Source organism: Schistocerca serialis, chromosome 2 (assembly GCF_023864345.2).
Source record: "Schistocerca serialis cubense isolate TAMUIC-IGC-003099 chromosome 2, iqSchSeri2.2, whole genome shotgun sequence".
In the NCBI taxonomy this organism is placed as follows: Eukaryota; Metazoa; Arthropoda; class Insecta; order Orthoptera; family Acrididae; genus Schistocerca; species Schistocerca serialis.
The window spans coordinates 794,134,707-794,206,795 of record NC_064639.1 but is presented as its reverse complement, the minus strand read 5'-3'; the positions used below and the strand labels follow the sequence as shown (position 1 = coordinate 794,206,795).

At 42.7% G+C, this 72,089-nt stretch overlaps 3 non-coding genes across 3 annotated transcripts; all 3 read left to right on the top strand.

Annotated features, from left to right (window-relative positions):
* Positions 1 to 28,424: 28,424 nt before the first annotated feature.
* Positions 28,425 to 28,496, top strand: Trnaq-uug (transfer RNA glutamine (anticodon UUG)). The gene has a single exon. It is a non-coding gene; the product is annotated as a tRNA-Gln (tRNA).
* Positions 28,497 to 36,020: 7,524 nt separating this feature from the next.
* Positions 36,021 to 36,092, top strand: Trnaq-uug (transfer RNA glutamine (anticodon UUG)). The gene has a single exon. It is a non-coding gene; the product is annotated as a tRNA-Gln (tRNA).
* A 21,062-nt stretch (positions 36,093 to 57,154) lies between these two features.
* On the top strand, positions 57,155 to 57,226 carry Trnaq-uug (transfer RNA glutamine (anticodon UUG)). Its single transcript has one exon. It is a non-coding gene; the product is annotated as a tRNA-Gln (tRNA).
* The last annotated feature ends 14,863 nt before the right edge of the window (positions 57,227 to 72,089 follow it).

The following is a 72,089-nucleotide window of genomic DNA, read 5'->3' as shown; positions in this document are numbered from 1 at the left end:
GCATCCCTGAATATGTAATTTAATAGGAATATAAAAAAAGGGAGGAAGGTTTATCTGTTTAGCAAGAGTAATAGAAGGCAGATTTCAGACTACCTAACAGATCAAAACGAAAATTTCTGTTCCGACACTGACAATGTTGAGTGTTTATGGAAAAAAGTTCAAGGCAATCGCAAAATGCGTTTTAGACAGGTACGTGCCGAGTAAAACTGTGAGGGACGGGAAAAACCCACCGTGGTACAACAACAAAGTTAGGAAACTACTGCGAAAGCAAAGAGAGCTTCACTCCAAGTTTAAACGCAGCCAAAACCTCTCAGACAAACAGAAGCTAAACGATGTCAAAGTTAGCGTAAGGAGGGCTATGCGTGATGCGTTCAGTGAATTCGAAAGTAAAATTCTATGTACCGACTTGACAGAAAATCCTAGGAAGTTCTGGTCTTACGTTAGTTCAGTAAGTGGCTCGAAACAGCATATCCAGACATTCCGGGATGATGATGGCATTGAAACAGAGGATGACACGCGTAAAGCTGAAATACTAAACACCTTTTTCCAAAGCTGTTTCACAGAGGAGGACCGCACTGCAGTTCCTTCTCTAAATCCTCGCACAAACGAAAAAATGGCTGACATCGAAATAAGTGTCCAAGGAATAGAAAAGCAACTGGAATCACTCAATAGAGGAAAGTCCACTGGACCTGATGGGACACCAATTCGATTCTACACAGAGTACGCGAAAGAACTTGCCCCCCTTCTAACAGCCGTGTACCGCAAGTCTCTAGAGGAACGGAGGGTTCCAAATGATTGGAAAAGAGCACAGGTAGTCCCAGTCTTCAAGAAGGGTCGTCGAGCAGATGCGCAAAACTATAGACCTATATCTCTGACGTCGATCTGTTGTAGAATTTTAGAACATGTTTTTTGCTCGAGTATCATGTCGTTTTTGGAAACCCAGAATCTACTATGTAGGAATCAATATGGATTCCGGAAACAGCGATCGTGTGAGACCCAACTCGCTTTATTTGTTCATGAGACCCAGAAAATATTAGATACAGGCTCCCAGGTAGATGCAATTTTTCTTGACTTCCGGAAGGCGTTCGATACAGTTCCGCACTGTCGCCTGATAAACAAAGTAAGAGCCTACGGAATATCAGGCCAGCTGTGTGGCTGGATTGAAGAGTTTTTAGCAAACAGAACACAGCATGTTGTTATCAATGGAGAGACGTCTACAGACGTTAAAGTAACCTCTGGCGTGCCACAGGGGAGTGTTGTGGGACCATTGCTTTTCACAATATATATAAATGACCTAGTAGATAGTGTCGGAAGTTCCATGCGACTTTTCGCGGATGATGCTGTAGTATACAGAGAAGTTGCAGCATTAGAAAATTGTAGCGAAATGCAGGAAGATCTGCAGCGGATAGGCACTTGGTGCAGGGAGTGGCAACTGTCCCTTAACATAGACAAATGTAATGTATTGCGAATACATAGAAAGAAGGATCCTTTATTGTATGATTATATGATAGCGGAACAAACACTGGTAGCAGTTACTTCTGTAAAATATCTGGGAGTATGCGTGCGGAACAATTTGAAGTGGAATGAGCATATAAAATTAATTGTTGGTAAGGCGGGTACCAAGTTGAGATTCATTGGGAGAGTGCTTAGAAAATGCAGTCCATCAACAAAGGAGGTGGCTTACAAAACACTCGTTCGACCTATACTTGAGTATTGCTCATCAGTGTGGGATCCGTACCAGATCGGTTTGACGGAGGAGATAGAGAAGATCCAAAGAAGAGCGGCGCGTTTCGTCACAGGGTTATTTGGTAACCGTGATAGCGTTACGGAGATGTTTAGCAAACTCAAGTGGCAGACTCTGCAAGAGAGGCGCTCTGCATCGCGGTGTAGATTGCTCGCCAGGTTTCGAGAGGGTGCGTTTCTGGATGAGGTATCGAATATATTGCTTCCCCCTACTTATACCTCCCGAGGAGATCACGAAAGTAAAATTAGAGAGATTAGAGCACGCACGGAGGCTTTCAGACAGTCGTTCTTCCCGCGAACCATACGCGACTGGAACAGGAAAGGGAGGTAATGACAGTGGCACGTAAAGTGCCCTCCGCCACACACCGTTGGGTGGCTTGCGGAGTATAAATGTAGATGTAGATGTAGAACACCTAGTCCCCGAGCGGAGAAAACCTCCGACCCAGCCGGGAATCGAACCTAGGCCCTGAGGATTGACAGGCCATCGCGCTGACCACTCAGCTACCGGGGGCGAGCTGACCTAACTTGTTTGGTGGGAACTGGCCCATTTGCAGATGTCGGGAGTTTCCGTTCGGTTTATTCCACAACAGTGTTGTTCTGCTTGCTCTCGTGGAAGCTGTGTGGTAATTGCATTGACGTCAATCACGCAGCAGGTCCAGTGGCGCCGAGATGCGCCGGGGCTTAGCTGTCGGTTCCGCCGCATCAGCTGTGCGGGCGCGGCGTCCTTGTACCCGCGTACGCAGGCAGTGCCCGCTTCGCTGACCCACTGACTGGGAGCTGGCGTGCTCCCGGCTGCCTGTCCTTGGCAGACGAACGTCGTGCTTGCGCAACCCGCGCCGCCGGCTCGTAGCAGCTCAGCGCAGCTCTTCAGCAAACACTTCGCCATTCGCCGGTCAGCAGGGGATCAGCTGGCCAACTGTCGGCCGTCTCTGCGCCCGCCACACACATACAGGGTGGTCCATTGATCGTGACCGGGCCAAGTATCTCACGAAATAAAGCATCAAACGAAAAAACTAAAAAGAACGAAACTCGTCTAACTTGAAGGAGGAAACCAGACGGCGCTATGACTGGCCCGCTTGATGGCGCTGCCATAGGTCAAACGGATATCAACTGCGTTTCTTAAAATAGGAACCCCATTTTTATTACATACTCGTGTAGTACGTAAAGAAATATGAATGTTTTAGTTGGACCACTTTTCTCGCTTTGTGATAGATGGCACTGTAATAGTCACAAACGTATAAGTACGTGGTATCACGTAACATTCCGCCACTGCGGACGGTATTTGCTTAGTGATACGTTACCCGTGTTAAAATGGACCGTTTGCCAATTGCGGAAAAGGTCGATATCGTGTTGATGTATGGCTATTGTGATCAAAATGCCCAACGGGCGAGTGCTATGTATGCTGCTCGGTATCCTGGACGACATCATCCAAGTGTCCGGACCGTTCGCCGGATAGTTACGTTATTTAAGGAAACAGGAAGTGTTCAGCCACATGTAAAACGTCAACCACGACCTGCAACAAATGATGAAACCCAAGTTGGTGTTTTAGCTGCTGTCGCGGCTAATCTGCACATCAGTAGCAGACAAACTGCACAAGAATCGGGAATCTCAAAAACTTCGGTGTTGAGAATGCTACATCAACATCGATTGCACCCGTACCATATTTCTGTGCACCAGGAATTGCATGGCGACGACTTTGAACGTCGTGTACAGTTCTGCCACTGGGCACCAAAGAAATTACGGGACGATGACAGATTTTTATTTAGCGACGAAGCGTCAGTCACGAACAGCGGTAACGTAAACCAGCATAATATGCACTATTGGGCAACGGAAAATCCACGATGGCTGCGACAAGTGGAACGTCAGCGAACATGGCGGGTTAATGTATGGTGCGGCATTATGTGAGGAAGGATAATTGGCCCCCATTTTATCGATGGCAATCTAAATGGTGCAATGTATGCTGATTTCCTACGCACGCTGTAACAGCATGCGTTCTCAGAAATGATAAGTTCAAAAAGGTACATGTATCACATTGAAACAACCGAAATAAAATGTTCAAACGTACCTACGTTCTGTATTTTAATTTAAAAAACCGACCTGTTATCAACTGTTCGTCTAAAGCAGTGAGCCATGTGTTTGTGCCTATTACAGCGCCATCTATCACTAAGCGAAAGAAGTGGTCCAACTAAAACATTCATATTTCTTTACGTTCTACAAGAATATGTAATAAAAGATGGGGATTCCTATTTCAAAAAACGCTGTTGATGTACGTTTGACCTATGGCAGCGCCATCTAGCGGGCCAACCATAGCGCCATCTGGTTTCCCCCTTCAAGGTAGACAAGTATCGTTCTTTGTAGTTTTTTCGTTTGACGCTTATTTCGTGAGATATTTGGCCCGGTCACGATCAATGGACCGCCCTGTATACCTGCACTCCAGCAACTGCGAGACGCACTCCTTGCCAGTGATGGACAAAAAAGAAGATGAAATCAGCCACTTTTTATGCCCTGATTTGATTGTATCCGGACATATCTCTGAACTATCGTGGAGGTCGTACATACTCGTAATCATTGATTTCGTCCAAGTTTGTTGCATATAACGGCTTGGCCAGAAATTAAATTTGAGCTCCAGGCCAAATGTTTAGAAAAAAATTCGGATAAGTGCGAGTAGGACAACCGCACGTACGCTTCCGTACAAACTTGATTATGAATAGAGGGTGTTTCAGAATTGACGGTCAATAATTCACAAATGGAAAGTACATGTCAAAAGTAGCTAAATGCTCTAGTAAACATCCTCCCACAAATCAATCGTTGTCGAGATACAACACATCTACTGTTGCTATTCAGCAGTGTCTAGGAACAAATGGCATCTATAAACGTTAAAGTAGGTGTTCCATGCGTCTGAATGCAACATTGAAGTCGTCTCTGAAATGAGTTGCGAATCCTCTCAAGCAGTCTAGTGGAATACTGTAAACGCTGGAAGGCTGCTTCAATCCGAAAGCCTAATTCCTAGAGAGAGTTGACCTTGGTAACGCAGACTAGGCTTTTGACGTGACCCCACACACAGAAATCCATGGCACTGAAATCCGGAGACCTTGGGGGCCATGGCACAGGTTTTTTTCCTCTAGCTATCCACACGTCCGAGTCATTAACCGGCCCACACGTAAGTGAAAATATGCTGGGGCCCCGTCATGGACGAACCATATGTCTAGGCGTTGGTTCAGTGGGAAACCATCATGTACGACTGGAATTACAGTCCGTAGAAACCGCATATACTACTTTACGGTTAGTCTCTGTCGCAGGAAGTGGGGTCCAGTTATGCGGTCTCCGAGCGGTCCTGCCCAGACGTGGAACGAATAACGTTGTTGATGTCGTGATACGTGCTTTGCATTAACATTGATATCGTCCCAAATGTGACAGTTATGGTAGCTAAAATTACCGTCACGGGTAAATCCAGCCTCATCCGCAAACAGAATCTCGCTTACAAACAGGGAATTCAGGGTAAACTGTTGTTGCGCCCATCGGCAGCAGTTCTCTCCAGAAGGGAAGTCTGCATTGTTGACGGCTTGCAATCGCTGGAGATCATATGGCTAGGTTACGTGCCGATGCAAAATCCGCCACACACTGCTATGTCTCACAAGGGAACCTCCCCATCGCACCCCCCTCAGAGTTAGTTATAAGTTGACACAGTGGATAGGCCTTGAAAAACTGAACACAGATCAATCGAGAAAACGGGAAGAAGTTATGTGGAACTACGAAAAAATAAACAAAATATACAAACTGAGTAGTCCATGCATAGTATAGGCAACATCAAGAAAACTGCGAGCTGAGGAGTGCCGTGGTCCCGTGGTTAGCGTGAACAGCCGCAGAGCGAGAGGTCCTTGGTTCAACTCTTCCCTCGAGTGGAAATTTTAATTTTTTATTTTCAGTTTACGTGACAAACTCTTATGTTTTCATCACTTTTTTGGGAATGATTATCACATCCACAAGAAAACCTAAATCGGGCAGGGTAGAAGAATCTTTTTACCCATTCGCCAAGTGTACAAGTTAGGTGGGTCGACAGCATATTCCTGTCATGTGCCGCACATGCCGTCACCAGTGTCGTATATAATATATCAGACGTGTTTTCCTGTGAGGAATCGGTTGACCTATGACCTTGCGATCAAATGTTTTCGGTTCCCATTGGAGAGGTACGTCCTTTCGTCTACTAATCGCACGGTTTTGCGGTGCGGTCGCAAAACACAGACACTAAACTTATTACAGTGAACAGAGACGTCAATGAACGAACGGACAGATCATAACTATGCGGAAATAAAGAAAGTAAACTTTTCACCCGAGGAAAGACTTGAACCAAGGACCTCTCGTTCCGCAGCTGCTCACGCTAACCACGGGACCACGGCGCTCCTGAGCTCAGACTATCCATGATGTTGATCATCTTGCACATGGACTACTCAGTTTGTATATTTTGCTTTTTTTTCATAGTTTCACACAGCTTCTTCCTGTTTTCTTGATTGATCTGTGTTCAGTTTTTCAAGGCCTATCCACTATGCCAACTTATAACTAAATCTGAGGGGGGTGCGATGGGGAGGTTCCCTTGTCAGGACATGCTCTTGGGTAGCAATCCTCCTTGTTGAAGTACTCTGACGTTCGTGTACAATGCGTCACATCTTTTCTCCAACATCGGGTGTTACGGATCTGGGTCGATCTTCTCGTTCATGGTATACGAAACCATGGGGCCGCGTCGCTACTCACAAACATTTTTAATTTGCGCAGTGATTTACCATTCCGTCGGATCTTGGTAGAACATTTTATACACTGTGAATGAAAACGCACACGTCACTCGTGTACCATTTTACAATGTTTATTATTTATTCTACAAATCGTTTTCGGCTGTAATGCTATCAGCAGGTAGAAAATGATGGCGTAACAGCCTAAAACCGTTGAAATGAACATTACTGGAAACAATCTTTGATGAAATTTAGTTATCTGTTGATACTTCTGAAGAAAGAGTTCAACGTTTTATCATAATTTGAACACAGCAGCTTTACTCTGTGAATTATTGAAGATAAAGAGGCCATAAATTATTCACATTATACTAAGCAGAGAATACGCTACCAGTGGAAGACGGTACTATCACAAATAATGGGCCGGTCCATCTCAGATCCCGTACATCGCTTAAAGTGATTAATGGTTGAAGGGTCACAGCCGATTGCCTTTCCCTACTCGAGCTTGTCCGACCGTGAGTACTTGGTCGTCTACGGATGTTAAACCCTTCCCAATTCTGATAGTAAATATGAGGATCTGCAGAGGAGATTCTGCGGCGAAATCTTTTTAAGCCCTTTAAATATCGTTTTTGTGGCAATGCAAAGACAAAATACACTGAAACGCCTAGGAAACTGGTATATGCATGCGTTTTAAAATACAGAGACACGTAAACAGGCAGAATACGGCGCCGCGGTCGGCAACGCCTATGTATGACAAGTGTCTGGCGCAGTTGTTAGATCGGTTACTGCTGCTACAATGGCAGGCTATCAAGACGTGAGTGAGTTTGAACGTGGTGTTACAGTCGGCGCACGAGTGATGGGACACAGCATCATTGAGGTAGCGATGAAAAGGGGATTTTCCCATAAGACCATTTCAATAGTGTAGCTTTAATATCAGGAATCGGACAAAACATCAAATCTCCGACATCGCTGCGGCCGGAAAAAGGTCCTGCAAGAACGGGACCAACGACGACTGAAGAGAATCGTTTAACGTGAAAGAAGTGAAGCCCTTCCGCAAATTGCTGCAGATTTCAGTGCTGAGACATCAACAAGTGTCAGCGTGGGAACCATCCAATGAAACATAATCGATATGGGCTTTCGGAGTCGAAGACCAACGCGTGTACCCTTGATGACTGCACGACACAAGGCTTTCCGCCTCGCCTGGACTGTTGATGACTGGGAACATGTTGCCTGGTCGGAAGAGCCTCGTTTCAAATTATATGGAGCGAATGGACGTGTGCGGGTATGAAGACAAGCTCATGAATCCATGGATTCTGCATATCAGCAGGGGACTGTTCTAGCTGGTGGAGGCGCTGTAATGGTGTGGGGCCTGTGCAGTTGGAGTGATATAGGACACCTGATGTGTTTAGATACGACTCTGACGGGTGACACGTACGTAAGCATCCTGTCTAATCACCTGCATCCATTCATGTCCATTGCGCATTCAGATGCACTTGGGCAGTTCCAGCAGAACAATGCGAGACCCTACACGTCCAGAACTGCTACAGAGTGGCTCCAGAAGCACTCTTTTGAGCTTAAACACTTCCGCTGACCACCAAACTTCCCAGTCATGAACATTGTTGAGCATATCTCGGATGCCTTGCAATGTGCTGTTCAGAAGAGATCTCCACCATCTCGTATTCGTTGGGATTTATGGACAACCCTGCAGGATTCATGGTGTCAATTCCCTCCAGCATTACTTCAGACATAAGTGAAGTCCATGCCACGTCATGTTGCTTCACTTCTGCGTGCTCGCGGGGGACCTACAAGATATTAGGCAGGTGTACCAGTTTCTCTGGCTCTTCATTGTAAAACCAACATCTCACTCACGGAAATGTCACACTTCGTTCTTACGTGTATGGAAAGGGTACTGAAACACGTGGTCCAATAAAACTTACCCTGTATCACATAATTTGATTTGATTTTTAGAGTATTGATGTATAGACGACAACTAGCCCCCACAGTCAAGCAATTTTATGAACCAGTACTTCTTTTCTGTCTTCAGTGCTCAATAGACATTTTCTTCTGTGCGTTATGGACTAGCAGATCTAAGAGAAAAACGTTGCGGCTGGGAAGAGCTTTGCGCCGCTACGTTGTGACTGTTTATGGAATGAAACTTTCTCCAAGCGGCAGAGGTTATGCTGTAAAGAAAGTTGCTGACAGATTAACACTGTCTATGGGACCGGTACCCGAATCCGGACGTTAGCCTTTTGAGGGCAACGCTCTAGCAGCGGACATAGCCGAGAACACCAAATGACTCACCCTAGAGATCCAGTTTTCCTACTGTCTCTTCTTCTCTTCCAAAGTTAGCGTTGTTTTTGTGTTGTCGTCGACGAGTACAGTATGAAAGAGAAGAACAGAGTGGAATTACGCATCTAGGTTCTATCAGCATCGTTGTTTGAGAAGCGGAGATTAATTTCCCCACGCGTTACGCGTTTCAGCACTGGGGACAGAACGGAGAGAAATGATAGGTATCCAAACTGCTGCCGCGCAACCGAATTCTGCTGAGAAAAAGTTCCTCCACCACTACAGAAACAGTTTCGCCAGGTCAAGTCACGCCACCGCAGCACCGCAATTCGGCGACCTCGAACACAAAAGCGGGTCAGCCTGGACTGCAATGCAGTCATTCGACCGGAAGCGACATGGCCAGCATTCGGAATATCGTTAGCAGCCTAAAACACAGGAAAGACCTGAAATTGGACCAACGGAATGAAATTAGAAAGCCGTTTGTACTTCCGTACAACCTGTCTCTCTGTCTGTACCCCACAACTCACTTTATGGTGTGTGACGGTGGGTACTTCGCGAACCACTGTGACTCTTCCCCTTCCCTGACCCTGTCGCGAATTGTGCACGGGAAAAGCCACTACTGTCAAGCCTCCGCCAGAGATCGAATCTCTCTAATTTTAAATGCATGGTGTTTTCACGAGACATATGTAGGAGGAAGCAATACATTGATTGACACTGCTAGGAAAGTACGCTCACAGATATTTAACAGAAAAATGCACAACGCCTGTCATGTAAGGCCTTCCACTTGAGCTGAATGCTCATGTCTGGACGTTTTCTCTCTTTCTGAGCGAACTATATGTTTCGTGTATCAATCCTAACTGGTCCGGGTCCCAGACTGGCGAGTAACATTGAAATATTCGGCAGAACGAGGGTTTTGTAGAGTGCCCGTTTTGCGGGTAGGCTCCGCTCCATCAATCTTCCAATGAATCTAATTCTGGCGTCTATCTTAACAACGATTAATTTTCTATGGCCGTTCCTCTTTAAATGGGTCCGTATTACGAGACGTTTAATGGACTCTGACTGCTTGCAGTGATTGTTCGGCTACAACAAAACCACACAATAACGCCTTCATATCGGCATCTATAATTTCAACTTAGACTCGTATTTTACTTTCTTTATGAGCGATGGAGTGTCTGCACACCTGGATGGACGTACGTGCTACCGACCGAAAGCATTTAGTACGGACCCAAACAGCGACTGAATGTTCAAAAATCGTGTGAAGCCGAATTTACTCGTGTTAGGTCACAGAAAACGACTGTGGTACTATCTAATTTATAGGCCATTTCAGTCACTCAAAGAAACATGCATTATGATACTCTAAACGGGGCTTCAAGGCTATATACAAATGACGTGAATAAGGAAATACTGCCCTCACTTTCTTTTCAATCATTAGAAGCAGAATGCGGAGAAATATGATGCTGCCGGTTTTCAAATGAAGCGACTTTTCAGTTGACATCTGAGGACCGAATATACACCGTTGTCGTCGCCATTCTCCCGACAAGTCGATGAAGTTACCAACTCGTGTTCTTCGAACTGCAGTTGGCTAGGGTTGCAACTTCTCTAAGCATGACGGCGATGGGCTGCGGAGACCATAGGAAAGAGCAACTGGGATAGCGAAGTCACCTAGGAATCTCAAGTACCACCTACTAGCATCTGAAATCAGATAGATCCGAAGGCAACATTTTTCTTTATTAACGAAAGTATTTCACAGTCAGGGCTAATATCACTGTTTGTTGGTACCTTGCTTAGATTTTTTTATTAATGAACGTGTTCCGAGGTGAAAACATCATCATCATCATCATCATCATCGGGTGATTGCGGAAATATAAAAACGCGTTGGTTGACGTACATTGCGATTTTTCTGCGGTGTCATTGCCTTGTTGTGTGCTGAGAACGCCTGAAGTGAAAGACAACGACAATCATCACCTTTGGATGTTGCAATACTTCTTAATTACCTCGCTCGCAAAAAGGTAGAGAAATTCCAATTTATGTGAGAAAGATACGGTTTCTTCATATTCGCTTTCCCCAAAAATGTTTCAGCAGCTTTTGTAGTACCTCTAATCGGCCTTTGTTTATTATTAAAAAAGCTGTCAGTTACCCTGTGCTGGTAGTTTTCATACATTGATGAGCCAATAGATTATGACTAACGCCTACCGAGACATTGAGTGCCGCTTGGTGCTCATGTGGGCACGTGACGTGGTAAGGAAAGTATGAAGGTGTAAGTAAATTCCCTCTGAAGACTTTCAGGATAGGTTTCTTACACGAAAACAAGAAAAAAAAAAATGTTTAGTAAACATGGGCTCTGAAATGCATACCTTAAGAAGTATGAGCACTTGTTCATCTTCGATACTATGAAATAGATATCTTCTACTGCAAGCGCTTTGCTTTCCATATTTTGGGAGGAGGCAGTGTGGATCAAACGAATACAAAAATATCCAGCAAACATTGGCTTTAAAATACATACCTTAAGAGCTATTAGGACTTGTTCAATAGAAAACGTGTTCCTCTGTAGCGACGATGAATAAGTGGTCACAGCCATTACGGTTTGCTTTTTAGAGACAATGTTTGGTGGACATTTTTTTTTTTACTTGTTTTCGTCCAGTCTATCTCCTCCCGAACAACGGAAAGCAAAGTGGCTGCAGTAAAAGTGATGTGTTTCAGCTATTGAAGATGAACAAGTTGCTCACAGCTCTAAAGATATGCAATTTAAAGCTCCTGTTTACTAGGCTTTTTTCTTGTTTTGGCGTTAAGAACACTTCCTCAGAGTCTGTAAAGGCAATTTACTTAGACCCTATACAAGCGGAACCTCGACGAACGGTAATCTTTTCAGCGAAGATACGGGCCAAAAATGGGGAAAAATCTAATGACATGCGCAACTTTGACAAAGCGCAGATTGTTATGACCACAGCACTTGGGCATAACCAATTAGAAAACGGAGAAGCTGGTCGGCTGTTTGTGTGCTACTGTCACGAGCATCTGTGGAAAGTGTTTGATGGCGGTGAAACCACGAATATGCGACAAGGTGTTGGACGACCACGCCCCATTACAGAACGTGGCGGTCAGAGCCCTTTACTTACTGAAAAACAAGAAAGGGTAGACGGTGGTCTGTGGTAGAATGGAAGATAGAGCGGAGTGCTGCTGCAGGTATAAGAGTTTTGGACCACACCATTCAGCACACGTTGCTGAACATTGCGCTCCACAACAGACGACCCCAACGTGGTCCCATATTGACCAAACTACTCGTCAATTACGATTGCAGTGGGCGTGGGATCATCGAGACTGGACCTCAGATCAATGGCAAAACGTGTCGTTCGGTCGGGTGAATCGCATTCCGTATTATACTAGGTAGATGGTCGTTTCCGGATTTGGTGGCATTTGGACGAACAGCTGCTCGAAACATGGAAGGACGCAGGCCGATAGGGGATAGTATTATGCCATGAGGTGCAGTCACTTAGGCTTCTATGGGACCTGTAGTAGTAATCTAAGGCACCACAACAGCTGCGGACTTCGTGGACTCTGTTACGGACCACTTGCGTCACTCCATGCTTGATAACTTCCCCGACGGCGATGACATCCTCCGGCATGATAACTGGACGTTGATTTATTTGGACACGAAATTTGCCTGATCTGATCCGGTGGAGCACATCTGGGAAGCTGTCGGACGCCAGCTCTGCATCCAAAAACCCCTGACCTGTAATCCACTTGTATTGTGTGGCCTGCGCGTGGAGATGTGGTGTCACATAGCTCCAGAAGCCTATCGAGGACTTCTCGAACCCATGTCACGCAATATCGATGCTGTGTTACATCTGAAAGGTTCAAATGGTTCAAATGGCTCTGAGTACTATGGGACATAACTTCTGAGATCATCAGTTCCCTAGAACTTAGAACTACTTAAACCTAAGTAACCTAAGGACATCACACACATCCATGCCCGAGGCAGGATTCGAACCTGCGACCGTAACGGTCGCGCGGTTCCAGACTGTAGCGCCTAGAACCGTTCGGCCATCCCGGCCGGCACATCTGAAAGGAAGACTATCTCGTTACCAATCAGATGGTGATAATGATTTGGCTCATTAGCGTATATTTCGTTAGAATTGCGCTCTATCAGAACTGTTATTCGGTAGTTCTGGTACACTACATAAATGATGTACTAAGTGATAGGATTATCGGTTGTATTGGTAGCAATGCTAGGGAAAGGAACATAAATGTATGTGTGAGAGAGAAACTGGAGCCGACGACTTCTCTTTGGTTTTGTTTGTTAATGTTTTGCACATAATTAGAAAGGCACATCGTTGAACGTTATTCCATTGTGTATTTTACATAATATAAATTACATTATATAAGTAATAAAAAGAAGATGATCGAGGAAGTTCTACCTTTTTATGTGACCAAAGCAATTACTTTTCACTCTAATGTAGTTTACATGCACAAACATAAAAAATATGTAATTATTGTTGTTATTTTGTGCTCAATAGAACGTTTCATCATGAACAAACGCAAGAGTTTGTTGTTGTTATTGATAAGTTTGAAGTTCTTTATGAATAACAGAAACATGGTTTAATAAGCTCCATGAAGTATTGAAGCAACGTTTGATATGTTTTTGTTTTACGTTATTTTCAGGAAATTGCATTTTCTAGTACTATACGATAACTCTACATTGTTTTCCATTTTTACTACAACATCAATCTGTTTCACATTGCAAATCAACGATTTTCGAAAAAAACCTGAATTAAACATCGACAATTTCAATTCACCTAGAAATACTGTTTACTTTTAAGTAACAGACTGTAGAATAACTATGTTCCATAGGTTACCCGATCCTCAAAACATCGTCACTCAGTTCTCCTTTTTAGGGGAATTTGGTGAGACACTGATCGCATACACAAAGAAAGCGATAGTTATGAGGTAATACCCCATAGGTATCCAACACATCCGACATATACGTAATGTGCGTACAAACATAATAGAACAAAGCTACTAGGAAAACGACCGTAGTCTACCCTTACTTACGATAGCCAACGGTGGTCCCAGATGCTGCAATCTTGTTTTTTTAACCACAGCACACGCATTTTATTTACTTTATCACAAAATGCGCTAATCTGTCGGCAGCTCGCTTGTTATTGTTACTACAGATGTGGGTTCTGTGATAAAGAACACAACGGTAGTAGGCAATGAAAACTCTGTAACTCCATTTTTTTTAATTTTACACGAGAAACAGAAACAGTTTCTTAAAGTGATACAGGTGAAGTTGCTACATGTGTGTAACTATATAGTGGAAGCCTAATTATTGACAGATTAAAGAAATCCATGCACTTTCAAGTCTTTCTTTCATAATGGAGTTACTGATTGCTGGGATTACGAGGTTTTCACAGACAGATGGAATTAGGAAGTTTTCATTGCCTACCATCGATAAAATGGACGTGTTATGGTTAAAAACAAGAAGAAAATAACAGTTTTAACAAGTCTAAAAGTAATAGGGAAGATTGCTACACCATCAAAAACTTGACGAGCTGTATGACATATGGTAGATACAAAGTTACCAGCGCAAAATAACCGACAGCGTTATGAGAGAGAGAATGATAAACAAAGTCCACCGAAGTTAGCAAAGAAAGCAATGAAACATGTTTAGTAAAGCAAAAATTACGGAACAGCGTAACTTGCATAAGGGGAAATGTCTCTGAGAGAGTCCCAAGTCTGAGGGAGTGTTGCTCTATTCTTTCGCACCAGATGTGCTGCTTTACTCCAAGTCAAAAATAAAACAGGGAAACAAAAATCACTGTATACTCAAGAAATATATTTTTCTGTATTGCTGTATTTGCCTGTTGATGAAGTTTCTTACCTGTCAATACTTTGCATTAGTAATGATCCAAGCTAGATACTAACAAACTGTGACTGGTAAGGGTTGGTATAAAAAGTTAGTTATAACATCGGACACGGTAGAAAATTCTGCTTATCTGCCTCTAGTAGTTCGAAATGAGAGCGAAATTTCTTTTCTAGAGTAAACCATGGGTTGGCCAACATACAGTGGAAACCTGAACTCCATCGAGGAAATTATTCTTGTCCAGCGATTTTTTCTTGCTAATTAGATATAAGTGGTCATGTGCTGTGTGTCTCATTTCGAAACAAATTTGTTCCATTCACATCTGGCAATTGCTGTTGACGACAGTAATGTTCTTTACTCTTCGCTCTCAACCTTACATTCAGCGCTTCTCGGTTCTGTCTCGAGTTCGTTTTCCGGCACTGTTAACTGCACGTTACCAACGCCAGACATTAATATGGATAGGTTTAGCGATGAAGAGTTGTCCAGTATGCACCTACTATACGCTTTCACGAACTGAAATGGAAGAGCGGCACACGATGCTATACCGAATTCTTGCAGCAGCGACGGCAGTCACATACAGCACTTTTGCACCTGTGCACTGGCGCCTATTGTGTGTTTTGTATTGTACGTTCTGATGTCGTGAAGGCATTTTCAAGAATGTCTCAAATGACTCTAAGCACTGTGGGACTTAACATCTGAGGTCATCAGTCCCCTAGACTTAGAATTACTTAAACCTAACTAACCTAAGGACACACACACACATCCACGCCCGAGGCAGGATTCGAACCTGCGGCCATAGCAGCCACGTGGTTCCGGATTGAAGCGCCTAGAACCGTTCGGCCACAGCGGCCGGCGAAGGCATTTTCACAGAAACAAAGGTACTTAGGGCAACAAACCGAGTGGCCACCGGAGACCAGGAGTCGCTTGCACCAACATATTCAGAAAATATTCGTGAACAACCTTTGAAACATTGTCGGTAGAGTTCGGATCCACACTGGAGGCAGTACCTTCGTAGCCACAGCCTTGCTTGGCTTATATTCCTACCAGCGATCATCTGATGACCTGGTGGTCTCACATAGAGCCAGGCACTTAAGTGTGAATGGCAGAGCAGTCATGTAAGTGACATGTAAGCTCTAATTGACGGGTTTGAGTCACGTCTCATCGTACCTCATCTGACGTTGTTCTTCCAAGTACTCATGTCTACAGCTGTTTTGGAGGACTGCGTTACCATCGAGTGCCTTTGATGTTTTGCATGCCGGAAGTCAATTACCCCAGTGGTTTAGCTTCTATAGGATATGCCACATTCACAGAGGAGAAGAAAATATTCAGGATTTCGTAGGCTCAATTCAAACTTGGTATTACTCAGATCATGAACCACGAACCTTGCGGCGGTTGGGTGGTTTGTGTCTCAACGATACAGAAAGGCCGTGCAGTAAGTGCAGCGACAACTGAAGCGTACCTCTGGAGAGGCCAGACCAATCTATAGTTATAGGGCAGCGGTCTGTTCAGTAGTCGCAGGGGATACAGTCAGGATGATTGCCTTGATCAGTTCTTGTAACATTGATTGTCCAACAAGGCGTTGCTGTGCTGGCAGCGCGAACGTTTGAAAGCAAGGATAAACTACAGCCATTACGTTTACTGAGGACATACACTTTAATATATGGATTAACAATGATGGTATTCGATCGGTAAAATATAGCGGGGGTAAAAAAGTCCCCATTCGGGCTCAGAGTAGGGACCAGGAAGGTATACGTTAACAATGGTAAAAACACATCTGATGTTCTACGGGTTGGAGAATGGAATGTGAAAACTTTAATTGGGTTGATAGGTTAAGGGATATAAACAGAGAAATGGACAAGCTGAAAATAGACAAAGTGAAATTGAGTAAAGTGAGTTAATAGGAAGAGAGAACTCCCGATCACGTGAGTATAGGGTTATTAACACAATATCAAATACGGTTAAAATAGGAGGGGTCTAATAATAACCAATAAAATTAGAAATGCACGTGAGCTGCTATGATTAGCACAGTGAACGCATTACCACACCCAAGATAGACAAAAATCCAGCACCCACTACAGTAATACAAGTTTATATGCCTACATGTTCCACAAATAATTGGGAGCAGATACAATGGGATAAAATAAATTATTCGGATTGTTAAGGAAGATTAAAATATAATTATGACTGTGGACTGGAATTTGGTAGCAGGAGAAGAAAAAGAAGAAAAATAGCAGGAGAACATGGACTGGTGGAAAGGAAAGATGCCTAGTAGAACTTTGCGAACAGCATAATTTAGTTATTGCGAATACTTGCTTTAAGGATTACGAAAAAAAATTTGTTTGCATGGAAGAGAGCTGGAGACATTGGAAGGTTTCAGATAAATTGCATAATTTTCCGGGCGGGAAGGCGTGCCGTTCCCCGGCACGAATCCGCCCGGCGGATTAGTGTCGAGGTCCGGTGTGCCGGCCAGCCTGTGGATGGTTTTTAATGCGGTTTACCATCTGCGTCGGCGAATGCGGGCTGGTTTCCCCTATTCCGCCATAGTTACACTATGTTGGCGATTGCTGCGCAAACACTTTCTCCACGTACGCGTACACCATAATTACTCTACCACGCAAACATTGGAGTTACACTCGTCTGGTGTGAGACGTTCAGGGGCGAAGGGTCCACTGGGGGCCGAACCGTACAATAACCCTGGGTTCAGTGTGGGACGGCGGTGAGGTGAGTGGACTGCTGTAGCCTGTTGTGGGATTCTGAATCACTGAGGGCTACGGCGGGGACGAAACCTCTCCGTCGTTTCTAGGTCTCCCCTTCCACACAATACAATACAAGAAAATGATTTCGAAAATACATAAAATCTCCCTGGCGCAGATGTGGACTCTGGCTATAACATATTGATTATGAACTGCAGATTAAAAGAGAAGAAATTCCAGAAAGGTATGAAATTAAGGAGATGGGACTCAGATAAGTTGAAAGAGTTCCATGTTGTTGAGATGTTCAAGTGCAGCATTAGGAAAGTGAAGCAGAGGAAAGGAACACAGTAGGAAATGAATGGTTACTCTGAGATATGGTGTAATTAAGGGATCAGGGGAACAACTGGGCTAAGAGACAAGGTCCAATAGAAGTCCTTCGGTAACACGCAAGATACTAAATTTAATTGAGATAGATGTAAAAAATAGAAAATTGAACGAATGATGCAACCGAAAGTGAATACAGACGTTTGATGAGATTCAGAGAAAGTGCAAAATATCGAAACAGCAACTGATAGAGGACAAATGCAAAATTTTGGAAACATGCATGAGTATGGAGAAGATACATATTGGAATAACAAAATTAAAGAAAACTTTGAAGAAATGAGCAGCAGCTGCATGAATATCAAAATGTCAAGTGAAGGGAAGGCACCAGGTGGCTAAATTTATAGAGGGGCTACAGAAATGAAACGAACTTAAAGACAAGATTATGAAAAGGAAGAGGAAGTAGATTAAGGCCAAATGAGATACGATACTGTGAGAAGAGTGAAACAGAGAACAGAAGATCTTAATCAAAACAAGGCACCTGGAGTGGACGACATTCCCTCAGAATTACTGAGATCCTTAGGAAGACCTAACACGATAGAAATGAGTCACTTGATAAACAAGATATACGAGACAAGAAAAAGACCGGCAGATTTCAAAAAGAATGTAACAATTCCAATTCCAAAGAAAGCATATGTTGAGATGTTTGAAAATGACCGAACCATTACTTTAATAAGCCACAGTTGCAAAATACTTATAGAAATTTTGTGCAGAAGAATATAAAGGCTAGTAGAAGCCGGCCTTGGAGTATATTACTTTGGATATTGTAGAAATTTAGGTACACGCGAGACTATATTATTTTAGAAGATAAACTGAAGAAAGGCAAAAACTCCGTTTATAGAATTTGTAGATTTAGTGAAAGCTTTCCATGACGTTAAATGGGACGCATTCCTTGAAATTATGAATACAGGGAGCCAAGGTTATCCATTTGTGGTGAAACTAGAACTGTTACGAGAGCTGAAGGACATGAAGGAACGCTTTAGTTGAGAAAAGAGTGAGACAGGATTAAGAATTATTCATTGTGTTCAATGAGCAAGCAGTAAAAGAAAGCAAAAATTAGAGTTCAAGGAGGAGAAATATGAGCCTTAAAGGTGTGCCAGTGAAGTTTTAATTTTTTTATACCATTGCGTCGTCTTTCGGACATGTAATAAAATTAATTCACCCCGATAGGCAATGAATCCACCTCCTCCAGTCTGGATGCACAATTACGTTCGACCTCCTTTAGGAATCTCAAATTAGTGAGCATGAAGAACACGGACGGGGAATGCAGATACGTGGCACTAAGTGGGAATTTGGGTCGGCCGGGAGGCGTGCCAACATAGTCTACACAAATTGCGATAAACACTGTATCTGGGTGGTGCAGTGGTTAACGCAACGGCCTAGAAAGCAGGAGATACCGTGTTCTAATCCCGGCCTGGCAAACATATCCACTCGTCGGCGCTGATTTAGCCTCAAGTCCTGATGCAGTTGTTATAAATAGCCTTTTCCCTTTCCTTTCTCCCCCTTTCAACCTTCAGTTTACAAAACACGTAAAAATTCAGTCAGAGATGGCAAAGGAGTTAGAACATCAGCTGAACGAAATACCTCTTGTCTTGAAAAGAGATTATAAGATTAATAAAGAAAAAAGCAAAACAAGGTTGATGGATTTCAAGCAGGCGATGCCGAATTAAGCAGATTAGGAAATGAGACATTAAAAATAGTTGGTGAGTTTCACTATTTTTGCGGAAAAATAACCAATGAAGGCCGAAATATGGAGGATATAAAATACAGACTGGCAGCAGCAAGCGTTTCTGGAGAAGAGAAATATTATAACAGCGGATATAAATTTAAGCGTTAGGAAGTCCTCTTTGAAGGTATTTGTCTGGAAGAGTAGCCTTGTAGAGACGTGAAACGAGTTCGATAAACAGTTTAGACAAGAAGAGAATAGAAGATTTTGAAATAAAGGAAATGGTCCTACGGTATTAGTGGCTGTGAGTCCCCACCTGGGTAAATTCGACCGCCGAATTGCAGATCTTTTCAGTTGGCACCACACAGGGGGGAAGGGAGGGGGGGGGGCGAGAAAGGAGGACTACGCAGGGAGGCCAAGGCTTGAGTACAGTAAGCAGCTTCAAACGATAAGTTTGCGGTCGTTACGTAGATACGAAGACACTTGTTCAGGACGGAAGTAGAGCAAGGAGAGTTGCATGAACACACGCTGAAGAAGAGAAAACAATAACAACAACGAGTGGAAAGATTGTAACCAGTGTTTAAAAGTCTTTTAACTAAAAAAAAAAAATGCTTTCAGCGACATCCAAATTCCTTTACTTACGGTTTATGGACCCAGTTATGTTGTGATCGTAGAAGCGAAGCTCTTACCTGAAACAAAAATAGAATAGATTATGGCGTGTTAAAAATATTGCTCTTTACAGTTACAATAAATTCATGTACATACCTTCTAAAACAGCTGAAAATAAATTTTGAAACTCTCTTGGTCATTGTCTTTAGCTACCTTGATATCGGACTGCTTTAAGTATAAGTAGCTTACTTCCTACCCCTTTCTAGAAATTTTTATCGATAAGTTACGTTATTTTCAGAGATAAAAGGCGAAATGGAAGAAAATGCAGATCTGTACTTTAGCCAGACAATCAGCTTACTAAGTGGGCAAGACAACATTTTTGGCTCATGTTTTCTGAGAATCCAGCAGACCTTGAGCGGCGCAACAACAACGTTTAGAATACCTAAGAATTTACAAATAAGAAACAGATTCCGTGTAACATTTATTGCAAGACATATATTTCCTCCGTTACGTCTGTTTTATAAGTGACGGCCTTCTATAATCAGTGTCAAACTGAAAGAAATAACTTTGAGTATTAGGCCGCGTTAGCATGAAACACTAAAACTTATGTTAAACCGACGTTTCGACCGTCTTTTCTGCGGTTGTTCTCTTCGGGGTAGGGTAACGAAATTGTTTCGTCGCCATAAGGGAGAGTGCTGCAAAGACGATCGAAATTGTTTAATAGTATTGCGTCCTACTACCGAAAAGTATTTTACTAACGTGTATTTTATGCGTTTTACGGCACGTACGGGTACACTTCGATCGTTTTCTATACTGCTCAGCAGATGGCCTGTTTCTTTTCTTGTAGGCCCTACTGGAATAACCAGTCATGTCAGCCTCGCGAATGGAAGGGGGGTTCACCTGTCCAGTCTTGTCCATCGCGTGAATGGCAGGGGGTTCACACGTTAAAATATCGACGACCTTCAACGTTGCCAACCGAATGAAGTCTTGTGAGCTTTTCAGACAGCAAATATGCCCGTAAAAGCTGAAATTTTAACCTCCTTTCTGTTTATTTATTTCGCTTTCGAGTAGCTATGGATTAGGACCTACATCGGTAAGCGCCCTCATTTCTCCTTTCTTCTTCTCCTGACACACAGTGGCAGCTGTAAAATCGTTGCACGAGTTTTCCCCGTTACCTGTTCCCTAAATTTATACAAGAGGGAATCGCGCGAATCTTCTTTCATAGAATGATTCTCGTTAAAGTCCCTTGAACATCTCTGTCACACTGTCGTATCGGCTCTTCTGACCTGTTAGTTCTCAGCAGTGTACCTATGAATACGTCGGAGCTCTACTGTCATGGGCGCTTAATAAAACGTGCAATGCTGGAGCAATAGTTTAGAAAGGTTAAACAAGAGTCTTGCTTGTGGTTTCCATTACATACTCACCGTACTAAACGCATAAGACCTCTTTATGTGATACTTTCACCTCTCCGCTACTGACTTCTCTTGTTCATCCAACTTAATTTCGATTTTAATGGAACACTTAGATATTTAGAGGGTGTGAGAAGCTCTAGATAACAACACGTAGTTAGATATTTTTCTTTTCTTTCGAAGTTCAAAAATGGTTCAAATGGCTCTGAGCACTATGCGACTCAACTGCTGAGGTCATCAGTCGCCTAGAACTTAGAACTAATTAAACCTAACTAACCTAAGGACAGCACACAACACCCAGCCATCACGAGGCAGAGAAAATCCCTGACCCCGCCGGGAATCGAACCCGGGAACCCGGGCGTGGGAAGCGAGAACGCTACCGCACGACCACGAGATGCGGGCTTCTTTCGAAGTAACTTCAGTTCTACAACGCACAGTGGTGAGCACTACACTATCTGATGAAAAGTATCCGGAAACACTAACGTAATGCGTAGTTGACCATCAGTTACGATGAGAGGCGGACCCGCCATGACGGTCACGGGAGCCAAATGAGTTCGAACGTGGACTAGTCATTGGATGTCATCTGGGTAACCAGTCTATCGTGGACATTTTAACTCTACTCAAGCTGCCAAGACAGTGATGAGTGATGTCATTGTGAAGTGGAAACGCGAAGAAAGAGCTACAGCTAAACCACCACTGGGCAAACCGTCCAACATTGCGGAGGGCAGTTGTAAAAAAAACTGCATAAAACCAGCTGAGGGAATCATTCGTGAGTTCCAAAGTTGCTCTAGTGCGAAGGTTGCCCAGAAAGAAATACACCGCATTTTTTTCTCAGCCCAAAACAATGTTGCGAATGAGAAACGTTACGTATGTGTTATTTGAAGCCCCCTGTGTGAGCACGTCAAGTTTCTGTCACTTCGAACAGATAGCGTAGCTGCAGAACAGTATCAAAATGGGCCGGCCGAAGTGACCGTGCGGTTAAAGGCGCTGCAATCTGGAACCGCAAGACCGCTACGGTCGCAGGTTCGAATCCTGCCTCGGGCATGGATGTTTGTGATGTCCTTAGGTTAGTTAGGTTTAACTAGTTCTAGGTTCTAGGGGACTAATGACCTCAGCAGTTGAGTCCCATAGTGCTCAGAGCCATTTGAACCATTTGAAGTATCAAAATGGCGTCTGCAAGTGATATACGTTACAAGCAACGTATCGTCATTGAATTTCTCACTGCAGAGAAAGAAACTGTGAGGAATATTCACAAACGCTTGTGCAAAGTCTATGGAACATCTGCTGTCGTCAGAAGTACAGTTAGCACGACTCGGCAGTTGGCGCTGCATCTGTCAATCAGCAAAGGAAGTGTGGGTGCAATTATCCACACTCTTGGATATTCAGAAGTGTGTGCAAGATGGGTTCCGTGGTGTCTAACGGTGGATCACAAACCGCACAGAAAAAGCATTTGTCTTGATCTGTTGCAACGCTCTGAAGCTGAGGGGGAGGCCTTCTTCTCCCGGATTGTGACAGGTGATGAAACCTGGGTTCACCATTTTGAGCCCGAATCAAAACGACAATCGATGGAAAGGCACTATTCCAACTCACCACAGAAGAAGAAATTCAAAGCAACTGTTTCCGCCTGTAAGGTCACGATCACCGTGTTCTGGGACTGTGAAGGTGTGATTCTCATTGATGTGATGCGAAGAAGCAGAGGCATTAATTCAGAAGCACATGTCAACACAAAACTCAAGACGCGCTTCCGGCGACTTCGGCGCCACATCTGCCCAGGAGCTGTTTTGCTGCAACACGATAACGCTGGGCCCGACACAACTCTGAGGACTGCTGAACACATTGCAAAACTGGGTTGGTTAGCCGGCCAGGCGCTACAGTCTGGAACCGCGGGACCGCTACGGTCGCAGGTTCGAATCCTACCTCGGGCATGGATGTGTGTGATGTCCTTAGGTTAGTTCGGTTTACGTAGTTCTAAGTTCTAGGGGACTGATGACCTCAGAAGTTAAGTCCCATAGTGCTCAGAGCCATTTTTTTTTAGGTTGGTAGTGTTACTCCATCCACCCTACAGCCCTGACCTAGTCCCATTTGACTTCCACTTGTTTGCGCCATTAAGGTAGGCCATTCGTGGAAGGCTTCTTGAGGAGATGAGGAGGTGATTCACACAGTGAAGCACAGGTTCCACAACAAGGACAAGGACTGGTAGCGACAGGACATACGCGCCCTTGTTTCGCGCTGGAGGAAGGCCATAGAACGGGATGGAGATTACTTGGAAAAATAGTGTGTGTAGATAAAACACCATTCTTTCGCCTGTGTAATTCTTATTATGTTCAATAAAGAATTGTTCAAGAAAAAATGCGATGCATTACTTTCTGGTCAACCCTTCCAGTCCAGCTAGCACAATGATTTTGCGTAGGCAGTTAAAAAGAATGAGGGGCAATAGTTGAACAGCTCCTCCTAAACCACGTGGAAAAACGAGTGTCACGAATGAATTAGCAACACCACAATGCGAAGAAGCAGGAACATGTATTTAACAACCTTAAAATCTGTGCTACGTCCTTGGGAAGTCCTCTTCCCTAGCCTACAATTGTGCTGAATTCCGCAACCTCGCGGTTATTTCCCCTGCATTGTGATTAGTCCGTGATTTGCGCATGACATTATCTTATCTATTTATTCATTACGTGCTGATTGCGGTATTTATGGCTACCTTGTACTGACGCAATGTGCCAACGGCCTTGTCGCAGTGGTAACACAGGTTCCCGTCAGATCACCGAAGTTAAGCGCTGTCGGGCTGGGCTAGCACGTGGATGGGTGATCATCCGGTCTGCCGAGCGCTGTTGACAAGCGCTGTGCACTCAGCCCTTGTGAGGCAAACTGAGGATCTACTTGGCTGAGACGTATCGGCTCCGGTCTCGTAAACTGAGATACGGCCGGGAGAGCGGTGTGCTGACTACATGCCCCTCCATATTCGCATCCAGTGGCGCCTGTGGGCTGAGGATGACACGGCGGCCGGTCGGTACCGTTGGGTCTTCCAAGGCCTGTTCGGGAGGAGTTCATTTTAGTTTGTACTGACGCAATGATGATTTCGGTACGCTAGTGCCTGGGGTCGCGGTGCGCGGACTGTTACGCGTCCTTGTAAGACAACCGTGCAGTTGGAAACGATCCTTGAGGTGGGGAACTCCTATGAGTGGCTGCTGTAGGTGCGCTGTCGGGAAGTCCCTTAGACAAAGGTATGCAAGTCGCAGTGCACGCTTTATTAGCTGGATGTGAGAGTCTGTTACGTTCCTGCATACTACCGTGGTGTACCATACTACCAGTCGGGGCAGCGACTTGTACGAGATATACTTCAGGTTTTTCGGTAACGTCGACGTTCGTTCAGCAGCGTATCGAAAGATAAATCTTGCATTAATTAGCTGTTCTGTCGGCTCTTGGTAATTTTACATGTTATGAATGGGAAGACACAGGATGCTGATGTAATATTCTACAATATTTATTCTTTTACAAACCGATTTCCACCTGTTTGCCGTTGTGAAGTACAAAGATAAATATGTGTAGCCGTGAAAGTTTTGCAGAATGAAAGACTGTCATCTACGGAAGTCAACTGAGATACTCTTTAGTTGCAGCGTTTCAAACTCTATTTGATCCCACAAAAATGTCAAACCCACACACATTTATCTTTGTACCTGACGACGGCGTAAAAGCTGGTAACTGATTTCTAAAATAATAAATATTGCACAATATTAACCAGGTAGCGTGTTTTATCATTCATGATGAAAGATTATTACTTTTACAATTCCATTCGAAACTTCCCATGTCTATAGCTTGATGCTATGGAACTAACGAACACTTACAAGGGAAACTTCCTATGGCAGTCCTTCAGATTTTGTGGTAAAATTCCCCAGTGGATAGCCCGTAAAAAACTGGAACAGGAAGAAAGTGTACTGAACTGTGAAGAAAGAAGCAAAATATGCACAGAGAACGGTCCAAGCTGAAGATATGCCACATCGTGCGGCTCGCAAAGGCCATGGTTTCGTGGTTGTGCGGTAGCGGTGTTGGATTGCGAAGTAGGCGATCCTTATTCAAACCTCCATAGCGCTCCATTGTTTTTCACAAATTTTTGAACTGTCCGTCCGGTCATTGACGTGTCTGTTCTCCTTCTGTAGTCTCTGGAACTGCCATTCTATACATTGGTTATAGAATATGAATCATATGGCGAAAATATATTACCGTCGGAAGTAAACGTGATGAATGGTGAGAGCAAGCGAGAGTCCTTACAGACCTCTCACAGAAATGAAAACAACAAATAAACGAGTGTGAATTATGTTACAGCGAAAGAATTCAAGAGCCAATTCTTCCAAGACGGAACGCAAGAGGCATAAAATGTGGCACCTGTGGAGAACAAATAGGAGGTACGCACATCTGGAGGCCCCTTTGTTACACGTCGCTGTTGCAAATGCACGTTACACCACGATGCAGACACAAACTTGATTACAGCGAACAGACACGTCAACGATCGGACGGACAGTTCATAATCTTGTGTGGGGAAAAAAAAATGAAGTCGGGCAGGAGGAAGATTTGAACCCCGAAATCTTTCTTTGTAGGTCAACATCGTGACCACATGCCTACGACGCCACAGCTATTCAGAGCCGCTCGTTGTTGCATATGTTGATCTTGGACCGTTTACTGTTCCTATTTTGTTTCTTTTCTCAGAGTTCAGTACACCTTCTTCCTGTTTTCATGCTTGATCTGTGTTCAGCTTTTGACGGGCTGTCTAATAGGCCATCACACCACTAAATCTGAGAGGGGTGCGATGGGTAGTTTCCCTTGTTAGTATCGATACCAACACGATACATATCGAAACGAAATTACCGATGTTTACACATCTCGGAAGTGGCTGCCAACTGAAGCTTGAGGTGACACGTGCGGCTGCATACATGCTAATCAGGCGTCAAGTGGTTCCCAAGGTGAGAGCGTTACAGACCGTTGTTTGGAGGGCTCTACGCTGTAACGACGAGGCTCTACCAAGAACGCCGACAAAGCGCTACGAAAACAATCGTCTTAAAATTCAGATACTCATCAAAAGTAAATAAAAGTTAACATTGCTATAGAAAACTTTCAGTTCGACACGAAAGGAAAAAAGTTTAAACCAATATATCGCTGACGCTAACAAGTCACCTGAGGCGACGAAATGAGGTTCATATGTAGGCAGGAGCAATACAGGAATCAAAGTATAGTACGTAAAACTACACTTAGTCTTCAAAGTCTAGAACAAAACTATTGTTTAAGTTCCTAAACATGTAAGGCCAGGCTGTGAACGATTTCTTATAAAAGAGAAGTAACTAGACTGATTTATAGCCTTTTTGAAGGCCATCATCTTTATCGATTCGACATTCACTGCTATATAATCACTTCCTGTTGGCTTTTCCATGCATTAGTGTCATCAGCTGTATGCATCCATGTTTCTCTGGCCTGTCTTCGAAGGGCATCCACCCGCCTTCCATTACGTTGTCGTCTCAGTCGTTCAGTTCCTGGAACCCATCAGATTACTTCGTTGGTCGGTGTATGATCCACTCGCTTGGTTAAAAATACCGCCTCTTCTACTTCATTTTTTAAAAATATTCATTCTTACGTCCTCCACGCCAGTCTGTTCCCTAATCAGTTTAGTTTTTTTTTTCCTACTTGTAGGTCCCACCATGTACCTTCCATGGCTCGCTAAGAAACCTCCAGTTTTTAGGAGGTTTTCTGCTGATAACCTACTTCTCAGAAACATAAGTAAAAACTGCTAATGCACACAGGACGTAAACTTTTGATTTCTGACGCAGTGGAATCTCTAATCAAATAATTTGTACTGTTTCAGTTACTTTCTACTGATACTTAACAGCACATGTTTCGGCAGCTTGCTGCATCATCAGGTGCAGTGAAGTGTGATAAGGATCATTTGCTGGATGCGCCACTAAGTTGGTGTTCCCAAATGTGACCCTGCGCAGAAAGATTCATGATTTATTTTGGTGAATAAATTGAGTTAGCTGTACGTTTAAAACTGAGAGAAAACCTCATAAGAGTTAAAAGAAAGACCATTTCCTTCTAACTGATATTTGGTTGACTACAGCAGTTCACCAAGTATTTGAAGTCGCATCCATCTTTTGCATATTAATCACACATTAACATGGTGCACAAAATGTTCCAAGACGGTGTACATTATACTGCAAGACGCACGGCCATCCCAGAATTTAGGGGGAATCTATGAGCGATGAAGACTCTTTTTTTATGTCCTGGACATCTTGAGTTTGGGCTACTTTGGGCGATCAGCTGGCAACTCAGAGCCTTCCGACTCAGCAGTGTTATTTCCACTTCCAAGTAATGAGTTCTACACAGCAAGCTGTTTTGCTTTTTGAAAAAAATTGTGCACAAGGTAAGAACGATGAGTTCTCGAAGTGAGGTTATGTTTCCGTAGAGCGTTACATTAGAAGAGGAAAACAGTGTTACGCATAGTATCTTTTCCGATGGTACATTACGAGGTGAATAGTTTACGTCGTCATTCGTAATTGAAGCTCCTGGAAAAGATTAAATATCTCGCTGAGGTCGTAAGTGACTTGAGAATTGCGCCAGATAAGTACGACTCATCATTTCATGAACCATGACAGTCACCTGTCCTGTGTGTGAAATCTTATGGGACTAAACTGCTAAGGTCATCAGTCCCTAAGCTTACACACTACTGAACCTAAATTATCCTAACGAGAAACACACACACCCATGCCCGAGGGAGGACTGTTATCTCCATCGGGACCGGCCGAGTCAACTGTCAAAGACTGTAATAGTTGCAGCCTACAAGAAGAAGAAATAGCAGAACATGGTTCTAAAACTTGTGGTGTGATGAAAACAATAAAACTGTAAGTTGTTCAGGCTGACCACTTCTTAGAAAACAGAGACATTGACGCATCCGTCTTCAGAGCGTCACAGAACGCCACCGCATGCCCACCTTCTTGCGTGACTCAACGAAGTTTCTGTTGCAACATCTTAGAACACATAGAAGTGTTTCAGATGTGGCTTGCTCTTGTGGCAGGTCCCATGGTGTAATGGTTAGCACTCTGGACTTTGAATCCAGCGATCCGAGTTCAAATCTCGGTGGGACCTAACATTTTAAGTTTAGGATATTGCTATGGAAAACGTGTCAAATGCAGATTTTCCAAGAAAAGGAAAAAGTCACGCACCATTTGCAAGGAAATGAAAACTGTTGATATATGCAACAGAGGGTCAGTAGTGACAGCAATGAACAGCCGATTACTGGCGCGTGCTGTAGTGCGATAAGGCCAGTGTGCATAGCAGATGACCTTTCAACGAGAAGCTGATATACTCGTAAGGGAGCTCTAGCGGTGAAGCAGCTGAACCATTGTGCGACTGCTTCAGATATTCCGACTTATACCATAGGAAAATGCAGCATCAAACTATTTCGTTCCAATAGAAGTACTGCATAAATACTTACGTTAAGACGCCTAAACAGAGCAACGTTTTCACAGAATTGATGCAAAATTTTTGGCCTGTGGAAGCAAAATAAATAATTTTTTTTTTGTGTACATAACTGCTATCGATAGCTGTAACTTCTATAGTCTCTCACTTAATGTAAGCGCCTAATTCTAACTCCTTTGGTTTTAAGCGTTACTGTTATTGTGGAGGATCCTTACAATTACCAAAAAGCGGCCATATCTTGAAACGTTTGTAGTGGTTCTCAGCATTCGGAAGTATCTCCTAACAAATTTTCAGTGAGCTGATAACTGATTTGATCCTGTAGTAAATTATGTTGTAAATTACGTAGGTGAATATCTTCAGATACAAACAATACGTAGTATGGTTGAGACAACCATTTGTTTGTTTCTTTGAATATAAAAAGTAATTCTTTCATTCGCAAACACATGGTATCTCATCATTTTATGTATCTTCTATATTACCTTCACGTCATTTTTATCTGTGATTGCTACGTTCAGTTATCACCTGACGATAGTCTAAGAATCCGAAAGACGGTTAGTGATCAAATAAATAATATTTGCGGAACACCAGGAAAATACTTCCTATTTTAATGTTAAAATACTTAAGTCTTTTTTTTTTTTTGAAAGTACAAGAGGTATCAGATAATCTAATAATGTTTCATAAATATATATGCGCTGGTCTAAAAAGAACGACATAAAGTTGTAATTTCCAAATGTGTCCGTGGTGGTCACATTTCTAAAATTTACAGAAGCTGAAAATAGCAGCAAAAAGGAGGAAGTTTGAAATGTGAAACGTTTAGAATGTCTATGAGCTCCGACAAAGACATGGTGAAATAACATCAGCAACAGCTAGAACTGGAACATAGTGTAAGAAGAGAGAACGGAAGAGAATCAGACTACATCGAATAAGAATAGGAAGAGGAGAGATTAGAGAGAAAAAAAAGGAGAATGAGAAAAGTGAGAAGTATATGTAACTTGTACAGGGGCAGGATACTGGATTATTTAGACAGCGCAGGAAAAAGAAAAGCAAACGCGATAAGATGAGAGGGAAAAAATAAAACTTTTATAAAAGTTGAAGGAATGAAGTGGAACCAACAAAATTTATACAACCCTGGAAACTGGTTCTGAAAACTATTCCTATTTTATTAAAATTGGTAAAAGTCGCAAACAGGATAGGGGCAATGAGGCCGAAAAACTTGGCAAATCCACATAAATGGATATGAAATGGCGGGAAGTAAGGTGACGAAAGTGCAAAACTCCTGAACTGCAGAAGAAATTGAATTACAAGTTGATTGTTTTGCATTCCATCACACTTCCGGTCGGTTTGATGTTCTACTCTTTCTAACGTTGTTCCGCGTTCTTCTTTTCTATATACCTGCTAAACACTTTGTAGAGTGTCTCACATATACCTTCTTTGTCTGAACTCACAGCTTTACCGCATACTGCTCCTTACAGTTGGAGGTTAATTGTTTCTGGATCCCGTGTTAGGCGGCCCACTATCCTCTCTCTACCTCTACTGTGGGGGGAGAGGATGTTCGATTCCACATCTTCTCTTCACAGAAGTTGTTCTTTTTGTAATTTATTCGCACACTCACTTCCTTCTATAGCACCGTTTTCCAAATTTATTCGTGGAAGAAGAATAAACTGTAGAACAAGTCGTCCAGGTGAAGAATCACAGGAGGAGAATAGCAACACATTTTCACCATCGCAGTGAGGTAGCCGATTTTTTCCAATGACGCTACCGAAGCAAATGTTGCAGGATAGCCGGCCGCGGTGGTCTAGCGGTTCTAGGCGCTCAGTCCGGAACCGCGCGACTGCTACGGTCGCAGGTTCGAATCCTGCCTCGGGCATGGATGTTTGTGATGTCCTTAGGTTAGTTAGGTTTAAGTAGTTCTAAGTTCTAGGGGACTGATGACCACAGATGTTAAGTCCCATAGTGCTCAGAGCCATTTGAACCATTTTGTTGCAGGATAATTCATTGCCGGATTTATCTTTCGTCACTTAAATGCCAAGGTCACTCGACAACTTCATACTCCCATTTATCTTTCAAGAGGCGAGCGTGTGATGGATGACCTGAGTGGGGTGAGGTGTGCTGGCACGTCTTGATATCTGAAGCGGTAATGAGGATTTCTACCTGCCCGATTTTTACGAACTATTTTGTTACACAAACCTCATAGACCGCAGCTAGTGAAGCCAGCCTCATTACTGAGAAGAGTTCAACGAGGAGCGTTATTAAGATTAATAGGCGCCTACTGCACTTCTCCGAATATGTAAGTAATTCTAGGAATATGCCAAATGGACTTGGAAATTATGAAAAGGGGTTCCTTTCAGTAGTTACAGAAAGATGATCAGAGGAAAGTACGAAGGATGCTTGGAGCTGAGGCCGATTCGAGAAAGTTAATAAAAGATCGCATATTACAACTGTGGCAAAACGAGTGGGACACTTCAGGCACAGGCAGGAGAACATACGAATTTCTCCCTGACATCAGGGAGGGACCGAAAATGAGACTTCTGAACCCGTAGAAAGGTTTCATATAACACCTGACTGGTCATGACCCTTATGCTACGTATCTATACAAAATCAAAAGACAGTTGAGTGATAGCTGCGCTTACGGCAGTGTGGGCTCACCAGAACAGTCATTGTGAGACTCCGCACTCTACGAAGATGTGGCTGGTAATGGCCATCAGGCTTTAAGAACGTTGGACCCCAAAGTCACGTTAAGGAGCGAGTCGACCTAGTGCATCTTGGATGATACTACAGCCGCAGTATCCAGGAAGGCAAAGGAAGACTACACGAGGTATTCAAGCACAAGCCAACCTGCTGTCATCCTGACTAGACAACATACTCTGCAGATGGAGAATAAAGAACTGAGGTCAGCGATCATCGAATGAAATAGTGATGATGGAAGCGTGACTTAAAGACGTAACACAGATTGGTGGAATTGCTTCTTATAATGAAAATGCTGCTGACGTGTGGCCCAATAGCCAAGAAATCCAGCAGAGAATAGCTATTGCGGGGGTAGTAAGAGGGCGGATCCAGTAGCGGAAACAACCACCTGCAGGTTAAATGCACGATAATAATAAAAAAAGCAGAACATATTCCTTAGTGCTGACAAGAGTATTAGTAGTTCGGTAAATGATTGGCGGTTTTATTGAAGTTTTATAGTGGTAGAAGTAGCTGTAGTACTAAAAACATAGCCCGCATCTCGTGGTCGTGCGGTAGCGTTCTCGCTTCCCACGCCCGGGTTCCCGGGTTCGATTCCCGGCGGGGTCAGGGATTTTCTCTGCCTCGTGATGGCTGGGTGTTGTGTGCTGTTCTTAAGTTAGTTAGGTTTAAGTAGTTCTAAGTTCTAGGGGACTGATGACCATAGATGTTAAGTCCCATAGTGCTCAGAGCCATTTGAACTAAAAACATAAATATCAGAAACAAACAGTTAATGTATAAAGTTATTACTATTCAAGAAAATGTGATTTGTATGCCCTATTTCATCAGCTTTTCAGATAACAGGTAGTAATTACGGAGAAAAAATAAAAGTCCCGGAGCCTGAGCTAGAGCCAAATCACACGTTCCCTCACGTTATGGTTCGCGACAGTGTTGCGCCACTGCCAGTTTGAAAGGCTGTGTTAGACTTAGGTGTGTTTGCTATTCTGTACGACGGATTTCAAGCAACCCAACTGTTTGTCCGATATAGGACTTCCCATATACACGCAGAAAACAAGATATTTCGAGGTTCTGTAGACTTAAGTCGCACTTCATGCTACTTGCTGCTGCTGCTGATTATGTCTTTATGGAGACTAAGATCTAATGTCATCAGTCTCTTGTTCACTGTCTCCCCCCAGTGGACCCCATCTGTCTGCGTCTGTAGCAAATTCATTGTGCAAGTGGGAGAAAGTGTAGTAAATGTTTGCATAGTGTGTATCTGAGGCCGCCTAAAAACCACATCCAGACTGGTGGCATACTGGCCCTCGTCGTTAATCCATCAGGCACATTCAGACTGCGCTATCACGCCTCCCCGTCTCCGAAGCAGGCGCTTTATACGAAAGGCTATCCAGTGGGGTTTTATTGGAGCGAGACGACACTAATCTAGGTTGGTAACCATGACAAACATGTCAGTAAATTCCTCTTCAGAAAACTGTTCATCTTGGTGGATATAGATACAATGTAGGGAAGACTCGAGGACCTAGGAAATTAGAAAGAGATTTTGTGCAACATTTGTTGTAGGACAACCGTAATGCTTCCCACCATGTTAAACACAGTTTTCGATTTCGTTTAAAAAGCTTTTATAAAAATGTGTAGGGTCTCTTTCGCAAAATTTTTAATAAGAATCTCACTATTCTCTTTAGCATTATTCGTAAGAAGCGCTGATAGCCTCGTCGATGATCGTCCCTCCCCCACCTCCGCCTTCCTCCCCTCCCCCCACACACACTATTCGTAAGAAAATGTATTTACTCCAGTTTAATTTTGTTTTTGCAATATGTACGGAGTATGCTCATACCATTTTCTATACTGCGGAGTGCGTGGTGTGATACATTTATCCATTCAGTAACATAAATTATAATGTCAAGATGATCCACAAAATTAGCAAAGGAAAAGAATGGATCGAGAAATACATCAAAATTTTTCAAGGAAAAAAAAACAATAGTGAGAGTATCTATGAAAAAAAAACAGGTTTTTATGCACAGTCTGCAAGGCTGTTTATGGTTATTGTTGCTTACTTCCTGAACCCGATTAGATCTTCGCTGCGAAACTTTACGCTTTCTTGCTCGCGACGACCTGGAATCGCTTGTTTATTTATATTCTCTGAACATTTAGTCCTATGTACTTAAATGTACTTAAACTGTGTCAAATTAATCTCCATCTAGTGTACGCAGAGAACATGGAACATAAGCGTACGAACTATCTTCAACATATAGCTCGAAAGTTGTTGGAGTGTATGTTGAAGGAATGTTTTAAAGACGTTCAGTTCATGTCATACGAAATGCAGTTACATAGCAACGGGCCACTGAAAACGATCTATTCCATCTTTTAAACCAGTAGTAAACTTTCCTAAATATCATGTCTGTAAAGATACGTATTCAGACACTTCATAATTTTCGGCAAACCTTCTTCGATACAGACACTTCAATTTTGTTTGCTGGTGAACATTTTTAAATAAAATTACTCTGTTTTATAGCAGATAATATTCATTGCCTTTTGCAAGTCTGGATCTCTTGGATCTCCCTACTTGTCTTTTTGTTTTGTTGTTCTGAGAGTTCGATTTTCATCCAGACAATTTTTTCTCTCTGAAATTTTTCTAAAGCAGTGTTTTTACTTAAGTGTTCTTTTGGTGTTCTCTCGTTAGCCTGTATTTAATGTGGGATTCCAGAAGCTTTGGATTTAGAGATAATTGTTCTCACTGCAACATTTGAATATGGGGACGTTATTTCATGGACGAACTAAGTGACACAGTGCTTAAGAGTCTGACCTGATATTTGAGCGGAAAGTAATTGAATACCCACCTGAACATTCAAATTTACGTTTCCGTGGTTTCCATTACATAACATTAGACAAATGCTGTGATGATACTTTCAGGACCGATTCCCTCTCATATTCTTGTCCAGCTAAGCTTTTAATTTGTCTTTAACGTCCTCCATGTGACTTTAAGCTAACTTATGCCATACAGCTGTCGATCTCTGTAGATCGAATGGTAATGAGGTGGCAACCCGGGTAAGCAGTAAGACGTTCGAACTTTGGCCCGGACTCCGTTCTCACTCTACAAACACACTTACATCGATTTATACATCTATACTCCGCAAGCTACCTTACGGTATGTCACAGACAACTTTAACAGTAGACTATAACGTGATGCAGAACGCATCTCTAGCAGCATCTGCCACTGGAGTTGGCTGAGCATCTCAGTGACGCTATTACACTTACTGAAGGTACCTGTAAGGAAAAGCGCAGCTCTTCTTTGTGTACTCTCTATTTCCTCTATCAATCCTACCTGATACGGATCCCAGACTGGCGAACAGTATTCAAGTATTTGTTCAACGAAGGTTTTGTAAGATACCTCCTTCGTGGGTGGACTAAATTTCCGGAGGACTCTTACAATGACTTTCAGTCTGACATCAGTCTTGCCTGTGATTAGTTTTTTTGTCGTCATTCTACCTTATACCGTTCCTTACACATACTCCTAGTGATTATCCTACAATCGCTTAGTCATCGAATAATGTGTCTTTCTGCATACGTATTTGCAGTACATTATATTTGTTTACGTAGAGAGACAACTACTAACCCCTGCACCGAGATTCGATTCTCTGCAGGTGTACCTGCATTTCGCTAGAATTTTCTAGCGTTGAAACTCCTCCTTATGCAACACATAATCCACGAAAAGCCACGTGAAACTTTCAGCGTTATTCACTAGGTCGATTATACATATTGTGAAAAGTAAGGTTCTACAACCTTCTCTTGCCTTTATTTTCGATGGTATGATCCATATCCAGATGTGCGTAGGTGTAAGTGAAGTGTATAGATGATTGCCTTGAGTATCGCCAACATAATCATGATATTCATGGGAATGTTCTAAATATTACACCTAAACACACCTGAAGAAGGAAGGTACCTTTAGAAACACATAGTGTGAGGAACAGGTCGAACATTTAATTACTGTTTATTACGATATATCTACATTTCTCCTATTTTGTCACGGCGTAGAGTAACTGCCCTCAGGCACTGATGTATGGCAAGAGCGTTTTAAAATCTGACTCCCTACTTCTGCAGGTATTGGGTTGTAACGACAGCACACTGGTCTAGGGTGGCGTCAGAGAGGTACGTACTGAGGAAGTGATATAAAGACTACGTTTTCTGAGAACAGCTCATTCCTATTATTTCGGTGTTAAGGTATAACCCGTATGAACGCTCAGACACTCAGAAGGTAATCCACCTCGGAATGTATCGCAGAATTTATTAAATTTAGATAACTAGTAGTTCGAAAGAAAGCGTAAGATCTCTCCTAATTAATAAGAATCTCGTAAGATCTGAGTGAGATATTTGGTCACCTTCAGGGAGATCGCTTCTGATGCACGGTGCTGTGAGGACCGTAAGCGAGTAGCGTGCGTGACTCATGCAATGTCTGTGACTCCAGCGTCATAACGGTGCTTGAGATACTTGATACTTTTCAGTAGATTCTGTCAGGGTCCCATGGTGTAATGGTTAGCACTCTGGACTTTGAATCCAGCGATCCGAGTTCAAATCTCGGTGGGACCTAACATTTTAAGTATAGAATATTGCTATCTAAAACTTGTCATTCGCGAATTAGTTACAACTGAATGAATAAAATCACTTGAAAATGCGAGGGAATTATGAATACCCTTTTAGTAACATGAGCTAAAATTCAGTAAGGTAAGTTCGAGCTTCACAGCAGCTGAACTTCCAATTAAACTTAAAAATATACAAACCTGAGGCTCTATGCACCTTGATAATTTCAGTAAATTTAGGTTACCATAACCAAGAAAAACACATGTTTCTCTTGAGAGGACATCCATAACTCCTGTGTGTATCATCCATGATTATCAACATCCACCACAATTGTAACAAATTTTTATTTTTAATAAAAGGAAACGGCCAGGAGGTTTCAGGACGAAATTTCAATCTACAGGCGCATCTGAAAAAATTACGACTAAAGTGTGACGACTATATCTATTGTAAAACACTAAAAAACGCAACAAAACTCGTGGTAATATTCTAAAGAGAATACTACAAACGAGTACAAAATATGCTTACGTGCCAGTTACCAGAGAATCACTATTCCAACCCCTGTTCACTCGTGTGGACATTCTAAACATATAAGTGGTATCCTCTTTAGAATATTTATACAAGTTCTGATGGGTTTATTAGAGTTTGACAAGTTGTATAGGTGTCACGTTTTACTTATAATCTTCCAGATGCACCAGAAGATGGGACTGTTGTCCTGAAACCTGGCTATGCTTGCCTTTATTGGAAATAAAAGACTATTACAACTATAGCAGATATTATCAATCATGAATAAAAGGAAAAAAGTACAACACTATTTCTTTCTAGTGTGTCTTGCAGAGGCACTCAAAGAACTCGCAAATTATACGTCACGAAGTCCACTCGAACTGCATTAGCTTTGGAATCGTTGAATGTTTCTTACTTTACGGTTTCATGGAGGCAGTACAAACTTACATATATGTGAATGACTGACAGAATGAATTTTTCTGTATTGTCTCTTTTGTTGTTTGTATCACTAGGTAGACACAGCTTGTAAGTGTGTGCGTTCTAAACGGGTTTAGCGGTGATAATGATTCTACTGCGGACAAAATATTATGTTCAAAAATGGCTCTGAGCACTATGGGGCTTATCATCTGTGGTCATCAGTCCCCTAGAACTTAGAACTACTCAAACCTAACTAACCTAAGGACATCACACACATCCATGCCCGAGGCAGGATTCGAACCTGCGACCGTAGCAGTCGCGCGGTTCCGGACTGAGCACCTAGAACCGCTCGCCACCGCGGCCGGCGAAATATTATGTATTATTCATTTAACTTGTACTCAGATTTATTATGAGATAGCATGACGAATGGAAAACCTAGGCTTTTATCATTTGTAGATTTAGAAAAAACTGCCGACACTGTTGAATGGAATACATTCCTTGTAATTCTGAAGGTCGTGGGGATAATGCACAGGAAGTGAAAAGTTATCCACAACTTGTACATGAACCATGCTGCAATTATAAGAATCGAAGACATGAAAGGGAAGCATTAGTTGAGGGCCGAGTGAGATAGTGTTGTAACTTATCTGTTAACTTATTGAATCTGTAAGTTGAAGAAAAAGAAAAAAAGGGGGAGATATTTGCAATGGTAACTAAAGTTCAGTGAGAAGAAATAAATATTCTGCAGTCCGACAACTGACATTGCAATTGTTTCAGAAACAACATACGACTCGGAAGAGCAAGTGATCGGAATGGATAACGTTTTTAAAAGAGTTTGTAAGGCAAATATCAACAAAAGTAACTCAAGGATAGAGCAATGTTGCGGAATTATATGTGGTGATGCTGAGGAAATCGGGTTAGGAAATGAGATACTTAAAGTACTAGACGAGTTTCGATATTTAGGTAGCAAAGTAGATGACGATGGCTGAGGCAGAGAGGAAATAAAATGCAAATTGACAAGAGCAAGAAAAGAGTTTCTGAAAAACAGAACTCTTTCAACATGAAATATAAATTGCAATGTTAGTAAGTTTTTCTGAAAGTATTGTTCTGGAATGTACGGAAGTTAAATGCGGACGATAAACAGTTCAGACAAGAAGAGTGTAGAAGTTTCTGAAAAGTGTTACCCAAGAGTAGATGGGTCGATCGAATAACTAGTGAAGAAGTACTGAACCGAATCATCGAATAAAGAAAGTTACGGAACAACTTGACTAAAAGAAGGGATCAGTTGATAGGGCATGTCCTGAATCATTAGGGACTCGTCAGTTTCGTTATGGAAGGAAGTGTATAATAACTGTTGAGTCAGACCATAGCCGGAGTACAATAAGCAAGTGCCAACGGATGTTGGTTGCAGCAGTTATGCAGAGATGAAGGGGCATTTACAGGATAGACTAACATGGAGAGCACCATCAGATCAGTCTTCAAACTGAATACCACATTCAACAACAAACTTATACTTTTCAACTGAATTTCTCAGCACGAATACTGGAATACGTCCGTATTCCTTAGAGTAACATTCGGTGTTTGAATTGAAAGAGAGCAAGGAAACTTTGAGGAAAGTGATACATTTCAACAACTTGCAGGAATAACAACGTTTGATTTTTTAAATTTTCATCTGCTATGCAGGTTACTACACGAGTGAAAGTAAATATTTTACGAGGTGGTAGTATAGACTCATTCCAATAAAACATTCTGTACAAGGTGTGTGCAGTTTTTATTGGTTACAGAGATACAGCTGTTAGAATGTAAACCAAACGGGGACGTTGGTGGTCAATAAAACTGAGCATTTTTGCCTATCCACCTTGGGGGTATGTCTCATCTGACAGCTAGAATAATGCAAAAACGTACCCATCCTTGTAGCCGACAGAACTTCTTCCAATATACAATGCTGAAATCTCGTTTTCAAGAAATTCTAGATAACGGGTTCCTGTAAGGAGTTATGGTAAGACAACAGTCTGCACACAACTCATTATTTACCACACCACACCAGATAAACATAGAGAAGCGTTCTCGAAAACGTGACTCCACAAAGGCACAAAGGTTTTCATCAGCTCATCGATGTGAGTTATGAGTGGTACTAATACTGCAATCAGTGGAACTGGTTTCACTGGCAAGGGGTGTTAATGAGGTTTCTCAGCGATTTACAATAAGCCAACTAGAAAATTCCATTCGTCTGGTTTCATCTCTTGTGCCAAGGTGTGAGTCCACTGTAAATGACAGGGGTAGAGGCAGTGAACGCATAATGTCCACCAAATTCTTGTATGCGGAATAATAATAGATGGTATCACGCTACCACACCACAGGCGGCAACGCGAACAGACATCTTAGACTCTAGCGACGGCTTGCTGCATTCCACACCAACATGTGGGATGTGCTCCTGAAGACTACGCCTTCGCCCTCACAATGAAGTCAATATAGTGTTGAGCTAGCAACAGCTCTGCCAAAGTTCGAGATGTCAGCTACAGCAGTCAACATTTTCGAGTAGGAGAGAGCCAGTTAAAGTTTCTGAAGAAAAGTACTTCGCAATTAAAAAAATGTTCCAGGCTATTACGCTGTGGTATTTTACAATATCTATGACCTCTCTGTAACACCTTTCATGGCATGTCCCACCAAAATAAATGTGGTGGTCGCCTGGCTGCAAAACATGATCCGCAACAGCTGATCTGTCAGTCTTTTCTCTTCTCAGTCGTCCTTGTCCTTTTCTAGTCCTTTTTTGGCCATTCTTTTGATAGTACCCACGTACACCTCCACTCAACTATACGGGATCCTATAATTTATTGATTTTTCCAGCGGTTGACCAACATCCTTGGCCGATTATAGATGATGTTCTATCTTCCGAGTGGGTTTGGAGGTTACCGCACGGTTCCACTTTTTTGAAGATTTTTCCTATGCAGTCAGTAACGTCCTTAATGAAAGACAGGGAAACTTTTGATATCATAGGTGCTTGGGCATCGCAGTGGTACCTACGCGATGGTCTAAACGTCTTTTCACCTCAACGAAAGAATTACCATTTTTGAGGAATGCGTCGGTGAGATGTTTTAATTCCGCGTCATGCAGCTCTGGTTTGAAGTTTTTCCTTTGCTCTATCCGCCCACGTTTCTATGATGCCTCGCTTTTGTTGTGGGAGATGGTTCAAATCCCGGTGTAGGTAACGATCTGTGTGTGTGTGTTTTCGGTAAATCATTTGGCCAAAGCTACCATCTTCTTTCTTGAAAACCAGCACAGCAAGAAAATTCAATCTTCCGCCTGCCTGCTCCTCCATGGTAAACTGAATCATCGGACTGATCCCATTGAGATGCTTGTCAAGACGACCCAGTTTCTCCCTGCCAAGCCGCCACAAAACAAACGTATCATCCATGTACCGGAAACAAAGATTCGGTTTCTTCTTCGAAGTTTCTAAAGCATGTCCTCTAATTTTTATATTCTCGCGCGTTCAAAACATGTGACGTCACGTCACTGAACAGAAGCACGCGGAAGCGGAATTTTGATGTAGTCATTAACTAGCCAGGGTGTGAATCGCATATTCAAATAAGCTACGATCCCCGTTGAAAATTTCCTCAGAAGATGGGGACGAAACTTTGGTTTCTAAGTTGAAATCCACTCGACTGGGGCGTAGTAGCCCGAAATGTTTTATTAATTGTGACATTTCCGCCCGAGAAAGTTTACATGTTACAATTACGAAATGTATTTCGTAAAACTGAACATTGTACCTCAAGAGAACAGTTGTTGATTAGTGCATCAAGTGATGCTTTGCTAGTCCAGCACAGTTGCAAATTATCCAGTACTCCTGTGGCCAAGAAGTGTGTCAAAGGTAAGTAAATCTATTATTCATTTATGTAATAAAGTGAATTAATAATTCATCTGTTGTAATTAAAAATGAACAATCTCCTATAGCCCTACAAGAACCCACAGTTGTGGTCAGACGATACTAGTTTCGTCAGGTCACAACTCAATAACTGCAGAAATTCAGCGTGTGCTTATTGAAGGACTGTGGTCTACCAGCTCTGTCGCCTACTTCATCGACACTGTTCGTTTGCACGTTAAGATGAAACAATTTGTAGGGAAGCAGCCTACTCACGCCGTATAAAATTCTCATCAGTCTTTCCATTGTGTGCCAGCCTAGTCCGCTGTAACTAGCTCTGACGTCATAAATATTTGCGCAATACTTTAAAAATCAAGTAAATAACCTGAAACGTTTCTAGCATATCAGGAATAATACTAAATCAATATGTGTTGAATGTTGTTGTTGTTGTTGTGGTCTTCAGTCTTGAGACTGGTTTGATGCAGCTCTCCATGCTACTCTATCCTGTGCAAGCTTTTTCATCTCCCAGTACCTACTGCAACTACATCCTTCTGAATCTGCTTAGTGTATTCATCTCTTGGTCTCCCTCTACGATTTTTACCCTCCACGCTGCCCTCCAATACTAAATTGGTGATCCCTTGATGCCTTAGAACATGTCCTACCAACCGATCCCTTCTTCTTGTCAAGTTGTGCCACAAACTTCTCTTCTTCCCAATCCTATTCAATACTTCCTCATTAGTTACGTGATCTACCCATCTAATCTTCAGCATTCTTCTGTAGCACCACATTTCGAAAGCTTCTATTCTCTTCTTGTCCAAACTATTCATCGTCCATGTCTCACTTCCATACATGGCTACACTCCATACAAATACTTTCAGAAATGACTTCCTGACACTTAAATCTATACTCGATGTTAACAAATTTCTCTTCTTCAGAAACGCTTTCCTTGCCATTGCCAGTCTACATTTTATATCCTCTCTACTTCGACCATCATCAGTTATTTTGCTCCCCAAATAGCAAAACTCCTTGACTACTTTAAGTGTCTCATTTCCTAATCTAATTCCCTCAGCATCACTCGACTTAATTAGACTACATTCTATTATCCTTGTTTTGCTTTTGTTGATGTTCATCTTATATCCTCCTTTCAAGACACTGTCCATTCCATTCAACTGCTCTTCCAAGTCCTTTGCTGTCTCTGACAGAATTACAATGTCATCGGCGAACCTCAATGTTTTTATTTCTTCTCCATGAATTTTAATACCTACTCCGAATTTTTCTTTTCTTTCCTTTACTGCTTGCTCAATATATAGATTGAACAACATCGGAGAGAGGCTACAACCCTGTCTTACTCCCTTCCCAACCACTGCTTCCCTTTCATGTACCTCCACTCTTATAACTGCCATCTGGTTTCTGTACAAATTGTAAATAGCGTTTCGCTCCCTGTATTTTACCCCTGCCACCTTTAGAATTTGAAAGAGAGTATTCCAGTCAACGTTGTCAAAAGCTTTCTCTAAGTCTACAAATGCTAGAAACGTAGGTTTGCCTTTCCTTAATCTTTCTTCTAAGATAAGTCGTAAGGTCAGTATTGCCTCACGTGTTCCAGTGTTTCTACGGAATCCAAACTGATCTTCCCCGAGGTCGGCTTCTACTAGTTTTTCCATTCGTCTCTAAAGAATTCGTGTTAGTATTTTACAGCTGTGACTTATTAAACTGAAAGTTCGGTAATTTTCACATCTGTCAACACTTGCTTTCTTTGGGATTGGAATTATTATATTCTTCTTGAAGTGTGAGGGTATTTCGCCCGTTTCATACATCTTGCTCACCAGATGGTAGAGTTTTGTGAGGACTGGCTCTCCCAGGGCCGTCAGTAGTTCCAATGGAATGTTGTCTACTCCGGGGGCCTTGTTTCGACTCAGGTCTTTCAGTGCTCTGTCAAACTCTTCACGCAGTATGGTATCTCCCATTTCATCTTCATCTACATCCTCTTCCATTTCCATAATATTGTCCTGAAGTACATCGCCCTTGTATAGACCCTCTATATACTCCTTCCACCTTTCTGCTTTCCCTTCTTTGTTAGAACTGGGTTTCCATCTGAGCTCTTGATATTCATACAAGTGGTTCTCTTATCTCCAAAGGTCTCTTTAATTTTCCTGTAGGCAGTATCTATCTCACCCCTAGTGAGATAGGCCTCTACATCCTTACATTTGTCCTCTAGCCATCCCTGCTTAGCCATTTTGCACTTCTTGTCGATCTCATTTTTGAGACGTTTGTATTCCTTTTTGCCTGCTTCATTTACTGCATTTTTATATTTTCTCCTTTCATCAATTAAATTCAATATTTCTTCTGTTACCCAAGGATTTCTACTAGCCCTCGTCTTTTTTCCTACTTGATCCTCTGCTGCCTTCGCTACTTCATCCCTCAAAGCTACCCATTCTTCTTCTACTGTATTTCTTTCCCCCATTCCTGTCAATTGTTCCCTTATGCTCTCCCTGAAACTCTGTACAACCACTGGTTCTTTCAGTTTATCCATATCCCATCTCCTTAAATTCCCACCTTTTTGCAGTTTCTTCAGTTTTAATCTACAGGTCATAACCAATAGATTGTGGTCAGAGTCCACATCTGCCCCTGGAAATGTCTTACAATTTAAAACCTGGTTCCTAACTCTCTGTCTTACCATTATATAATCTATCTGATACCTTTTAGTATCTCCAGGGTTCTTCCATGTATACAACCTTCTTTCATGATTCTTAAATTAAGTGTTAGCTATGATTATGTTGTGCTCTGTGCAAAATTCTACCAGGCGGCTTCCTCTTTCATTTCTTAGCCCCAATCTATATTCACCTACTATGTTTCCTTCTCTCCCTTTTCCTACACTCGAATTCCAATCACCCATGACTATTAAATTTTCGTCTCCCTTCACAATCTGAATAATGTCTTTTGTTTCATCATACATTTCTTCAATTTCTTCATCATCTGCAGAGCTAGTTGGCATATAAACTTGTACTACTGTAGTAGGTGTGGGCTTCGTATCTATCTTGGCCACAATAATGCGTTCACTATGCTGTTTGTAGTAGCTTACCCTCATTCCTATTTTCCTATTCATTATTAAACCTACTCCTGCATTACCTCTATTTGATTTTGTGTTTATAGCCCTGGAGTCACCTGAACAGAAGTCTTGTTCCTCCTGCCACCGAACTTCACTAATTCCCACTATATCTAACTTCAACCTATCCATTTCCCTTTTTTAATTTTCTAACCTACCTGCCCGATTAAGGGATCTGACATTCCACGCTCCGATCCGTAGAACGCCAGTTTTCTTTCTCCTGATAACGACATCCTCTTCAGTAGTCCCCGCCCGGAGATCCGAATGGGGGACTATTTTACCTCCGGAATATTTTACCCAAGAGGACGCCATCATCATTTAATCATACTGTAAAGCTGCATGCCCTCGGGAAAAATTATGGCTGTAGTTTCCCCTTGCTTTCAGCCGTTCGCAGTATCAGCACAGCAAGGCCGTTTTGGTTATTGTTACAAGGCCAATCAGTCAATCATCCAGACTGTTGCCCTTGTAACTACTGAAAAGGCTGCTGCCCCTCTTCAGGAACCCACGTTTGTCTGGCCTCTCAACAGATACCCCTCCGTTGTGGTTGCACCTACGGTAGGCGGCTATCTGTATCGCTGAGGCACGCAAGCCTCCCCACCAACGGCAAGGTCCATGGTTCATGGGGGGGATGTGTTGAATATCAGTTCAATAACTTCAACCATTTTCGAAATTTGGACGTTTTTCTGTAAAAATCGTTGGCGCAGCAGAAAAGAGCTAGAGACTTAAAAATTTATATTTAGATTCCTTTTTCATAATAATTTAGTAGAAACAGTCTTCTGGATCTCACAAATTAAGATTTTAGTTGAAATTCATGATTTTCTGGGTTTTGTCTTAAAAATTAAGGAAGCAAGATAGATTAAGTAGGCTAATAAATAAGGCTAGGATGTTTAAATTTTAGTAGAATGGAGATCCGCTATAATCATAAAGATGTGAGAAGTTTCAACTCAATAACTATATAACTATAGCGATAGCGTATCTCCAAAGGGCATGTTCAGAGCTCGTCTACTGTGTGTAATGTGATTAAATTAATTCTCTCACCCAAAATAATTGACTTAGCCACGTCAGACGTTTATTATGATTACTTACCTGTGTGCTGAATGCACATTTAAATTGAGAGCTTCATCGGCCATCAGCAAAGGAAGCGATGATTTATTCAATAACTTAAAGTGGTGCTATACTAGCCCAGCGGCTAGTTGGGAGAGCCGATTTGATCAGGCGTTCCCTTACCGTCCGCACCGCGGCTTTATATACAAGAACACTGCGCGAGAGAGAAAGGCCCCAGTTCTCTCCAGACGCTGAACAGCACACCACATGTGTCGGGAGTCGCGTCGCGTCGGTATCATTGCTATAAACAGCCACGGATGCCGTACTAAGTTACTCGGGATACACATAACCATGAAATCATTTTCGAGTGAAGTGTTAATTCTGGGATGACTTTAATGACCTATCTTCAGTTTGCGTATGTCGTATTTTCTCGTGCCGCCGCGGGACAAACATTCTACCATTATTTAGCGTGGCGTTTGACGAACATTATCATCAAATTATGGCGAGCATTCGCTTAAACATTTAATTTGGACAGTTATAGTTGCATCAGCGCACTAGATTCTGAACTGCTATGGTAGTTAGATTGTGTGGATTCCTTTTTTTGATCTGTGACTTCCAGAATATAGCGAACGTTTTTACAGGATTGTTTTTGATTATGAATCCCAGACAATCTCCTAATTCCTCAGAGCTATAAGCTGTAGCTATAAGTGTATTTCTCAGATGAAGTGGGCACTAGGAATTCTAATTACAGGCTTCACGTTTTGCTAATCACTTTCTGGTTGCCAATATTGTAGTTAGAGAGCCAGTGTTGAGAATGGCAAAAGACAGCATAAATAATAGGAACATTTATATAACAATTAATTCCACCTGCCGCCCCACGTATGGTTAAACGGCAGGGAATTGCATCTTTTCTACATTACAAACCAAATATTATTAACAAGTATTAATTTCAACCAGCCGCCCCACATATGGTGCATCGGCTGGGAACTAAACTGAATAAAAGTAAAAGTGATTTTTAAATATTCGAATTCGGGAGTGAAATGCGACACGCAACTGAGTGACAGAACAGTGATAGTGTTACGTGTGCATGTGGACGACGCAATTGGATTAACAACGCATCTGGATTGACGGAGCTGGCGCTGAGTCTAGCTGCACTGCTGGCATCGCGAGAAGCCAGTTTCGCCTCACCGCAGTCGTCCGCCGGAGCAACCGGAGCAGCGCCTGCAGTTGCGGGCCTCGCAAACACACAGCAGCCGTCGAAGTGCCGTCTGCAGTTCAACGCGCCGCGTCGCATCAGTAATCCTGGTACGCCGCGCCGGCAACGCCATACGTCGTGCAGAAGGAACTAAGTTAAGTGTAAAGCTGTTAAAAATTTTACTAACCTGCACTAAAAGACTGTCGGCGATGGAACAGCCTGAAGAAACCGAGGTTAAACTTAAATCAGAACCTATGTCTGTTGAGGGAACTGTAAATTCAGACAGCGATTCAAGTGTAAATATGCATGAAAATAGTAATATTAAAGTGAAATATGAAGTATTGTCTCCAGACAGTAGTGTGAGAAGGGGCAATGATTCAATAATAGAGACCCCTGTAGTAAAGCAGAAAGCAGAAATTGTTAATTTATTGGATGATAGTTTATCTGATGAATTAAAAACGAAACAGTCATCAGAGATGGTAGAGTTTAAGAAAGAGAAGTTAGATATGACTAATCAATCAGAAGTTTCATTTAGTTTTGATGATTCTGGTGTTGGAGCTAGTTTTTCGTCACCTGAGTGTGATAAAAAGCCAGCTAGTGAGCAACCCAGATACTGGGGCTATTGATTTAAATGTTATATTACAAGCAATAGCTGCCAGTAATGAAAATTGTCAGCCAGTAATGCAAAAATGTCAGCCAGTAATGCCAGAATGAATGCTGAATTAAAATCTGATATAATTGAGGTAAATAACAGGATTGTGGCCAGTCAAACCAATTTTAATAAACGGTTTGAGGCAATGGACAATAAATTAGAATCCAATAATGCTGAATTAAAGTATGAGATTGTGGCCAGCCAAACTAATTTTAATAAACGATTGGAGGTAATGGACGATACCTTCAAGGCTGGTTGCAATAAGTTGAAAGAGGATCTGGACAGTTTGAATTATAAAATTGATTACAAGCATGAGGATATTAAGAAAAAGGTTGCTCAACAATTTTCTGAAATGTATAAAACAGTAAAATCCGAAGTTTCTGAGGTTCGCAAAGACTTCCAAATGGAAGATGCGAAGTTGGAGCACAAGTTAACAGAAAAGATCGAGGTGGAATCTGAACTGTGCTCAAATAGGTTTAAAGATGTTAATATAAAGGTAAACATATGTCAAACAGAAGTAGATGCAATCAAAACGGATACTACTCATATTGTGCAAAGAGTAGATAATGTTGAAATAAGAGTAGAAAATATTAGTACTAACATTGCTAACATTGAGAGTAAAGTAGCTTCAGTAACTTCTGGTAATGGTAGTATGCAACAAGTTGTAGCCGCAAACGCCGCTTTTATAGGGTGTCGGCAGTTCTTGCGGTTCGATCAAGATAAAAATATCCACCCGCTAGATTTCTGGAACGATTTTGAAGATGTGATTCCACCAACTTGGTCTGAACAAGAGAAAATCTCATTTATTAGAAGCCATTTAGCAGGTGACGCCATGCGTTGGTCAGCTGATGTTATGTGAAGTGTAAAACATTAGCGGAATTTAAAACAGCTTCCATTAACGAGTATTGGTCTAGTAATAAGCAAAATGAAGTGTTGAGCGAATTTTGGAGTGGAAAACGCTTCAATGTAGTCTAGGAATCTATCAAAGAATTTGCTAGATCATGGATCTCACGTTTGTCACATTTGGCCGAAAAGTTAAAACCTGAAATGATAATACTAGGTCTTGAAGCCAAACTGCCATGGTGTTGGCAAACTAGAATTATATCTGCCCATAGAGACAATCTGGATCGTTTCATTGAGTATTTGGAACGTGTAGAACGTGTTGCTGCCAATGAGGAGCAAGCACGTAATAACAGAAATGCTAATAACACTAGTAGTAATTTTAAGAACGAGCAGAATGGCAATGCCGGCCGGAGTGGCCGTGCGGTTATAGGCGCTACAGTCTGGAACCGCGTGACCGCTACGGTCGCAGGTTCGAATCCTGCCTCGGGCATCGATGTGTGTGATGTCCTTAGGTTAGTTAGGTTTAAGTAGTTCTAAGTTCTAGGGGACTGATGACCACAGTAGTTAAGTCCCATAGTGCTCAGAGCCAAGAATGGCAATGTAAACATCAGAACAGTAGGTGTTCGCCATCCTAAGAGAGGTAGGAATTGGAGAAATAATTATCAGAACCAACAATGGCATCCAAATGATAGTAATTTTGTTCAGAACAAAATTATGCAGGTAAACAACAGTGTGGAAAGCAATGCTGTGCCAGTTAACTATAATGGAAATAAAGGAAGCAGTAGTAGGCCGAGGCAGGAAAACTAGTTCCCGTCTATGAGGACACTGGCGCTCACCAGGCGGTTATTTTTCCTAAGCCAGTAATTGGTAAGACAGATCAGAATACTCAGACTGAACATGTGGATGAAGGGTCGGTAGCATCTAAGGATACAGCAGAAATATTAGATCACTCACAGTATTTGATAGATACCGTGTTAGAGACGCTTTCTAAGTGGGAAGAGAAAGAGAAGGCGCAGCAGTGTAACGGTAGGGAAGAGCTACAACATACTGAATTGTCAGGTGAAGAAGCAGAAGAAATTCATGCTTATATTTACGATGAGGATGATGTGCTCTTATCTAAAGTGCCTGTGCAGGATGTTGATACTGTACTAATAGATTTAGGACAGGAGTTAAGTGAGAATGTAGAGGGTAGCCTGTTGGGGGTCGATGAACCCAGTAACTGCGACCAGTTGTCACTTGAGAAGGAACCCGACGATAATAGTGAAAGTTGTTTAGCTGTAACTAGTGCTATGCCCGGTCTGGAGGTGCAGAATCGCTCAGACTACAATAATTTGGGTCATATTCAGCAAACTACGAGTAAATGTAATGAAGTCGTGCAGTGTTTCGATTTGAAATTAATAGACCGACTGGAAAAGGCAGCAGAAAATGTAATTCAGGAAACCCCTACACACTTTGACCTAAATGTAATGAAGACAGATGTCGATCACTTTAGTTGGAGACAAATCCAAAAGGAACTATTGGATGAATTTGAGGAACCACCTGTACAACTTAGAATAAGCCACCCTATAATAGTAGCGAATCTGTTGAGTATCAATGTACGTTGTCTCTTAGACAGTGGAAGTGAGGTGAGTGCGATATCTCAATCCTTCTTTGATGCATTACCTGGTAAAGACAAGCTTACAGTAATGAGGTATCAGGACTAAGAATAATTGGTGCTACTGGTAAGGTGTCAAAAACGGTAAAGCAAGAAGCTTTGCTGCCCTTTAACATTAATGGTAATTTAATTGATCATCCATGCTTAATTGTAAATAATCTCAGTATTGAGGTTTTAATTGGCATAGATTTCTTGTCGAAATATCAGAGTGTTGTTGACTTTGAAATAAGCCAGTTAAAAATGGTCTTGCCGATGACCGGAGTAATTACGGTGCCTTTTATTGATAAACATGTAGTAACTAATGATGAAACTTGGGAGCTGCCTATACGAGTTCTGAAAAATAGGAGATATTGGGACGAAGGTGTCAATCTTAGTAAAAGTAAGCTAAACACAGAAGAAGAAGAAGCAATTATTTTGGACAAAATAGAGGCTAAATTGCAGGAAATCGATAAAATTTCAGCCAATCAGATGGAAGAACTGAGACAGGTTTTAAAAAGGCATCATAAGGTATTTTCAAATCGACCTGGCGTGGTCAAAGGTTATGAATGTCAATTAAAGGTGAATCCTGGCCAAGTGTTTTTCAGGAAGCCATACCAAATACATGTAGCTAGGAAGGAGGCGGTTCGAAAGGAGATACAAAGAATGCTAGAGTGGGGTGTGATTGAAAAAGCGGTCAGTGAGTACAATAATCCTCTTGTTGTTTACCAAAAAGAGACGGGAGTGTCAGATTGGTCTTGGACGCTCGTTGATGGAATGAAATAGTGGTTAGGGAAAGTGATAGACCGCAGAACATGGACGAGTTATTGCAAAAGTTTCGGGGAGTAAAATTCTTAACTTCTATGGACATCACGTGTGGATATTGGAATTTGCCACTGGCGGAAAGTTCAAGGAAGTACACAGCTTTCTTGTACGAAGGAGTTTGTTACCAATATCGTGTGGTATCTTTCGGACTTAATATCTCTGTTTGTGCCTTCGTACGTGTGATGTGCCATGTTTTAGGACCAGCCTTAAGTAATAAAATAACAGTCTACGTAGATGATCTGTTAATAGCAACTCCTACCTGGGAAGAACACATAGCTTTATTAGAGGAAGTGTTAGAGGCTATTGAGAGAGGTGGCATGAAACCAAAGATTGAAAAGACAGAGTGCGTTAAAGAGGAAATAGGTTTCTTGGGATATATGATAAGTGGAACAGGTATTCTGCCTGACCCAGGCAAGCCAGCAGTCATTGAAAAATTTGAGGCTCCCAGAAACAAGAAGCAGTTGAGATCGATGTTCGGTCTTTTCGGCTTCTATAGGCGTTTTGCTAGTGATCAGGCTTTTAATGCGCCCTGTCTTCACCTCCTGCTGAAAAAGACTACCCCTTGGGTTTGGACAGCAGAATGTCAACAGGCGTTCGAGGTGCTTAAACAATCTTTAATTACTAGTCCTATTTTACATCATCCTGATTTTGAAAAACCATTCTGTATGTCTGTTGATGCTAGTGGCTATGGTATAGCTGTGGAGGTATTCCAAGTAGAAATAGAGAACGAACAAGAAGTGCACAAGACTATAGCTTTCGCAAGTCGATCGTTACAGGCAGCAGAGAGAAATTATGGCATCTCAGAACTGGAAGCATTGGCAATTGTATGTGGGGTACAGAAGTTTGAGCAGTATCTATTAGGTCACAAGATAATTGTTTACAGTGCCCATAAGGGTTTGGCCTTTTTAAAGACCTATAAGTTGAGGAATGCTCGTTTGGTAAGATGGTTATTGTATCTCCAGCAGTTTGACCTTGAGGTTAGATATATTCAAGGGAAAGACAATCTGGTAGCTGATGGGTTATCTAGAAGTGCGGAGCTCTGAGATGACGCGGGAATTATAGCAACAGACTAAGTGAAGTACGAATGTTTGCGTTGCGCGAAGTAAAGGAAGAAAGTGCATTAAAGAGAGTGATTAAGAACTTGAGACGTGAGCAGAATGCAGATGACCAGCTGAAATTAGTGAAGAACTATTTAGGAAATGCGAACTATCCTAAGGTTTCGCACTACTATTGTCTGCATAAAGGTATTCTGTTTAGGAGGAAAAAGGTAGGTGTTTCTGAATGGAAGCTGTGCTTTCCTTCACAACATGTAGATTTACTAATCGACTATGTACACCTGAGGTATGGGCACTATGGTGCAAAGAAGTGCATTGCAAAATTAAAAGAGAATGTTGTATTAGACAACATGTACCACCGTGTTGCCAAGCGTCTAGCATCTTGTGTAGTGTGCCAGAAAGTCCGTGCTGCTAACACAAGAATACAAGGGGATATGCATTCAGTAGAGCCAACTGAAACCCTATTTGCGGAAACAGTTTTGCACTGATATGAGGCACTTAATGGAAGACGACGATTTCACCCGCATGCTGATTTTCAGCTATGAGGCTACTATCTTTCAGCTGAACGGCGCAGTAAACCAGCACAAGGTATGAATATATTGAGCAGAGATTCCCCACACTGCTGTCGAATGTCACGGTGGATCCCCAAAGGTTAACGTGTTTCGTGCTTGGTTAAGGCATAAAGTGTTTGGTCCCTTCTCCTTTGCAGGGGCGACGATCGATGCACACTATTGCCTGGACATGTTTCAAGTGTAGCTCATGCAGGAATTGCAAGACGGTAGTGATAATTTTATTTGACGTCACGACGGTTCTCCACCACACTTCCACAATGATGTTCATGAGTTCTCGGATACTGTGCGACCACATCGATCAATCTGATGTACATCAGCTGGAAATCTGCAGTTTCTGGCATGATCGCCAGGTTCACCGAACATGACCATCGTGTGATTTTTACATGTGGGCTTACATGAAAGAATCTGTTCGAAAAACACACCCTCACATCCCCAAAACATCGCTGACTTAGGGGGAAGTATAAGGGCGAATGTGAGCCGAACTGGACTATAGACTGGACGTGTGCCGTGTGACTAAGGGTTCACGCATTGAACATTTGCGAACACAAAATGATAAAATTCTTGAATTGCTGTTTCTATACGTAATTATAATTAAATAATAACGTAACTCAATACAAAGAGTTTTTTACAACCAATTGAAAGTGTCTCGATTCTTTTGAATAGCCCTGTATTAATTAGGTTGGTGCATAATATCGTAGCGTTTTTACAAAAGTTTAATAAACACAACACATACACATAACAGGTACTTTAGTCAGCAATAAAACACACTCCTTCACTGTTACAACAGTCTGCCAACGCTGAGGTAACTTTTCGAGTCCACGACTGTAGAAATCACATGGTTTTATGGTGAAGATCGCATCGAACCATATTCAGATCGCCTTTTGATTATCACTTAATGTTCTTTCAACGTTGTTCGATAGACCCGAAAAAGTGAAAATCTGATGGCGCAACTTCTGTATAGTGTTCTTTGTCAGTCTAACAGAATGTGGGCGGGCTTCATCGTTGAACAGCACCACTGCACGGAGTCTGCCTGGTCGTTGCTCTTGGACTGCGTCTGCACAGATGCCTCAGTTCTTTACAACAAATGTCAGCAGTGATCGACCTACATCGGGGAAGCAATTCGTAGTACATCACATTGTCGCTGTTCCACCAGATGCATAAAATTATCTTTTGTGAATGCGCGTGGGTCTTTGTATGGGGTTTTGCTGCTTTGTTTGGGCTCAACCATTCCTTTCTTTTCCTTACGTTATCATGAAGACATCAATTCTCGTCACCAGGAAATATTCAGGACAGGCATGGTCAATATCGTTCACGAGCCAGTTGATAACGATCAAGAAGAGATGCATATGTGGCCACCCTTCAAGTTTTGTGCTTTCGACTTAGAGCACACGACACCCAATTTTGAACCTTCCTCAATGCACGCAAATGTCACACGGTTGTGGAATGATCACAATTCATCACATCTGACAGTTCTCAATTACACTGACGTGGATCGTTGTGAATTAATGCGTTTAAACAATCTTCATCAAAACCCCGAAGGTCTTCCTGAACGTGTAGAGCCACCAATGTCAAAGCGATCTTTCTTAAAACGAAGAAACTATTTTCTTGCCGAGCTCTGTCCAATCGCATTATCCTCATACACTGAGGAAATGGTTCTGGAGGTCTCCGCTGCTGCCACCCCTCTATTGAGCTCAAAGAGAAGAGTATGTCGGAAATGTTCCGATTCTTCCACTTGGCACTCCATTTTCTAGGGTCCAAACCTCTTTAAATGTCAAAATGACAATATGTGAACTGAAATAGCAACAGTGATCTACGAATAAAAAATAACAATGACAAATAAACCCCACAGCAACACGCAAAACAAAAACGCTACGAACTTATGCACCAACATAATAAATGTTAAGAATTTACGCCCACGTAAGCAAGGGGAAACTACAGCCGTAATTTTTCCCGAGGGCATGCAGCTTTACTGTATGATTACATGATGATGGCGTCCTCTTGGGTAAAATATTCCGGAGGTAAAATAGTCCCCCATTCGGATCTCCGGGCGGGGACTACTCAAGAGAATGTCGTTATCAGGAGAAAGAAAACTGGCGTTCTACGGGTCGGAGCGTGGAATGTCAGATCCCTTAACCGGACAGGTAGGTTAGAAAATTTAAAAAGGGAAATGGATAGGTTGAAGTTAGATATAGTGGGAATTAGTGAAGTTCGGTGGCAGGAGGAACAAGACTTCTGGTCAGGTGACTACAGGGTTATAAACACAAAATCAAATAGGGGTAATGCAGGAGTAGGTTTAATAATGAATAGGAAAATAGGAATGCGGGTAAGCTACTACAAACAGCATAGTGAACGCATTATTGTGGCCAAGATAGATACGAAGCCCACACCTACTACAGTAGTACAAGTTTATATGCCAACTAGCTCTGCAGATGACGAAGAAATTGAAGAAATGTATGATGAAATAAAAGAAATTATTCAGATTGTGAAGGGAGACGAAAATTTAATAGTCATGGGTGATTGGAATTCGAGTGTAGGAAAAGGGAGAGAAGGAAACATAGTAGGTGAATATGGATTGGGGGACAGAAATGAAAGAGGAAGCCGCCTGGTAGAATTTTGCACAGAGCACAACATAATCATAACTAACACTTGGTTTAAGAATCATGAAAGAAGGTTGTATACATGGAAGAACCCTGGAGATACTAAAAGGTATCAGATAGATTATATAATGGTAAGACAGAGATTTAGGAACCAGGTTTTAAATTGTAAGACATTTCCAGGGGCAGATGTGGACTCTGACCACAATCTATTGGTTATGACCTGTAGATTAAAACTGAAGAAACTGCAAAAAGGTGGGAATTTAAGGAGATGGGACCTGGATAAACTAAAAGAACCGGAGGTTGTACAGAGATTCAGGGAGAGCATAAGGGAGCAATTGACAGGAATGGGGGAAAGAAATACAGTAGAAGAAGAATGGGTAGCTTTGAGGGATGAAGTAGTGAAGGCAGCAGAGGATCAAGTAGGTAAAAAGACGAGGGCTAGTAGAAATCCTTGGGTAACAGAAGAAATATTGAATTTAATTGATGAAAGGAGAAAATATAAAAATGCAGTAAATGAAGCAGGCAAAAAGGAATACAAACGTCTCAAAAATGAGATCGACAGGAAGTGCAAAATGGCTAAGCAGGGATGGCTAGAGGACAAATGTAAGGATGTAGAGGCCTATCTCACTAGGGGTAAGATAGATACCGCCTACAGGAAAATTAGAGAGACCTTTGGAGATAAGAGAACGACTTGTATGAATATCAAGAGCTCAGATGGAAACCCAGTTCTAAGCAAAGAAGGGAAAGCAGAAAGGTGGAAGGAGTATATAGAGGGTCTATACAAGGGCGATGTACTTGAGGAAAATATTATGGAAATGGAAGAGGATGTAGATGAAGATGAAATGGGAGATATGATACTGCGTGAAGAGTTTGACAGAGCACTGAAAGACCTGAGTCGAAACAAAGCCCCCGGAGTAGACAATATTCCATTGGAACTACTGACGGCCGTGGGAGAGCCAGTCCTGACAAAACTCTACCATCTGGTGAGGAAGATGTATGAGACAGGCGAAATACCCTCAGACTTCAAGAAGAATATAATAATTCCAATCCCAAAGAAAGCAAGTGTTGACAGATGTGAAAATTACCGAACTATCAGCTTAATAAGTCACAGCTGCAAAATACTAACACGAATTCTTTACAGACGAATGGAAAAACTAGTAGAAGCCAACCTCGGGGAAGATCAGTTTGGATTCCGTAGAAACACTGGAACACGTGAGGCAATACTGACCATACGACTTATCTTAGAAGAAAGATTAAGGAAAGGCAAACCTACGTTTCTAGCATTTGTAGACTTAGAGAAAGCTTTTGACAATGTTGACTGGAATACTCTCTTTCAAATTCTAAAGGTGGCAGGGGTAAAATACAGGGAGCGAAAGGCTATTTACAATTTGTACAGAAACCAGATGGCAGTTATAAGAGTCGAGGGACATGAAAGGGAAGCAGTGGTTGGGAAGGGAGTAAGACAGGGTTGTAGCCTCTCCCCGATGTTGTTCAATCTGTATATTGAGCAAGCAGTAAAGGAAACAAAAGAAAAATTCGGAGTAGGTATTAAAATTCATGGAGAAGAAATAAAAACTTTGAGGTTCGCCGATGACATTGTGATTCTGTCAGAGACAGCAAAGGACTTGGAAGAGCAGTTGAATGGAATGGACAGTGTCTTGAAAGGAGGATATAAGATGAACATCAACAAAAGCAAAACAAGGATAATGGAATGTAGTCTAATTAAGTCGGGTGATGCTGAGGGAATTAGATTAGGAAATGAGGCACTTAAAGTAGTAAAGGAGTTTTGCTATTTGGGGAACAAAATAACTGATGATGGTCGAAGTAGAGAGGATATAAAATGTAGGCTGGCAATGGCAAGGAAAGCGTTTCTGAAGAAGAGAAATTTGTTAACATCCAGTATTGATTTAAGTGTCAGGAAGTCATTTCTGAAAGTATTTGTATGGAGTGTAGCCATGTATGGAAGTGAAACATGGACGATAAATAGTTTGGACAAGAAGAGAATAGAAGCTTTCGAAATGTGGTGCTACAGAAGAATGCTGAAGATTAGATGGGTAGATCACATAACTAATGAGGAAGTATTGAATAGGATTGGGGAGAAGAGGAGTTTGTGGCGGAACTTGACCAGAAGAAGGGATCGGTTGGTAGGACATGTTCTGAGGCATCAAGGGATCACCAATTTAGTATTGGAGGGCAGCGTGGAGGGTAAAAATCGTAGAGGGAGACCAAGAGATGAATACACTAAGCAGATTCAGAAGGATGTAGGTTGCAGTAGGTACTGGGAGATGAAAAAGCTTGCACAGGATAGAGTAGCATGGAGAGCTGCATCAAACCAGTCTCAGGACTGAAGACCACAACAACAACACAACAACCTCTAGCCACTTTCCACTCCCACCGTTTTCTGTACCACACAACAGATCCTGATTGCCGTACAAAATACTTGAAAAGTTGTGTTACGTTTTATTGCAACGTTTTTGTTATGCCTTAGTGATTCATAGGGCGATTGCGTACTTACAACCAAAAGAAATTAATATATCAAAAACCGCCGTCTTATACTGTTTAGAACAGAAATTTAAGTCTAGAACAAAGTGGTATATGTATCTCTAGCTTGAGTAAGCTCACATCTCATCCAAAAATAAACTACATGTGCGATCGCACTGTCGGATGAATGGAGCGGTAGCGGTGGTAACAAGACACGCGACCAGCGAGCGTGACTCAACCCAGCACCTCTTACCGGTTAAACCATTACAAGTACTCATTCCCAGTCCGTCTTAAAGACAGGGTCCTATGGTGTAATGGTTAGCACTCTGGACTTTGAATCCAGCGATCCGAGTTCAAATCTCGGTGGGACCTAAAATTTTAAATGAAAGTTTTCGATGTACGACGCTTGTTGCATGATGCAAACGTGTTCTGCAGGAAGAACATGTCGCAGATTAGTTGCAATCAGTTCGCGAAAAGGATGAAAGCAATAAGCGGAAAAGCTGATTCATCGCTTGAGCGGTAGCAAAATACGATACAGCAAATCTGTGCAGCTGCTGACCTTTGACTCAGAGGCGATTATATGTTTACAGTATTTCAGGCGTGAGATATGGATAACCTAAGATGAACTGCAGCTTGGCCGTCCAGGAAAGATCAATTGATGGACGAGAAAGAAGTTTATCCAACTGCTTCGTTTCAAGTTGAGAGTTTCACATTAATCTAGACTCCTAAACTTATTTCATTTCAACAGTACAACGTGTTCGTTGAGTCGGAATTATAGATGGAGAGATTTTTCATATCAGTACCGAAAAATCATATATGTTTGCATCTGGTGCGTGACATCATTTCAAACAGTTTAGCGTTCGTTATTAACTGTTGTTCATAGTTGTTCAGTTAGTGCGAGAGACATTTTTACTTAACGCTGATGAACTGTTCTTCATAGCAGAAATAGCCTACGAAAAGATATGAGGAATGTAGCACACGAAGAGCATACAGCTTTTCAACATTGCCCTTTATAATCAGCAATAAAACGCAAAGTTACGACTTCTCTGTTTTTGTAATTTGATAATTTTTATGGCACAATTAGCTAGAATAGCAGAAGACACGTGGGTAGTACTGCCTCGTTGAAGCACTAAATTTGTGCGAAACAGTCTGTGTTCATCTGAGAAAAGGTGGAAGGTGTAGTGGAAATAGAAAGTGGAGTGCAGGAAGAAATGCAATAAGCAAATGATGAAAATATTGAGGAAGGTATGCCTGGGAGCAGAAGGGCTTCCTTCATTTTGTACACGATCGCTCAGGTCTGCGCCACGTAGCTAGATAATGACAAACACGAATGGAGAAGCATTAATACTAAACTGTTATACCAGCTTTAGTTCTTCCCAGTATTTTGCGTTAGGGAAACACAATAACTCTGAACTCTTTTAATTAACCTAATAAAAGTAGAATAATGTGCAGCTGTTCTACGAGTGTATAATTTTGTAGGTTTTGTTTTTGATGACACTTTTTCAATAATTTCAAGATCTACTGCAATTGTCCCTAAAGTAAAGTTCGTTATAATGGTTTGCTAGGAACAATGCAAACGTTTGTAGTTTGTAGCAGAAGTGATAATTATTTTCAGTGGGAAGGTGTAACTATTAGCGCCTCTTTCTTAATATCTGTCGATTTGAGGACGGTTATAATTTAAACAAATTCGAAGGGTTGAAAGGTGTGTAACTTTTTTTTTATCTGTTTCGTTACAGATTAGGGCTGTAACTAGTAATTACATTCCGGAAAATCATGACACTAAAGTACAGAGGTAGAACAACTTGGTGTAGAGAACTGCTGTCAAGTCTCAAAGGCGAAATTGAGGACGTTACGAAGAATAAATTAACATTAAATAGTTACAAAGATTGCAATCTGAAGAGAACGAGGAATGCTTTTGCTACAAGAAAGGTACTTGTGTTGACCTTACTGCCAGAGAAATCAAGCGTGTATCTCCCACGCTGCCAACGCTTCTGATAGAACAGTCGGTCACAGTAATCTATGTAAGTTCATTGCGAGAACGCTTGACAACAACAGAAGACGAACTAGCAGAGAGCAAAGAGCTTCAGACAGTAAAACATGGCTTTCCTCGGTCCTCGACACTTCCGCAGAATCGCGTGAAGTCGCACTTGGCAAGCGTGGCTGAAGGTTGCGCTGCTGGTCGTGTGCGGTGCACGCGAGACAAACTTCGCGAAGCTCTGCTCTGCAGACATACCCGTACGGTTCTATCGTAGGACCTGCATTAATTCTCTGCTCTGCTGCACTACTGAAAATCGGTCCAAATATGGATCATCAGCCTCGCTCCGATCAATAAGACAGGGATAGTTTTCTCACCATCCTAAAGCTACATCTACATCTACATACATACTCCGCAATCCACCACACGGTGCGTGGCGGAGCGTACCTCGTACCACAACTAGCGTCTTCTCTCCCTGTTCCACCTCCAAACAGAACGAGGGAAAAATGACTGCCTATATGCCTCTGTACAAGCCCTAATCTCTCTTACCTTATCTTTGTGGTCTTTCCGCGAAATATAAGTTGGCGGCAGCAAAATTGTACTGCAGTCAGCCTCAAATGCTGGTTCTCTAAATTTCCTCAGTAGCGATTCACGAAAAGAGCGCACCTTTCCTCCAGAGACTCCCACCCGAGTCCTGAAGCATTTCCGTAACACTCGCGTGATGACGAAACTTACCAGTAACAAATCTAGCATCCCGCCTCTGAATTGCTACTATGTCCTTCCTCAATCCGACCTAATAGGGATCCCAAACGATCGAGCAGTACTCAAGAATAGGTCGTATTAGTGTTTTATAAGCGGTCTCCTTTACAGATGAACCACATCTTCCCAAAATTCTACCAATGAACCGAAGACGACTATCCACCTTCCCCACAACTGCCATTACACGCTTGTCCCACTTCATATCGCTCTGCAATGTTACACCCAAATATTTAATCGACGTGACTGTGTCAAGCACTACACTACTAATTGAGTATTCAAATATTACAGGAATCTTTTTCCTATTCATCTGCATTAATTTACATTTATCTATATTTAGAGTTAGCTGCCATTCTTTACACCAATCACAAATCCTGTCCAAGTCATCTTGTATCCTCCTACAGTCACTCAACGACGACACCTTCCCGTACACCACAGCATCATTAGCAAACAGCCGCACATTGCTATCCACCCTGTCCAAAAGATCATTTATGCAGATAGTAAACAACAGCGGACCTACCACACTTCCCTGTGGCACTCCAGATGATACCCTCACTTCCGATGAACACTCACCATCGAGGACAGCGTACTGGTTTCTATTACTTACCTCTGCTGTTATACACATACACCGCGCAACGCATTTAAAGGAGCACCCTTTCGAAACGCCGTAACTGTCCCAACCGCAACGTAGAACTATCAAATTTGGTTCAAAGATGCAAAAGCTTGGCGCCCTGCGACATCACTCTCTTGGTCGATGACGTTTCAAACAGCGAGATGTCGACACACGCGAAAAGAGGCCAGAGCTCACGAATTCATGCGAGGTAAACGTGTGTTAACAATTTCATTACAATTGTGCCCAAAACGACCGCAGATGTGTCACACTACGGGAAAGTCGTCACACCCTCTCCTAGCCACATTTCACCTCTTCTTCTGACGCGTCTGCGATGGAAGTCAGAACCTCAACGCTCAGAGTTGAAATCACGCGGTTTACTTCTGAGTGGCTGAGGAAAACATTTCAAACACACCGTCGCTCGTAATAGACACCAAATGGCCTCAGGTGGGTGGCACGAAGGGTGACAATGAAACTTCTCCTTTCCTTGACGCACTGATTTCCAGTTGACCTTTCTCTTCGGACATCGTGGAGCTGCAACACTACTGAACGTGATTTCGCCGCTTTGGTATATGCCTCGACTGTAATTTTTGCTCTGGTGTACAGGGTGGAACCACAAGGGACCGTCCAAAACCATTCGGCGGAATTTGAAAGTGATCTGAAACACCAAAGGGTGCTTATCCTTGTTCAGCCCTCCTGTTTCACGTGCTCCTGTGGCTTGATCGCGGTGGGTTGCGACACTGACATCATTTGACACTGATGCATCAATAAAATGGCAGACGGTCCCTCTAAGACCACCGAGATCGGCAACACCCTCGATGCCACTTGCCGTCCTTTGCTGAGCGCTTTAAAAATGTTGCTCCTCAAAGACAATCCGTGACGGAGCTCAAGGCACATGCAGACAGGCTACGCTGCTGCTCTAGCTACTGCCAGCAGGCATGGTGAATCGGAGGGGTATCAAGGTGTTGCCTGTCTGCAAGGGTCTGGGACTCCATCAGAGGGCCGGCCGCGGTGGAAGAGCGGTTCTAGGCACTACAGTTTGGAACCGCGCGATCGCTACGGTCGCAGGTTCGAATCCTGCCTCGGGCATGGACGTGTGTGATGTCCTTAGGTTAGTTAGGTTTAAGTAGTTCTAAGTTCTAGGGGACCGATGACCTCCGGAGTTAAGTCCCATAGTGCTCAGAGCCATCAGATGTTGTCTCTGTACATTTTTTTAAAATGCTCAACAAACGGGAAGCTGGCACCAAGGGTGTTGCCGGCTTGAGGGGTCTTAGGGGACCCTTTGTCGTTTTGTTCGCGCATATGTCAATGTCACACCCGTCCATGATAACGCCGGCGGCGGGCCCCTTGTCACCGGGTATGAGCGCCCTTGATTCTCAGTAAGTGTACTGTCGTTACAATACGTTGAACTCTTGACCAACCAGAACGAAGTATGCAGTGAGAGCCCTGGATTCGAATATACCTATCAGTTACAGTGGCAGTTGTTATACACTACTGGCCATTAAAATTGCCACACCAAGAAGAAATGTAGATGATAAACGGGTATTCATTGGACAAAGATATTGTACTAGAACTGACATGTGATTACATCTGCACGCAATTTGGGTGCATAGATCCAGAGATATCAATACCCAGAACAACCACCTCTGGCCGTAATAGCGGCTTTGATACGTCTGGGCATTGAATCAAACAGAGCTTGGATGGCGTGTACAGGTACAGTTGCCCATGCAGCTTCAACACGATACCACAGTTCATCAAAAGTAGTGACTGGCATATTGTGACGAGCCAGTTGCTCGGCCACCATTGACCAGACATTTTCAATTGGTGAGAGATGTGGAGAATGTGCTGGTCAAGGCAGCAGTCGAACATTTTCTGTATCCAGAAAGGCCGGTACAGGACCTGCAACCGAGACGTGTAACCAATGGCACCCCATACCATCACGCAGGGTGATACGCCAGAATGGCGATGACGAATACACGCTTCTAAGGTGCGTTCACCGCGATGTTGCCGAACACGGATGCGACCATCATGATGCTGTAAACAGAACCTGAATTCATCCGAAAAAATGACGTTTTGCCATTCGTGCACCCAGGTTCGTCGTTGAGTACACCATCGCAGGTGTCTGTGATGCAGCGTCAAGGGTAAACGCAGCTATGGTCTTCGGGCTGATAGTCCATGCTGCTGCAAACGTCGTCGAACTGTTCGTGCAGATGGTTGTTGTCTTGCAAACATCACCATCTGTTGACTCGGGGATCTAGACGTGGCTGCACGATCCGTTACAGCCATGCGGATAAGATGACCGTCATCTCGATTGCTAGTGATACGAGGCCGTTGGGATCCAGCACGGCGTTCCGTATTACCCTCCTGAACCCACCGATTCCATATTCTGCTAACAGTCATTGGATCTCGACGAACGCGATAGGCTACAATCCGCCCTGCATCAAAATCGGAAACGTGATGGTACGCATTGCTCCTCCTTACACGAGGCATCACAACAACGTTTCACCAGGCAACGCCGGTCAACTGCTGTTTGTGTATGAGAAATCGGTTGGAAACTTTCCCCATGTCAGCACGTTGTAGGTGTCACCACCGGCTCCGACCTTGTGTGAATGCTCCGAGAAGCTAGTCATTTGCATATCACAGCATATTCTTCCTGTCGGTTAAATTTCGCGTCTGTAGCACGTCATCTTCGTGGTGTAACAATTTTAACGGCCAGTAGTGTAGTTTACTCAAGCATTTTTTAAACTTAGTTAAAAATTTATGAAATAGTTTTAAATAATACAGTAGTGATAGGTAAGTACAAAAAATGAGGTGTAGAACAAACAAGTTAGGACCATTTTGCCGCGACCTGGCTGAAATGCAGAACGCGGACAATTCTTTTTTGGGAAAAATCATCACTGGTGACCTGAGTTGGTACTATCAACACGTACGTACCAGAAAACGAAAAAGCGCAAAATGAAACAGGTTCACATAGTTATACGAACGTTGTGTTCGTTGTAGTCAATTGAAGGGCTACTATATGGAACACTGGAATCATTAAAACCATCATCTTAATTTTTCTATGTTTTTTATTAATCCAGTATGAAAACTTTTGGATTGACTGTGTACGTGCAATTTGGAGCTCATGTGGTCTTTAGAATGCCTGTAGTAGCGTAATTTAATTATAAACAATTCGCATTATTAAAACTCGACGAAAAGGTACGTAGTTACATGCCTGAATTCGTGTTAATAAATTCGAATTGCATGAAATTAAATTAATGGAGGGCATCTGCAGATTAAAAATCGCACCTCATTTTTCAGTTTTAGGTAGGAAAATGCGCTGACCTGCAGCTCTGACTGATACGTAAAATATGTGAAACATAATTTTAACTGTTTGGATAACTGTCTACACCGTGCTCGAAATTGGACATTAAATAAATACTTAAAACTAAAGTTACAAGAGGTTCTGTGCCAATCAAATAATTTAAAATAAAACAAATAAAATAAATCTGTTCTGCGCTGGCCAAGGTATATATCTGGGGGGAGGGTGAATAGTGTAACAATAATTTTCCAAATTTCCATTCCATTCGCCAATGGTGCACGAGGAGGAGAATAGTCAGTATTCATCTGTACATGTTCGTATTTCTATGATTTTACACACCTGGCTGTTATGATAGGAAGCTGTGTTTCTGACTTCGACCAGAACATAGGCCCTCTGAATTATAACAGTTAAGTCCCTCCGCAATCCTCTGTCACTTCCTTGTATCTACTTCAAGGTCAAGTTTCAAGTTCTTGTAGCGTACGTCACTGGATTTCGTTAAGCGTCTCTGTGACATCGCTGCGAGTAAACATAGCTGGACAAAGCGCGCAGCTTCCTTTAAATCTTTTCTGTCTTTTACGTTAATAGTTTTTTGTAAGGGTCCCTGGACGACCACCAACGCTTAAGAATTGGTCGAACGAATGTTTTAAAAACAACCTCACTCGTATGTGAAATCTGTAATTCCTTGAGATACGTCCGACAAATCTCATTCCAGCTACATTTATATAGTTGTTCCAACTTGTATTGTTGAGGATACATACTGCTAGAAGAGGAAGTTAACAAGACTGTGTCATCGATGACAAGGTCGTTAGAGAGGGAGCACTAACTCGAATACGGCAACGATGTGAAACGAAACTGGTCGTGTTCTTTTCAAAGGAATCGTCTTAACAGTTCACCTTAATTGTTTTAGACTGGACAGGGCTGTGGACTCCCTTTTCCCCCGAAAGCAAGTCCTGTGTGCTGACCACTGCACTTCTATGCTCAGTAGATACGCCTAGATACTTGACGGGCATGACTGATGCCATTTGCTGGCTATGGACTGAAGTCAAACGACACCAAGTCTTCTTGGCTATTTACGTGCACTGGGTTACATTTATCCATCAAGAACAGGTCATCCTCTAATCTCCCTGCAGTTCTCAACAATTTCCCACTGACGTGATTGCCTTGTGTACAGTTGTGAGCCTGCAAATAGCCTCAGAGAGTTCAAAAATATTCTCTGCTAAGCGTTTAGAGTGTTTCCAGAGGTTACAGACAACTTTTACAAGGCTAGGTACACTGTCTAGTCACATTAATGTGACGATCATCTATGTTCGACGCCAATGTGCAGCAACCACTCACAGACGGTAGGTGGTAGCACTGGCAGCAGAGGATATATACAGCATGTGTGTTTCGGGAATGGAGAAGGGGTGGCAGAAAACAGTGCAGTCATTGTCGTAACGAAGAAACGGAGCGATTTATCTGACATCCAAAATGGCATCATCGTTGTCTTTCAGACCAAGGGTGGAAGCATTTCCGAAACAGATAAATTTATAAACTGTTCGTGTGCCGTCATGGTTAAAGTATATCGTGCATGACAAAAAGTCTGCATCCAAAACTGGCGCCGAGGCAACTACGGTGCACCACGGACCATGACAGGGGCCAACGACTGCTGAGGAGAGATGTACAGGCGAAGAGAAGTGCAACTGTTCAGTAACTGGCGGCCGAGATGAAGCTAGGGGCTACGACAGTGTCTCCACAACGACTGTTCAGCGAACGTTGCTGCGTTGAGCCTCTGCAGCAGGCGCCAGGTTCAAGCACCCATACTCTCTGCTGTTCAGCGGTGACGTAGACTGGGGCTTGCACGCCAATACTGCAGCTGGGCGTCCACTGAGTAGCGACAGGTGGCCTTTTCAGATGAATCACGTTTCATGCTCCATCAGACACAAAGCAAACACCCTGGAACAATCGTCGGAAAGGCGCAGATCGGAAGAGGGAGCGTTATAATCTGCCGAATGTTTTCGTGGCGTTCCCTGGTGATGTCATTCTGGAAGAAACAATGGTTCAACATAGGTATACATTTTTCTTTGGGGACCATGTACACCCCTGCATTCAGTTCGTTTTTCCTCATCATGAAGGCATCTACCAACAGGACAATGCAACGTGTCGCCGGCCGCGGTGGTCTAGCGGTTCTAGGCGCGCAGTCCGGAACCGCGCGACTGCTACGGTCGCAGGTTAGAATCCTGCCTCGGGCATGGATGTGTGTGATGTCCTTAGGTTAGTTAGGTTTAAGTAGTTCTAAGTTCTAGGGGACTGATGACCACAGATGTTAAGTCCCGTAGTGCTGAGAGCCATTTGAACCATTTTTTGCAACGTGTCACACGGCTCACAGTGTACGTGCGTGGTCTGAAGAGCACCGGGATGAGTCAGCATACTCCGCCGGTCACAAAACTCTCCAGATTAAAACCAATTCGAGAATCTGTGGGTCCACCTCGATCGGGATGTTTGCACCATGGATCCTCAAGAGAGAAGCCTAGGGCAGCTACCCATGGCGCTGGAGTCGGCATGGCTCCGCATCCCTGTCGGTGCCTGCCAGAACCTCATTGGCTCTCTTCCTGCACGCCTTTCACCGGTCCACACTGCAAAAGTTAGTTATTCAGACTTTTGAGAGTTGGCCACATTAATGTGACTCTATAGTGTATATACATTTGAGTATTTCCGCTGTGAGCCGTGCGTGGCTCGTGTTCGTGCCATATCTCATTTGACATCCTGTTTATACTGGACGACCACCTCTTTATGTTAATTTCAATTACTGGTGTCACTGAGTTGCCTCCTTGCCTGCCCGTGAGCGGCAGCAGCGGCGCTTATCGATATAAGCCCTGGCGTAATATCTTTGCTGACTGCTATTACTTCCCCGTTGTCATGTGTTCGGAATTAGTTGGGATCTGCTAGTGAGTTGGGAGGCGCTAGCAGTGCAGTTCGGACCTGGCACAAGTTCAGTTGGGGCGCGGCATCAGTGAGGTCCGGACCGCCATGACTCGCCCGACGGTGGCCGACACACATAATTGGATTTGGTTGGTCGTCGGTCGGTCGTATTGCCGGACGACGAGTATTTGGCCGGCGATCGCTTATGTGCTGGCTGTGTGTGCCGACTCGTGATTCGTCCCTGTTATTGTACAGGCACTGCCGTTAGCATTGTCTAGTTCTTTGTGCAAGTGCTCGTTAAACTGTGTGTAGTTTGTGTGATTTTGAATGACAAGTTATTTTAAATGTTGTCAGCGTACTGGCTCTGAGGAGTCGGTCGGCTGGTGTGGATCAGCCAGGAAATTTCCGTGCGGCACAGTGGGCTCGGTCCGCTGGCGGTCTCTACACGGTGTCAGAGAGTGTGATGCTGTTCCCATTGCTACGAGGTCCGTGGCTCACCGAGCCTGGACACGACAGTTTAGTTTTGATTTAACCTACCAGCAAGTCAAGACTGTACACATTGTGTCGTTTGGAGTTCGTTGTCGGCTGTTGGGATATTCCCGCGAGCAACATGTTTTCCAAGTTGGAAAATTCTAGCCACCCTCCGGTGGAGTTTCACTGTATTTGGTGAACTGAATTGAAGTGTACCAGCGGAATCTTCTGCCTTGTGGCCGTTATTCCGGTTACCTGCCCTGGGCGTTGACATAAATTTCGGGCAGTGTGGTTTCCTCATCGTGTTGTTGCTGTCTAGCATGGTGTGTAGTTTGAAAGCTCCGTGTATGATTTGTTGTGGGCACCAATATCTTCTACGTTGTTCCGTTGAACTCCCTGTTGTGCCCTGGTCGGGTGAAGTGGAAGTTATCTTGTCGGTGGATCTGATGACTATTGGTCGGTTGGGTTGTCGTCGGATCTTGAATGGTTGGCCCGACTGCCTGTCTCACCTATGCGAGCGTTAGTGTTTGAATTACAGGCCGACCCTCGAACATCTGGGCGTCCTTGTGTGGACTGCCTTTTTTTAAAATTTGTTCTTGTTGTTGGTACTTGTATAGCTTCTAGCACGTTTTGTGTTTTAAATTAGAGTTGTTTTACTCTTAAGGCCTTAAGCCTAGTTTAAAATATTGTTTCACGTAAGGACTTTGGTATTTAAAAAAGAAAAAAATTTAAAGTTTTGGAGTGTTAAGTGTTCGGCCTTCAGCCGATTTGAATTTAACTTGTTTACTTCAGCCAAACTAAAGAACTGTTCTAAGATAAGGCTTGCCTTTTAAATTTCTGATTATGCTTGCGTTTTATGGTATTGGCCTTCAGCCGTTTTTAAATTAAAGTGGCTTTTAGCCGGTAATTGAGTCACAAACATTAAAGCTGTGTGATTAAAACTTTTTGGGCTCTTGTAATGTTTGATTAAATAATAAAGTGATATGTTCGAGTGTAACTGACAGCCACTTATTTTGGCCCCTTTCCACAATTTATTCGATCTGTCCTGTCCAGCGGGTTAAGCAGAGCGTTTCACACTGGGTTCAACCCATCGTCTGCACAAAATTTCATTTTGCTAAATGTATTGTCTTTGCCTTGCATTAGTTTCGCGATACTAGTAATAGTCCTCGACTTCTTAGTCATTGCCTCTTCTGTACCTGACCGATCTGTGGACTGATTTTGGTTTTATATGTAATTAAATGTTGCACGTGCATTTGATAAATACTTCCAGCGTACAATCTAATGCAAAGCATACGACGGGCTGCACCCAACAAAAATAAACATATAACATTAGCAGTCACGCAGGAATCCACTCGAAGACGCTACTGCAACTAACCTTTTATTATTGAAAGGCTATATTTATGTATAATTGGGAGATTTTGAATTGACTACTGCTTCAGAAACTAGATTTGTAACTGCACTAACTGACATTAAGGGGCTTTAGTCCGTCGGTTGGTGTGCATCCATAGTATTTCGAAAAAACATTTTATTTTTATAGGAAGACCAATCAATGGCTCATGCCCTTTTAAAAGAAACGAGAAGAATTGGTGCTCGCTAATGCTCCTTTAAAAATAAAGATTGCACTGACGGTGCTGTATATCATTTAGTACTTTGTACCTACACTCCTAGAGAGCATTACAAATATTGTTCACCAGAAAACAGTAGGCATCAATTGTTTTGACTGTTTTACATTGCTGTCTTTTTACCGACGCAATGAAATGTGCATTGCATTATAGGTTTTCAGAAGTATTTACCTATACAATGAGTGCTTCCAAGAGTATACCACAACAATGCACCGAACTTTGTCTATTCTCAGACAGCTGCCCATCTCAGAATAACAATAACACTCCCAGCAGGTTCCTAATATCTAACAGATTCTTGGAAAGTGAACGAAATTCAACAATAATTTTCAGTAGTGGGAGGCAGTTTTTATACCTTGTGATAGGTATTTCGGCATTATATTACAAAAAAGGAACTGAGAAAACAGGACAGATTGTTTAGTGTGTATGTCGTCACAGAGCTGTTTCTTTCAAGTTACAAAACAGATAAATTTTTATTTAGAGAAGTTGCTGCTGCTGAAAAACTAAATTTCAAGTTATGGTGGTAGCGGTACTACAGTAAGACTAGAATTACTGAAGAAACTCAAAGTACTGGAAGACAAAGGGAGGTGACATTCTCCATCAGCACTTCTGCACATTCTGTCGACAGCCAAGAAGATGAGTGAATAGACTGTGACACACTGATTCCCGTTGTAGAACGATGCATTATTATTGTGAAATGTATAACTGTTTGTTACCACAAAATATTCCGGGCTATTTTGCCGTGGTCGAATAGATTTCACAATAAAACCCAACGTATCGTCCCCATCTGTGGACGACATTTTCAAGGCGGATCGTAGCTTCTTTGAGTGTTCGATTCACACCCTGAATCACGACAACGTATTTCAAATGGAACGATGAGTTCTACGAACTGAATTGTACTTCTTTATGGAAAAATAACAACAAACCGAATATTTGGTTGTGGTACGAGGATAATGCGCTAATCTTGTGGTGGTGTGGCAGGGAGGAACTACGTCGTTTTCACAAGCATCTCAACGATATTAGTACAAAGATTTAATTTACCATGGAGAAGGAGGAGGTAGGCGAAAGATCAGATCGTTCTGATGTGCTAGTCTTCAAGAAAGATGATGGTAGCTTAGGCCACACGATTTGCCGAAAACCCACGTACAGAGACCGTTACCTACACCGAGGTTGGAACCACCATCGACAACAAAAGCGAGGCATGATAATAACATTGGGAGATACAGCAGCCGGCCGCGGTGGTCTCGCGGTTCTAGGCGCGCAGTCAGGAACCGTGCGACTGCTGCGGTCGCAGGTTCGAATCCTGCCTCGGGCATGGATGTGTGTGCTGTCCTTAGGTTAGTTGGGTTTAAGTAGTTCTAAGTTCTAGGGGACTGATGACCACAGCAGTTGAGTCCCATAGTGCTCAGAGCCATTTGAACCATTTTGGAGATACAGCAAGGAACATTTGCGAATCATAACTGTTTGACGCGGATTTAAAACACCTCGCCAATGCTTTGCTCAAGAATGATTATTCGTCCGCTAAGTTAAAGCGAGCGTTAAGATCGCAGCGCAAAAATCATGGGGCTGCACAAGCGCTTGTGAAATTGCAAATTTTGCTGCCTTTCGTTAAGGATGTTACTGACTTCATAGGTAAAATCTTGAAAAAACGGAGCATCGCTGTGATCTACAAACCCACCCTTACGATACAGAATCACATAAAGCTGGCCAAGGATGCTCGCAAACCGCTGGAAAAAGTTGGAATTTATAGGATTCCGTATAGTTGTGTGTGGGGAGGTGTAAGTGGGTACTACAAAAAGAACGGTCAACAAACAACTAGAAGAACATAAGTGCAACTGCTGAAGGGGAGAGACTGGCAGATCAGCTGTTGCGGAACTTGCTTTGTAGCCTGGAGACCACCACATTCAGTTCGATAGAGCTCAAGTACTGGCAACCACAAGCGGGCACCACGAAAGGCCACAGAGAGCGGACACAGAGATTGTTAAACACTCGATAGGAGGGAGGAGGGCGTGAAATTGAATGACATCTGCATCCCGATGCTGAAAGACGTGTGTACCTGTCTTCTACCATGGGGTGACAGCAACAGAGGACGACGGCAACCGACAGCGGCGAATTGCGCTCGGGTATTCAAAACATGTGACGTCATGCTACTGCGAGGGAGCCCGCAAAAACGAAATTTTGCTGCAGTCATTAGCGAGCCACGGTGTGAATCTGACACCCAAAGAAGCCACGATCTCACAGATGGGGACGAAACATTGGGTTTCAATGTCAAATTCATTCGACCACGGCACAATGATCCGGAATATTTTATTAATTGTGACTTCCCAGTCATGAAAGTTTACATGTTTATGTTATGTTGTATGACATCAAGTTAATGTGAATAGAGAGTAATTGGCGACTTCAGTATCTTTTACATGTCTTTTTCCCCTAAGGGCATCAGTTCGCGGTTTTTAATGATTAACAAACTACATTACGAAAATATAACTTTAGAAATTCAGTCACTTGTCCGACAGTTGTATTTGGATTACATAGCACATCAATTCCAATAAAGATGCCCATACAAAGTTATTGCACAAATGAAACAGTTTTTCTCAGTTCCCCACAGATGCGTATCGGTTGACTTCAGCCCTTTTAAAAGTATACGATCCAGTTCCTGGGAACACGTTACGCTGTAGTTGTTATTAAAAATTTTGTGACTCATGTAACTAACTGTTTTATGATGTTATCGATCATACGCATTGGCTGTTTTGCACCTGCAGTAAAAGCTCGGCAAGTAAGCGTTCAAGGAACCAGGACATTATTTCCTCACCAATAGTGGTTTCTCACTTGTCCGATTTCTCACGCATTTAAGTTCAGAAGTGGTTGCTATTGCTTAAGACTTTTCTTTAGCCCTTGTCTGGCAGTTATGACTCTCGCACATATATCCAATCAGAAAAAGACTGACATGAATCTGTTTGAAATTAAAAGAAGAAAGAACTGGTTATCATCTCAGCGAGCAATGCTTGGCAAAGTAATTTGTCTTTGTGTGATAAGGTGTTGGCGCCATGCATAGAAACAATAATTATTTTTCCTTAAGATAATATTTCGGCTCAACTGCACTTACATTTTGTTCATGCAGTGTGACAATTATCGAACTGTATGAAAGAAAATCGTCATAACTTCTGAACGGTTTGCGTTAGGACGTTCAAATTGCACGGTTGGCCGCGGTACATGACAGGAATTACTACGGTTTGCTTTAGCTCCGAACCCCACTTTCATTTAGATAGGTTCGTCAATAAGCAAAATTGGCGCATTTGGGGGATTGTGAATCCGCTTTTCGTGATCGAGAAGTCTCTTCACCCTCAACAACTGACCGTGTGGTGTGCAATGTCCAGTCAGGAATAAGCCGTGCGATATTTCTTCATGGTACGGTAACTACCGAACGGTAAGTGAAGGTTTTGGAAGATGATTTCATCCCCATTATCCAAAGTGGTCCTGATTTCGACATGTGGTTCATCCAAGAATGAGCTCGACGTCTTCGAAGCAGGATAGTGTTTGATGTCCTGGAGGAGCACTTTGGGGCCCGCATTCTGGCTCTGCGGTATCCAGAGGCCACTGGCATCCAC